Here is a 72,089-nt window from a genome sequence, read left to right as displayed (position 1 = left end):
TACAGATACCACAAGCATGAAGAGGGCAAAGGAAATAAGAGAAAAGAATTGTAAACACCCAAGGTGAAAATTCTTGCAGAAGGGGATCATGGGTTTCCATTTGAAATACTGACAAATTCAAATGAAAGTTAAAAGTTGAAACGTGAATTACCCTTCAAGTGTTTCCAAATCCATTCACTGACAATGTTGATCATTGTGTCTTTTATTCTGCACCCTGAGGCCAGTCACTGGATCCTTGATTGTTGCATTACGTCTCCACCAGACATTTAGGTGCAAAAATGAAAGGGGATTAAATTTAATTTGGCTATGAATTGCTCAAGTGAAGGAGGCAACTGAGATAAAATGTCTTTGTTACTATTTTAGACTAATTCATTGACTCTAATCTGTGTTCTGTCGTCACAAACATCAAAAGTTGATTGAAAATGGGTGTAAATTCATACATAAATAATACACAAACTCATGACAACCCTCATAATGATTTACAAAGTCCAATAAATATTCTAAGAAAATTTGGAGAATCTGACTAGATTCTGATGTTCTCAGGAAGAAAACATTGATAAGTTTATCAAAGAAATTTTTGAATGAAGAATATGAACGGCAGCCACACTAGATATTTAAGTACAGCATAAAGCTGAGCTGGAGGGAGTGGTGCCCACCAGCACCAGTGTCCACATGGTGGGGAGAGCGCCAACGGTGGCTGCCGCCAGTTGACTCTGTCCCCAGGGTGAACAGCAGTCGTCACCATCCCTCACCCCATGCCTCTCTGGGAAACTCTCCAAGACCAGTAAGCATTTTTTGTGAGAAGTCTCTTTTAAAACTGCTTTTGCTATATCCCATAAATTTTGGCATCAACATGTCTCATGGTCTGCCTGAAGGACAGGGCCTGGATCTGACCCCATCTCTTCATCCCAACCTCCAATTCTCCCCCTGGACCAGCCTTCACCACCCTCAGCCTCAAGTCACCTGTCATGGTCTCCCACACGAGCTCCACGCTTTTTACCCTTTTGCTCACATGTTAGCTTCTGCCCTTTTATATGGAAAATAAACACTCTATGGTGAAAAAAAATAAGGCTATGATAATTAAAATAAGACACTACAGAAAGAAGGAAAAATATAAAGATATAGAACACACACTAGACAGTCCAGAATTGATTTTTTTCCATACAAGAATTGGCTAGGAAACAAAAGTGACATCACCAGAAAGGAAGAACTATTCATTAACTTGTGCAGGAATAACTGGGTAGGAATTTAAGGGAAATAAAATTAATTTAGACCCATCTTTCATAGTGTATAACAAAATAAATCCCAGATATATTAAAAAGTTAAATATTTTTAAAACATCCTTTTCCAAATGCCTGCTCCAACAAGGTATTAGATCTGTGAATTTAAAACCAAGGATGACTTCCTAAGCTTAAAATCCTTTTAAGAAATCATAAAACAAAAGACCAACTGTTCAGACTACATAAAATTTGAAACTTCTATTTGTAAAAAAAAAAAAAAAAAAAGAGTAGCAAAACCAACTTTTTAAAAAGAACAACAGCAGATTGAGAAAATGCATTATTTTACTATTATAGCAAAAGAAAACATTTTCACATTTATTTTTGATTTTTAAAAAATGTTTGTTTATCTTTGGCTGCGTTGGGTCTCCATTGCTGCGTGCGGGCTTTTCTTTAGTTGCGGCGAGTGGGGCCTACTCTTCATTGTGGTACACAGGCTTCTCATTGTGGTGGCTTCTCTTGTTGCAGAGCACAGGCTCTAGGCGTGCGGGCTTCATTAGTTGCAGCACGCAGACTCAGTAGTTGTGGCTCGCGGGCTCTAGAGTACAAGCTCAGCAGTTATGACACACGGGCTTAGTTGCTCCGTGGCATGTGGGATCTTCCCGGACCAGGGCTCGAGCCCATGTACCCTGCATTGGCAGGTGGATTCTTAAACACTGTGCCACCAGGGAAGTCCCAGAAGTTCATCTTCTTTAGCAATTTATTTTCATATATGGAAAGGAAAAGAAAAATGGTTAAAAAAACCTCTAGGTCCTTACTGCATAGTTAATTCATGAAACCCTGCTGCGCCTTACTGTACTCCTTGCTCCACAGTATTCCAGTCATTTTATTTTCACATTGTCTGAAGACAAGTGTATTTATGGAGCAGACTACTTGAAATAGGAACGGTCCACTAAACCTTGAAAACGTAGTCGCTGCGTCTATAGCTGACTTACCATTCTGGTGCTCTCTCTCAACCCTGAAGCTCTTAGAAGAGACCTTTTATCCACTTTATAAGTATCAGGCCCAACATGACATATAAGCATTTCACAAAATAGTTTGAATTTTGGAATAATTTTGATTCAAATACTTGGATGCAGAGATGGAGAAATGAAGGAGGCAAGAAGGTATTATTCCTCTGTTCAGCCCCTTGCACTAGGTTTGTGTCCCAAGGAAAGAGGAGCATCTCTGTGTTTCTACATGGAGCACGGCCCTAAGGAGAGTGAAAGGCACACAGGGCTGTCCTGCCATCTTCAGGGTGTGAACCACTCTTCCAGGTTTCCTGGCAGACTAGAAAATATGGCTCTTTCATGGAGGGCACACAGCAGTGTCAGTGTGACAGAGCCATCCTCAGATACCTTAGCTGACACCTGACATTCCAGTGGCTGCCAAAGTGGAAGAACAAATGGAACATGTTTTTGAAACCCATGCAAACACCTCTGAGGATGCTCAGTGTGTGTGTACTTAGGGACCAAAATGCTACAACAAGACAGAACTATAAACCAGGAAATGTTTGCTTGATACCATTTCTCGAACTCTATTTACGCCCACAAATAGGTGAAACCCAAGGCAATTCAGGTCACACTGACAGATGCATTTGGCCAAGTTGGTACGTTGAATACCAACTGTTGAGTTTCTTGACCTCATCTGAACAGTTCTCTGATGTGTGTGGTCAAAGGAAGGTCACGGATCTCAGGAAAGCATCTCCCTACCACACCTGCTCTGTCTCTGTGTTCTTTGTTCCTGTAAGTCCCCAGTTTACTGCCATCTCCTGCCCCCGCTCTCCTTGCTGGCACAGGCTTTTTTGAATATGATGTGTCTCTTTCCTGGCTCATTCCTTGGCATTTCACTGAAACACCTGCTATCAGACCTCAGGAATAGGGAGAGTTATTTTTTGCCTGGTCAGGAATGAGCATTTGGTGGGAGTCATTTCTTTAGTGTGCAGTGCTCTGAACCCAGTGCTTTGGGTGTGGAGGTCCAAGGCATTTCCTTGGGGAATCTGGTCAGCTTCCTGGTATAGAAGACTTAAGTTAGCCACAATCCTTAAAGCAGTCCTATGAGAACATATAAAATACACTTCTATGTTAGAAATGTCCTAGCATTTTTGGAATTAGGTACTTTTGAGTGTTTTTATTCCATAGACATCACGGATGCCATATCTCAATTGCATTTCAATTACTGACTTATACTTCCGCAGTATAAACTTTGTAACTTCTTGACCACGAACTAGGTTGAGCACTGAGCTTGCTTCCTTTCTTTCCCTCCCTCCCTCCCCCTTTCCCCTTCCTTCTTCACTCCCTCCCTCCTCTCCTTCCTCCTTCCTTCTTTCCTCCCTTCCTCCCTCCCTCCATCTCCCTCCTTCTCCTTCCTTCTCTCTCTCTCTCTCTCTCTCTCTTTCCCTCTCTGGCTTGGGTGATTGTTGATGCCATTCAGAAACAGAGAAGATGATCTGTTCAGTTTCTAATATGTCAAATTTGAATTATCTAAACAGGTAGAGATATCCTCTACCCAGTTATGTCATACATAGTAGAAACTTTATAAACACCTGTGATTAAATATATTTGGGGTCCAGTTCTGGAGCTCAGCAGAGAGGGCAGCCTGAAGATGTAAGTAGGGGTCTTCAACATACAGGGTGGACGACATGGGCGTTTTGGGTTTAGAAGATGTCCCTTGGGGAATCTGCACAATGGGAGAGTGAAGGACAAAGCTCTGGGGAAACAGACCAGGGGCCGGCAGAGGACCTGAGAAAGAGCAGTTAGAGAAAAGTGAAGATAACCAGGAAAGAGAGAGGTAATGGAAACTGAGGGAAGAGAAGATGCAAGAGAGGCTGTGTGACAAAGAAGAAAAGGCCTGCAGTGCCCTGAATCCTGCAGCCCCCAACCCTGGCACCTGGGGGCAGGGAGCAATCACTATATAGTCACAAAGTTTGTTGCTTTTTATAGAGAGGGAGGACTCATTCAGAACCAGAATGAGCAACATTGCCCCCTTTAAACATTATTTTTTATTAATAAACCTCCACAGAATTAACAGTATTTTATTTTTAAAAAATTTGTCTCTTCTTTTCTTTTTTAACCATTATTCATCATCTCTTTGATTACTTGCTCAAACCCAGTACACGTGTATAAGGGTATCAGAATTGAGAAGTGAGGGAAACCACTTTATTAACAAGAGAAGAGTGCTTATTCATATAGTTCCTTTAGTCCTCAGTCTTATAATGTCTACTCATTTTCAGATAAATTTTCCCCGTTTCCTTTAATGAAGTTATGTCATAGACCTGTAACACAGATTCTTTGCTTAAATGTAAGAACATTTAAAAATAAATGTGTACTCCCTTCACTCATTTCTCCTACCACCCCACCCCCTGCCTCTGGCAATCAATAATCTGTTTCCTGTGTCTGAGCTTGTTTTGTGTTTTGTTTGTTTGTTTTAGGGTCCACAGATAAGAGAGGTCAAATGGTATTTGTCATTCTCTTTCTGACTTATTTCACTTAGCATCATGCTGCCCACCCATGTTGTTGCAAATGGCAAGATTTTTTTTTTTTTTTTTTTTTGTGGTACGGGGGCCTCTCACCGTTGTGGCCTCTCCCGTTGCAGACCACAGGCTCCGGATGCACAGGCCCAGCAGCCGTGGCCCACGGGCCCAGCCGCTCTGCGGCATGTGGGATCTTCCCGGACCGGGGCACGAACCCATGTCCCCTGCATCGGCAGGCAGACTCTCAACCACTTCACCACCAGGGAAGCCCAAGATTTCATTCTTTTTATGGCTGAGTAATATTCCATCGTGTGTGTATGTGTGTGTGTGTATATATAATGTATACAAAATTCTTCATTCATTCATCCATTGATAGACACTTCTGTTGTTTCCATATCTTGGCTATTGTAAAATAATGCTGTAGTGAATATGGGGGTGCATATGTATTTTTGAGTTAGTGTTTTTGTTTTCTTTGGATAAATACCCAGAAGTAGAATTACTGGGTCATATGGTAGTTATAGTTTTCATTTTTTGCAGAACCTCCATAATGTTTTCCACAGTGGCTGCACCAGTCTATATTCTTACCAACAGTGCACAAGGGTTCCCTTTTCTCCACATCCTCACCAATACTTGTTATTTCTTGGCTTGTTGATAATAGCCATCCTAACAGGCGTGAAGTGATATCACATTGTGGTTTTGATTTGCGTTTCCCTGACGACTCATGATGTTGACCTCCTTTTAGATTACTGATTCAGTCTTCTTACTAGTAATTGGTCTGTTCCTAGTTTCTACTTAATCATGATTCTCTCTTCATAGTTGTATATTTCTGGGAATTTTTATTTCTTCTAGGTTGTCCAACTTCTTGGTGTATAATTTTTCATAGTAGTCTCTTATGATCCTTTGTATTTATGTTGTACCATTTGTGATATTTCCTCTTCTACTTCTGTTTTATTTATTTGAGTCCTCCCTTTTTTTCTTGGTAACTCTAGCTAAAGACTTGTCAATTTTGTTTATCGTTTCAAAGAACCAGCTCTAAGTTTCACTGAACTTCTGTATTGTCTTTTTGGTCTCTGTTTCTGCTGTAATCTTTGTGATTTCCTTCCTTCTACTAACTTTGAGCTTCATTTGTTCTTCTTTTTCTACTTCCTTGAAGTGTAAAGTTTCTTGAGGTAGGTATTTATTGTTATGAACTTCTCTCTTACAACTGCTTTTACTGCATCCCCCAAATTTTGGCATATTTCCATTTTTGTTTGTCTCAAGGTATTTTTAAATTTCTCTCTTGATTTCTTCTTTGACCCATTGGTTGTTTTCTTCTTTTCTTCCCATGTTCACTCTTGATTTAATTATATACAGCAGAGACCCTGACATTCAGAGTACCAAAAAAATCCCATAACTACTGTTCCTACCCAATAGATATTTAACATATGATGCTTATTGAGAACCTACTGTGTACATGGGGCTCTGCTAAGTACGGGAGGGGGTGGTTACAAAGAAGTATAAGGCTTGCTCTCTGCCCTCAAAGAACTTACAACAAAAGGCTGATGAACTAAGGGACACGTGGGCAGGCAATATACAAGGTGTGATACATGTACAGGAAGGTGAGGCCGCTGTGATGTGATGGAGTTTGAAATCCAGACTTTGCTGCTTATTAGCTGTGTCAGCTTGAAAAGTTACTGAACCCCTCTGAGCTTCACTTTCCTCATTTGTAAAACGGACTACGAAGCCTACCTCGAAAGCTTATCATGATGTAAGGAGCTAAGGCACATGGAAATCTTAAGGTGTCGTTATTATGGTTTCTCTGTGCTAGATACTCAAGAACGGCTCCTGGATCTGTGGGATTTGGGTTTGGCTTTGAAGAATGGATAGGACTGAGAAAGCAGAGAGTTAGGGAAGGAAGCCATTCACCCAGAGCTCTCCGTAGGCAACAGCGTGACCTAAGTCGTGTTTGTCTTCCCGCTCTAGTATTTCATTACCACATCCTTACCCGAAAACCCCCTTTTCAGGATCCTGTTTTGCAGAGACACGTTGCTGCCACGACCTGAAACTTTCCTATGCGCCCCCCTCAGAGTCAGTCCCTCTGTGCCTTCCAAGGAAGCTGCTGTCTCGTCCAATAAGCCAGACAAAGTGGCAGTAGGTCTCAATTTACTGATCTGTAAAGTGGGGGTAACATTACCTCCCTTCCCTTCCTTAAGGTTTACTGTGAGAAGCAAACGATATCACTGATGTGGAAGCACTTTGTAATTGTGAGCTTCTAACTCCACAGGATGTTGTTAGGATGACAAACTCGGCTGCTGATTGAATCCAATTCGACGCTACGTGGAAAGATAGGCCTGACACAACATCTGGTCTGTAGGCTCTTTCTTGAGAAATGTCAAAAGGTATATATGATTAAATCAAAAGAGTGAAAAGAGATCATCTTTAAGGTCTGTTGTTCTCTCTTAGGGGAAAGTTTTTAACGTTTAAAAATCTAGAATCCATGACGTGTGCTTTGTAATCAACCCCCCAAAATGACCGTTGAGAGAAACGGGGTTCAGTCAGGCCAAGCAGGAGGGAGGAGAAGCACCTTGCCTGCTGCGGGTGTTGGGGGAGAGACCTGTGGACTGATGGAGTCTGGTAGCACTTGCCTGACATCTCAGCTGGTGGCCTCCTCTCTCACTAGCACTAGGCTAGTTTTCGCAACTCTAAAAAGAGCCGATTTTTACAAGCGTTTCCCAGTAGGTGGATTTTTTAGTTGTCCTTCTCTTTTCTGTCTGTAATGCTGTCTCCTTTGGGCAGTTTCCCCAGCACCTCCACTGGGTTTTATGACTGGATGGACATTGAGACTTTTATTCCTGTGGGTGTTGGGTTTCATTTTTATTCCTAAACCTTTATGGTCTTCTGGTCCCTTGCAGGCTGAAGCATAAGGAGGGGCTGATTTTCCTAAAGCAGAGGCCGGTGGAGGCTCTTTGGGCTGAGCAGGAGCTGGAGCTGAAGCAGGAGGCGGAGCCGGAGCCCCGACCCATTGGTGTTTTAGTAGCATGTTGTTTAATCGCCACATAGTTTTGAATTTTCCAGCTTCCTTCATGTAATTAATTTTGGTTTCATACCATTGTACCTGGAAAAAAGGTACTTGATATGATTCCAGTCCTCTTAAATTTATTAAGACTTGCTTTTGGGGGGCTTCCCTGGCTGCTCTGGGAAGATCCCACATGCCGCGGAGCAACTAGGCCCGTGAGCCACAACTACCGAGCCTGCGTGTCTGGAGCCTGTGCTCTGCAACAAGAGGGGCCGCGACAGTGAGAGGCCTGTGCACCGCGATGAAGAGTGGGCCCTGCTCGCCGCAACTAGAGAAAGCCCTCGCACAGAAACGAAGACCCAACACAGCCAAAAATAAATAAATAAATAAATAAAATAAAATAAATAAATTAAAAAAGACTTGTTTTTTGGCCTAACATATTCTCTATCCTGGAAAATGTTTCATGTGTACTTGAGAAGAGTGTGTATTTGTGTTGCTTTTGTATGGAATTTTCTATATATACCTGTTAAGTTCATTTGGTCTAATGTGTCATTTAAGGCTGATGTTCCCTTATCGATTTTCTGTGTGAATGATCTATCCATTGATGCAAGTGGGGTTTTAAAATTCCCTACTATGGTATTGCTGTCTGTTTCTCTCTTTAGGTCTGTTAATGTTTGCTTTATATATTTAAGTGCTTCTGTGTTGGGTGCATATATATTTACATATGTTATATCCTCTTGTTGGAGTGACTCCTTTATCGTTATAAAACTCCCCTCCACTCCGCCTTATGACACACCTGGCTCTCCTTTGTGGAAGCCAGAGAGCCCCCAGGAAAGCAGACCGGATGATACCTCAAGCTGGTCTCAACGAAGTAGAAGTTTGATCGGGGTTTTTCATTGTCCCAGGATCCTCCCTTATAATCCTGTCCCAGGTCCAGTTCTCTCCCAGGACATTGACTACCCACATTCCAGATGGGGATAAAGAGGAAATTGTCAGGAAGGATGGTTCTTATCAGCTGGCCACTGTCACTTTCACCCCTTATTTGGAGATGCTTATCCTGTTGTTCTTCTCCTATTACCTCCATTTCATTAAGGCTTTTTTTTTTTTTCCTGAGGTTTTATCTTGTTCTTTCATTTGGAACATACACCTCTGTTTCTTCATTTTCTTGACCCTCTGTTTTGGTTTCTGTACAGTAGATGAGACAATCGCCTCTCTCAGCCTTGAAGGAGTGGCCTTGTGTAGGAGATGAAGCTTGTTGTTCAACCCTGCCCCAATGCTTTTTTGTCTCTCAAACCTTTGTGCTTATGCAAGCAGCCCATTACATTTTTAATAACTCCCAGTAATTGAGAATGTGCCAAGACCTGTCAGCATCCCTAATGGGAGGATCTCAGCCCCTAGATTCAGGCTGTTTAGAAGCCAGATCCTCAGGCAGTGGCTTTTTAAAGTATGAAAACGTACACAGATACATGTTTTGTAGGACCATAAGTGTAAGCTCTGCTGGCCAGGTGACCTGGCAGTCACAAAAATCAGGGCTCCAAACAAGTATATAAGCTCTTTCTGGGAGATACTGGTGAACTGGAACGAGGCAGAGGGAGAGTGCCAAGATGGCATCCGCAGCCTGCATTCCTCATTCCGTAATTACGGAGAGCAGCTCCGTAATCCACTACATGTGTGCTGAACCTGAAGCCTGCCCCTCAGGCTGGAGCTCCAGGATAAGCCAAGCAGCCTCCTTCACAGATGACTGGGGTATGTGCATCAGTCTGCCTCCGGCTCAGTCCCTGGGCTGGCAGCCTGCCAAGAACCATCTCTGATTTGCTACAATCCCGTAGGATCCACAAATGCAAGTCCCCCTGTCCACCAGAGCCAGGCAATCAAGGGGCATCCCCTAGGCAGCAACTGCAAAAACTGGGGCGCCAGATACAAAAACCAAGGCAGTAGCCAAGTGTAAAGCTTCCTTCCAGGAGACACCGGCTCTCTGGAGGGCAGCAGAGGGAGAGCATGAAGACAGTGCCTGCCCTCCAAGGCCTCTGAAAAGGATTACAGTCAACCCCTAGATGTGTGTTTAATTAGAAGCTTGCCCCTCAGGCCACAGCCATGATGATAAGCTAATAGGTCTTCTTCACAGAAAGATAGGCTTCTGGGTCTGTTGCCTCTTGCTGTGCCCCGGGGGTGGTAGCTGCTGAAGAATTCTTTCTCCTTTGGTTGTGTGAGACCCACAAGTGTAAGCGCCACTGCCTGCCAGAGCCAGGTGATGGAGATGTGTACTCTGGCATCAGCTGCAAAAATTGGGGTATGAGCTCCTTTCTGGGTGACACTGATTTTTACAGTCCCAGGGGACCAGGAATGCAAGCTCCACTTGCCTCCAGAGCCAGGTGGTCAAGAGGTATCCCCCGCCCCAAGTGGCAGCCACAGAGATCTGGGCACCAGGCACATGGAAAGAGCTCCTTCTGGGAGAAGATACTGGTGCTCTGGAGCACAGCAAAGGGAGAGTGCGAAGATGGCCCCACCAGTCTCCATCCCTGGAGACTGTTCCAGCAGGCTTCTAGAGGTGTGTGTTAAATTAGATGCCTGCCCCTCAGGTCAACACTAATACAAGCAGGTGAGCCTCCTTCACGTTAAATCAGGGCTTGATTGGCTGCCTCTGAGCTGGGCCCGGGGGCGGGTACATCTGAGCACAGGGCCGCTTTAAGAGCTGGCTCTCAGATAGCTACAGCTCTGCGTCTGAAGATGTGAGCCCTGTTGGTTTTCCAAGTTAGGGCTTTTGGGGGCTCGTGTCTCAGGTGCAGGTCCTAAAAGGTGAGGTGTCCAATGTGGGGTTCAAACTCTTTCCTTCTTGGGGAGAAGCTCCGGGTTTTGAGTTTTCTCCTGGTTGTGGCTCACTGGGGTGAGCTGGGGGTGGCGTTTATATCGAGATTGTATGCCCGTTTCCATGTGGTTTCCTTCTTGTTTGCCAGATGTGTAGTGGTCATTCAGCCGGACTTGGACTTTAGGTTTTCTTTCTTTTTTTTTTTTTTTTGCGGTACACGGGCCTCTCACTGTTGTGGCCTCTCCCGTTGCGGAGCACAGGCTCCGGACGCGCAGGCTCAGCGGCCATGGCTCACGGGCCCAGCCGCTCCGCGGCATGTGGGATCCTCCCCGGCCGGGGCACAAACCCGCGTCCCCCGCATCGGCACGCGGACTCTCAACTGCACCACCAGGGAAGCCCTAGGTTTTCTTAAGAGAAAAATTTTCCGTATGTAGCTGTGGACCCAGTGTGTCTGTGGGAGGAGGTGAGTTCAGGATTTTCTTATGTTGCCATCTTGAACCGGAACTTTTCTAGACTGAATTTTAAACACTCTTCAAATCATGCGACAGCTTGCTGCCTACAGGTTTTTAGAGAAAGTCATAGGAAACGAACTTTTTTTTTTTTTTTTTGCGGTACACGGGCCTCTCACTGCCGCGGCTTCTCCGCCGCGGAGCACAGTCTCCGGACGCGCAGGCTCAGCGGCCATGGCTCACGGGCCCAGCCGCTCCGCGGCATGTGGGATCCTCCCGGACCGGGGCACAAACCCACGTCCTCTGCATCGGCAGGCGAACTCCCAACCACTGCGCCACCAGGGAAGCCCATGAAAGGAACTTTTTAAGTAGTATCAATGCTAAAAGAATTATCCTGGCGGCGTAAAACATTGTGAAGGTTTTCCAAAGTGCTCCTTGACACAGTAGGGCCTCCATGATTGAGATTTGAACTCCTGTGATCTGCTTAATACTGACAAGGTTATTCTAAGGGCTTTGTGCTCTCAAACATGAGCAGCATGTTATTACCCTCGATTTCAACGGAACTTCTGAAATGCCAAGAGTTTGCCTGCTGTTCCTAAGCTCGGAGAAACATAATCTGGTCCAGCAGGTCGGAGGACCTTACGTTTGGATGTGGCCCACCGTGAATGTGAAATGCTAAGTCTTCATAGCCAGATCATTTGAAATGGCCTTTCAGTTCTTAATTAGTAGATGCTTTCTCTACCACTGACTACCTGGGAGTGACGTGAAGGAGAATTTGCCTAGTTTGCAGGGGGGCGCCTGGGAGAGCCATTATCACTCACAGTGTGTTAGAAATGAAAGATTGAAGAAAAGCTGATTAAAGCCCCAGCAGCTGCCTTCACAAATGAACTTCAGGAGAAAAAGCAGTTTAGTGTAAACGTGGCAAGTCTTCATATTGGAGCTTGATGAAATTAAAGGCAATGCCAGGTAATATAAACCACTGTTGAATCTTTCTTTTATTAAAACTGGGTTAAAACAAGGAGTAGAAATTTGTCAGGTGCAGTAATTACTTTGGTACTTTACTGATGAAAGCTCTCTTGGGCAAAGCCCTCCTCATCTCTTTTCCATTTCCTCCTAAGTTAGACTTTCAGCTGCTAGAAGAGAATAAATATGAGCTAAGAAGAGGGTAACTTCAAAGCCTATCCATTTATGCATTAAATATTTCTAAGGGTAATACTGGTAATGTTTTCCCTCACTCTTTCAGTTGCCCTGAGTTACTACCTTGAGAAAATTTCTAGATTATTTGGTCAATTATATTCTTAGGGGAGCAGAGAAACATACATGTTGGTGACCATAGAAACAGGAAAAAAAACTCTGATGAGACAACATCTGTTGCATGTGAAAATACTATAACCCAGCTGTTGCGGCTAAAGCAGGAGATGGAAGAAGGATACTGGGGCAGTAATAGTGGGATAAAAGAAACTGATAAAGAAGAGAAAAGTCTGTGAGGTCCTTGCTTGTAGTGTGGTCTTTGAAGCAGCATAAATGTCACCTGGAAGAAATCACCTGTTAGAAATGCAGAATTTCAGGCCTTACCCCAGAATAGAGTCAGAGTCTGCCTTTTAACGTGATCTGCAGGTGATTCATATGAACATTCCAGTTTAAAAATCTCTTGATCTATGGGCAGCCCTATAGATGCCCATCTAAGTGCTATCAAAGCCAGGGCGACCTATACAATTCAGAGGATATCCACAGCTTCTCAGAAGGCATTTGCAGAGGGCATGCCAGTGGAAGGAATTACACATTCAGTGCTGGTGAAGATAGCAACAAATAGCTAGAGAAATAGAAATTCACAGGAAATCTTTAATTTTTAAAATTTTATTTAAGTGTAGTTGACTTACAATGTTGTGTTAATTTCTGCTGTACAGCAGTGACTCAGTTGTACATATATCTATTCTTTTCCATTATGGTTTATCACAGGATTTTTTAAAATAAATTTTATTTTATTTAGTATTTTTTTAATTTTTGGCTGCATTGAGTCTTCATTGCTGTGTGCGGGCTTTCTCTAGTTGTGGTGAGCAGGGGCTACTCTTTGTTGCGGTGCATGGGCTTCTCATTGTGGTGGCTTGTTGAGGAGCACAGGCTCTAGGCACACAGGCTCAGTAGTTCTGGCTCGCGGGCTCTAGAGCACAGGCTCAGAAGTTGTGGTGCACGGGCTTAGTTGCCCCGCGGCATGTGGGATCTTCCTGGACCAGGGCTCGAACCCATGTCCCCTGCATTGAATCCCCCAGGCGGATTCTTAACCACTGTGCCACCGGGGAAGTCCCTATCACAGGATATAGAATATAGTTCCCTGTGCTATACAGTAGGACCTTGTTGTTTATCCATTCTGTATATACTAGTTTGTACCTGCTAATCCTAAACTCTCAATACTTCCCTCCCCTACCTCCACTCCCCTTTGGCAACCACAAGTCTGTTCTCTGTCTGTGAGTCTCTGTTTCGTAGATATGTTCATTTGTGTCATGGACAAGAAATTTTTAGAGTTAAGGCAAGAAAGCTCTCTGATTTAAGGACTGAAATGGTGCAGTAGTAGAAAGGAGTTAAAACTCTTTGCAGTATATTTACTTGCGATGAAAAAAGGCACCGAATGATCCAAACAAGGGCAGCATGGCTGAGTGTGAGACGTGGAGCTACTGGAAGCAGAAGGGACACTCAGCACCAGGCAGCAAGACAGGGGTGTGGTCCAGGATAAAGATCTGCTTCTAATCAATTTTTGCTCATAGCTTTTGTAGTGAGGTGGAGTTAACAATAAACCCAGACCATGGTCATCCACGTTAATTCTTAGTAATTTACTGCATATCCTTATCTATTCCCATGTGCACTTAAATTAACTCTTGAATAAACTCTACATAATTTGTTCGTAAATAGGTTTTGTTTCTTCACAAGCGTGGGTTCATTTCCCAGCTTTTATCTGCCGTTGTGACTTTGACCACCTGTATCTTAGCCTCACTTGCCTGTTTCTTCAGCTTTAAAATGGGGATAACAGTAGTACTCACCTCAGAGGTTTGTTTGAGAGTTAAATGAATTAGTACATGTTATTTGCTTAAAAGAGCACCTGACATCTAGTTAGGGCTTAATAATTATTAGTTGTGATTATTATAAAGTCTTGAAATAAAAGTATGCATTCAGATACTTAAGGAGAGGCAGCTGAACCAGGAGGATTTAACCAGCACTGGCAATCACTCTGCTAGGACAGGTCACCTCAGTTAGACATACTATTTTTAGATGCTCCAGACCTTAAATATGGATAATAACACAAAAATCAGATAGGATTTTGAGCAGTCATAACTTAAATGTATTCTTATATACCTAAGGAATGAACTCCCTGGAAATGGAAAATCCATTACTTACCTTTGCTTCCAGAAATCTCTTTCATTTTCTTGGGTCCTTTCTATCCTTACTCATAGAAAGTACATGGAAGGCCAAGTCCATACCAGTAGTTCTTGGATAAATAGTGATAGCTGAAGTATTGTGGCTGAATTTCACTCCTTTAAAAATTGACTGAGGAATTGAACTTAATTTGTAGCTGTATTATGCACCTTGATCCAGGTGACAGGAATGCTAGAAAATGATGTAGTGAAATTGTAAAATGTTTAGGATCAGCTGGATCTCATTAAGAATGAGCTATTTGTGCTTAAAACCTACTTGAGTGAAAAAATGTTTTTCTCAACTACTTTGCAGTAGTTTTTCACGTGCATTTGGAAGATTTTCCTCTTCCTGCTCCTTCTGCTTTCTTGAGGGGCATTTCTGCAAGGAAATGTCATTATAAACACCATTTGTCATAGGTGATGGCAAGAATCTCCAAAAGCAATGCATGTGAATAGCTCTCCTTGAAGAGGCAGGACAGTGATGGAAAGTAAATAAGTTTGACCCATGTTATAGACCGGATATCTGACAGCTTTTCCTTCTGGTCGTGGTTCTGCTCTGACGTTGCTGTCAGCCCCCTTCTCGAAGCCTCTGTGTCCCATCTATGAAATCTGAACTAAAATATAAAATCACATATTCAACCAACTTAAAATTCTAGGCCTCTGTGATTAGGACCCTACACAAAGGAATTATGAAAAGCATTTCTAACCGATTAGTTAAATTTCCCCTGGTTTAGGAGAATTGGGGTCAGGGACCAACACGAGACTACCCTGGGGAGACATGCAGGTCTTTTCCTGAATATACTTTACTTGGGTAAATGTAATTTCTGAGAATAATTTCTTTTCTTGATTTTTTTCCTTCGGTCTGGGGCCATGTTGGTCAGCCTTTTTTTTTTTTTTTTTTTTTTTTGCGGTATGCGGGCCTCTCACTCTTGTGGCCTCTCCCGTTGCAGAGCACAGGCTCCGGACGCACAGGCTCAGCGACCATGGCTCACGGGCCTAGCCGCTCCGCGGCATGTGGGATCTTCCCGGACCGGGGCACGAACCAGTGTCCCCTTCATCGGCAGGCAGACTGTGCCACTAGGGAAGCCCGGTCAGCCTTTTCGTAATATGAATTTTTATTTTCAAAATGGACTTTCTCACATCTCTCTCTGTACTACTGAAGATGTTGACAATCTATACAAAACCAGGAGAAAGAGGTCTTTGGGACGCTAATGCATTACACTCAGTCTCTTGGCCCAGGTGGCCCAGGTTTGGTGAGGAGGACATGGCAAAGATGCAAGGAAGTCCTGAGCCAGCAGGGATTACTGTAATTGAATTCCTGGGCAGCCCCTTGCTGCCTTCCAGCCCAGGCACACGTCTTTGCCTTTTTTCTATCTTCTGGCTTCCATAAATAATCCGCAAAGTGGACAGTTGGCGGCCAGAAAATCAATTGGCCCTTATATCTTCTCTAATTAATTTCTCATTGCCAAGCATTCGCAAGGCATTTGTAGGGAATAAACTAACTCTTCTACCTGTTACGGTGCTTTTGATAGATGACAAGACATAGATAGATTCAGGGTGGAACAAACAGGTAAAGTTCTATAGCTGAGTACACTCTATCTGGACTTCCTTTTATCTTGTGTAACTGTAGAGGACGATGTTTTCCCAAATACCATATTTTTAATATAAATAATAATTAATTTAAATATGTTATCTTTTTTTAACTCTACTTTTTTAAAACTACATTTGTGTTGTGTGACAGAAACTGTGGGTATTATAAGTAAATAGAAATAGGGATGACAAAATGAAAAGTAAACTCATAAAGTACATGAACATTCCTAAGGCTTTGAAACATGCCTGTGAGGAGACCAGCAGACACATATATTGGGTGCTCAAGAAATATTTAATGGATGAATGGAATTTTCCAAAACAGTTATTTGTATTTCTTCCCACCGTCAGCTTAGGAGATAACCTATTTGTTTTATACTTGCCAATGTTGTTCAATTCTTTTCCTTTTTTTTTAACAATTTAAGTGATATATTCTTACTACACACCTATGAGAATGGCTAAAATTAAAGTATTAAAAATACCAAATGCTGGTGAGAATGTAGAGCAACAGGAACTGTCATCCATTGCTGGTGAGAATGCAAAACTGTACAGCAACACTAGAAAACGGCTTGACAGTTTCATATAAAGGTAAACAGATACTTATCATAAGACTCTGCAAGCACACTCCTAGGTATTTGCCCAAGAGGGATGAAGATTCGTGTTGATATAAAAACTCTACACAAATGCTTAGAGTAGCTCTCTTCATAATCACCCTAAACTAGAAACAGCCTAAATGTGGGCTTCAGTGGGCAAGTGAATAAACAGACTGCTGCATTCATGTGATGGAATTCTACTCAGCAGTATAAAGAACAAATTTTTGATGCACATAACAACTTGGATAATCTCAAAGGCACTATGCTGAGTGAAAGAAGCTAACCTCAAAAGACTACATAGAGCATGATTTTCTCAAGGAATCAGAACTACAGTTGACCCTTGAATAATATGGGAATTAGGAATGCCAACCCCCCACAAGTCAAAAATCAGAATATGACTTTAGAGTTAGCCTTCCTCATCCACGGTTTTGCATTGGCAGATTCAACCAACCTTGGATCGTGTAGTACTGTAGAATTTACCATTGAAAAAAAAAGCCCTATATAAGTGGACCTGCGCCATGCAAACCCATGTTGTTCAAGGGTCATCCGTATAGTGATGGGGAGTAGGTCAGTGGTTGCTAGGGGTTTGAGGCCAGGAGAGTGTGTGACTATAAAGTGAGAGCAATGGGGAGTTTTTTTGGGTGTAATGAAACTGCTCTGTATCCTGACTGTGCTGATGGTTACATGAACCCATACATGTGCTATAATTTATAAAAGTGTACCTCAAAAATGAGCCAATTTTATGGTATCATAATTTTTTTAACAAAATTTTTAATTAATTAATTGATTTATTTTTGCTGTGTTGGGTCTGTTTCTGTGTGAGGGCTTTCTCTAGTTGTGGCAAGCGGGGGCTACTCTTCATCACGGTGCACGGGCCTCTCACTATCGCGGCCTCTCCTGTTGGGGAGCACAGGCTCCAGACGCGCAGGCTCAGTAGTTGTGGCTCACGGGCCTAGTTGCTCCGCGGCATGTGGGATCCTCCCAGACCAGGGCTCGAACCCGTGTCCCCTGCATTAGCAGGCAGATTCTCAACCACTGCGCCACCAGGGAAGCCCCGGTATAATAAGTTTTAAAACGAAGTGAAAAAAACATACATTCTTATTGAAGACTGTTAAACAATAGGAAGCGTAAAAGTAAAATGGAGTCTTCACTCCTCACCTCCCTAACTCATACCTGGATGTGTATCCTTTCAGAGCTATCTATGCTGTTCTGACAGGCTGAGAGTTGCTGGGAAAGACATCAACTCAGGAGCCACATGGCCTTGATTTGTCCCAGCCCCACCACTTAATTGTAGCTTTGTGACTTTGGGCAAGTTACTTAACCTCTCTGTTTCTCATGTTTCTCTTTCTTACATACAAAATGGTGCTTATAGCTTGTTATTTACATAACAAGCACTGTAAGCATTTGCCATTTTTACTATAGGAACATACGACATGCACACGTAAAATCGGTTTGTATTTGTATCGTTTTGACATCTTTTGTTCATTTGACATTACATAATTAATATCTTTCCATGTCAGTATATAAAGATCTTCCCTACTTCTGGGAATTCCAAAGGCTGCATAGTAGTAGTCTATTATATATATATGAATTAAAATATATTTAATATTACATATTTATAAATATATATTCAATACATTCATATTAAATTTAATATTATATCCTATTTATAATATAATATATTTAATAATGTTCTTATTGATGAAGGCACCCTTTTTAACTTAAACTGGTTTTTTATTTTTGAAAAATTTTCTCTACCAATCGGATCCCAATGTGCTCGCAATCTTCCAGGATTTGTTCACAGTTCATAGTTCACTGCTGGTACCCTTTTCTCCCTTCTCATCCTCTTCTTCCCCTTTCTCCTTCTTTTAAAAATCTTTTCCATAAGTTCCGTGGGCTTTTCGGGAGGCATTGGACGTGATGTGTGTCTTCAGTCCGTCATCTTGAATCAGAAGCTCTTACCCGCCTAACATCCTTTCTTAAACCCATCCTATGAGTCAGGGGAAGTATTGAGGCAGAAGATTGCAGTGCTTAGGGAAGAAAACTGAACTTAAGCTGGGAAATTTGAGTGTGAATTCTGCTTAGCCATCCATTAGCTGGCTGAAGGTGGGCATTCACTTCAGATTCTCTGGTTCTCAGTTTCAATTGTAAAATGATATGCTTAGACTAGATGAACTCTAAAATTCTGTTACCTCCACTTACAAAATGGTGACACTAAGGCTCACAGAAATGATTTGCCAGTGGTCATCCAGGAAGTGAGATGTAGACTTGAGTCTTGAACACGTGTCTTAGGATTTCAAATCACAGGTGCACCAAGCCAACCTGAGCAATGCCACCTCAAGAACTGAGAGTGAAGGGGACACATCTCTCTGAGAGCCATTTCCTACCATGTGTGGACGTGGGCACGTGTGCCCCCACACAGAGGCTGTCCCAGGAGGTCGCCTCGTGGCTCTTATACGCCTGCCCTCCAGTGGACAGAGCTGTGTTCTAGAACGTTGCCTGCTCCTCCTCTCGTGGGGCGGGGGCGGGGGTGGGGGTGTAGCTCGGCTTTGGCCCAGCACTGAGAAGCAGCCCTGTACAGGTGGTGGTGCAGCTGCGTGCACAGTGGTCGGGCCTCCCAGCACTGGAGAGCATGGCTGAGCTGGTTCCGAACTCGCTCTGACAACATTCCTCTCCTGGCAGCCATGTAATCTCTCCTCCAGCCTTGTGCAAGCAAATGGCTTTGCAGCGGCTCCCCTCAGTCCTGGTGTAAGCAAGGTACAAGCATCAGGGCTGTGCCTTTGTATACATTTCCCTTATTTGGATCTTTCCACAAGGCCTTCCCTAGATGTCAATTTCCTCCTTCCTTTCCATGGATTTCCCTTTGGGTTGTATGAACACGGTTTTTCTTTTTAGTCAATATTAGGATGACTTTTAAAAATTTGCAGCAAAACCCCTAACTCCTCTAAACACACAAACAAACAAGGCAACAGAAAATCAAACCAGCAAACAGACGCATCCTACAAATCCATTAAAAGTGCTTCTTCAACACAATCTCATCAGCCTCTAGTTAGGGGACGGTGTACTTGTTTCTTACGCGGTTTAAGAATTGAGTGCTTGTCTGTTGCCCCACACCTTTAGCTTCTTTGGAACATGAGCTTCTGGAGTGCTGATCTGTCACTTCATTCTTTCTGGCCGCCTCCTTCCTTCTCCTTTACCTGGTTCTGTCCATTCCCTGAGTCTCATGCAATTATACCATCTGGCCGACCTTTTGGTTACTCCAGACCAGCTGTTCTCAACTCTGGCTGCACGTTAGAATCACTTGGGGGTTGAATTTGTCTTTGTTGGATTCTAGGTGTGCATATATTTAAACATACCTTAAGTGTCCTGTACATAGAGGGGGTAAGAAATGGATAACATCTCTTAAATGGGATCAACTCCTTCCTTTTTCTACCTACCTAATCTAGCTTCTTTCCTCTTTTGGTGATTCTCAGAGAGAAAATAGGGGGTTCCCTTGGGCGGTTGTTGGCTTTCAAGCCTTTGATCTGACAATGCATTCATAACTCTCTGGGAGTGTGGTACCCACCCTACAGGCTTATAGTCACTCTTAGAGGTCACAGGATGAACACGAGGTACAGCATGATTTTTCGCTTGCTTTATAATTTTCTCTATATCACTCTTTCATTCATAGTTTAGAAACAGTAGATGAATTATGTAGGCTTTTTAGACTCCTCAATAAAAGGAGAAGGGGAAAGGGAGCTCTAGGTTGAAGAAATTTGCATAGAAAGAAAGTATGCCCCAGTCACTGCACATTTCAAGATATGTGATATCAGTATTTGAAATGTTTTTGAGTCTGGTTCTTTTTAAAATACTTAGGGGCATCCTGGCTGTAAAGGCACAAGGCATTTTGCACAGGTTGTATGTTTAAGCTCATGGGAAGAGAGTCATAAAGCACATCTTCCATATCCACCTTCTGTTGGGTATTGAGAAAACTCTTTTCTCTTCGTCTAAGCACCTGTGTTGAATTTGGTAGCTGTGGTGTTTGGACTGATTCAGCAGTAATTAATCTCCAGGCTAATTATGAGCTCTGTTGTCATTTTGCTAGATGTAATTAAACTGCATAGCTGGAGAAAGTTGGGGAACTCTGGTTTCCAAGAAAACTCTTCCCTGTAACTTGGCAAGGAGCTCAAGAGTGTCAACATAATCAGCCAATTAAATATAAGCTGGAAGCCCGATGTCCTTCAGGATGAGTTTCCATGAAGACAAGTGTATGTTCACAAGAGGCACCTGCTGTTTTACTGCTGCCTTTTTGGAAAGAGCTTGGAGTATTCTAGAGGTTTTCTCTCATTAATCCTCTTGATAGCTTTATTAAACAGGAAGCAGAGCAAACATTTTAGTCCCTTTCAAACAGATGAGATGATTAACATCGTGAAGGTCAACTGTCTTGTCAAAGAGCATAGTGACCACGGGTCAGAAGAAATTTCAGTAATGTATTTCCTTTAAAAATGTGATGATTGTCTACATAGATTTCTATAGCAACCATCAAATACATGATTATACTAGCATAAAGATATGAATTGGTGAATAAATTCTTTAAGTCTTTTGGGGCCAAGGTTCTGTTCCATTTTTTAGTCTAGGGTAAGGAGATACCCTAACAAACGTGGGTGTTGCTGAATCACACTGGCCTTGGCCTTGCTCAGAAGGGCCACTTTGAAGAGTTGAGGAAGAAGGTGCATCTGGTCCGTCTTTCCATAAAAATCAGCCCTGGTAACCTGTTTGGCAAATAAGTTGCAGGCTTCCAATGCCTGACATAGGTAGAAAGACATATCGTACTTTGTTATTTTAAACAGGTTTTAATGCTTTACTCTATCTCTGAGCAGACTCTTTGCCTTGGTGTGCACAGAATACATGGTCAAGGAGAAAGCATTTAAAGCATGGGACAGCTACTCTCGTTGCTGTGTTTCCAAAAGCATGTGTGGGTGTGTACATGGGCTCCACCAGTGATACTCAAGAACTCAGGATGATTTGGGGAGGTACATTGACTCATATAGGTAGAGTTTTATACTGTTGGATATTTTTCATAGTTTTATTTATGGCAAGGGATTTCCATTTGAAAGAGTAAGGAATAAGAATGTCCTGTTGAAAATAAATTTATCTAAGTAAAACTGTGACCCATATAATTGTTAAATAAATAATGATATGGGTAACGTGTGGGTAGAGGCACAATTATGAAGGTGGCACTCGAATGACTAAGGTTTAGGTCACAGGGGCCTCTATCCGTTCTCTCCTACTCCTGGTAAGAGATTTACCTTCTTGATTCCTTTGCCTCTACAGTAATTCCACTTTGTTAAAGATGGGTCAGATAAGAAAACTAATGTGTTGTACCATTAAGTCACAAATATGTATTCCGTTGCTATTGCAATAATGAAAAGATAAGGAAAACCACACTTAAACTCTGCCTTGAGTCTCCGAATTAATTTTAGTGCCCAGTCATTTGACTAACAAAAGTTTGGGTCTTACAAACATATGACTTAGTGCCTATAATAACCACAGATTATGATTATTCCCTGAGAGTGTTTCTTCTTTCCCTGCTCTGCTGAAAACAAACAGCCATAGTAAAAACTCGGTTTCTTCCTAACCATGGACAAACTAAATGGCAAGAGATCCAGGCTTTGCATATTGACTTTGGCTTTGGAAAAATAAGGGAAACTCTAAAGGACAATATGCCAGTCCACATTTCCTGACACACACAACACGGATAATCTCACTTACCTTGTGCTAAGTGAAAGAAGCCAAACTCAAAATGTTACATACTTGTTGATTACATTTATATGACTTTCTGGACAAAGTCAAACTATGGGGACAGAAAACTTATTAGTGATTGTCAGGGGGCTACAGGTTGACTTCCAAGGGGCAGGGAAAAATTTTCAGGATGCTGGAACTATTCTCTCTCTTCATTATGGTGGAGGTTGTAAGACTATATCCATTTGTCAAAACTCTTAGAACTGTACGCTAGAAAGGGTGAATTTTACTGGCTGTAAATTATACCTCAATAAACCTGACCGAAGAACAAATAAATGTTCTTAGTGTTCCATAAGAAGAATTACAAGTAAAATATGAAATAATAGTCAAACCAAAACGAAAAGCCACAAATACCTGCAAATCATTTCTTGAGGGTGGAGAAAATCAGTCTCAAATTGCAAATTGATTTACCTTGATAGACAGCCTCTTAATCTGTATGTCTAGAGTGAAAATATCAAGTGTATCCTTTTATACAAACTGTTTCCATTCAATCTCTTTTTTTGTTCACGACTAGATTCATTTCAGCCCTACTGCTCCTCATAGTTTGAACAATTTATCATGGCAAAGCATGCTTTCTCTGGTCGGGTATTATATTAGTACATCGCTGACAATGATTGCCCTGTAGCAGTTTTTTTCATATAAAACACACTCTACCTTTGGTACAATTAGGGAATGCCTAAGAGTGGAAATGATGGAGAAATTAGGAACATATAAACTTTTGGAGATAACGTACTCCAAATTAGTTCGGAATGGCCAACTTTTAAAATCGTGTGATCAGGTACAGATAAGGTTTGTAGCCCCCCTTACCTTGCATGTCCCCCTGTCCCCATGCTCATGAGATTGTATGGAAAATTTTGGCTCCCCTGGGTGTCTTCAGTCTGTGAGTTCCTTAGGAGCAAGAGACATATTCATTTTTGTATCCTATTTCCTAGCACAGTGCTTGTAGGAACTAAAAATTGCTTCTGAATGAATAAGTGAAAACTTATGGCTTTCTAATGATCTTAAATGAATCATTACCATGTAAAAACGGACTTTTGCAAGGAGTTGGGCAAGTGACATGAATTCTGACATGCCAAGATGGACACATGAGGCCATATGTCTGTGATACTGTAGGTGTAGCTTTTCTTGGAGGCATGTGGCTGGACTTGAAGTCTTCTTGAAACTTGTTCTAGTTGCTGGTTGGTTAAAGTAAGAACTACTCAAAGCTTTTAATGCATTCATTAAAATTTGTTTAAAGTAGTATAATAATGAAAATTAAGTCATTTAGGAAAAAAATGATGCATTTTTAAAGGTTCCTCTGCCTTGCAAATATAATGAATTATCAAAGGTTACACATATTTTATAGACACTGTTTTCTTTCTTTTTCTTTTTCTTTTTTTTTGCAGTATGCGGGCCTCTCACTGTTTTGGCCTCTCCCGTTGCGGAGCACAGGCTCCGGACGCGCAAGCTCAGCGGCCATGGCTCACGGGCCCAGCCGCTCCGCGGCATGTGGGATCTTCCCGGACCGGGACACGAACCCGTGTCCCCTGCACCGGCAGGCAGACTCCCAACCACTGCGCCACCAGGGAAGCCCTAGACACTGTTTTTATAGGACTAATTGACTTTCTTTTGAAGCACTGGTATATTGTTGCCAATTCAGATCATTCCATAGTTCAAATAAGAGGTCCCTTTTCCTCATGGCTTTTTAGGGAAGTCTTTTAAAGTAATACATGAAAATCTGATTAATATATAGTCTGGTTTTCATAATTGTATCTGTTGTGATTCAAGGACTGATTTAAGATTTCTATTCCATTTTATTTTTCTTGTTTTGTGGCAATCACAGACAGTTAGCCATGTTCACCTTCTGATACCTATGACACAATTTTCATATCACAGAAGGCAGAACTCACCTTACCAAGCCCTCAGGATTGTTTACTGATTATAGACTCAGTTAATTCTTCTCAAACAGTGCAAACAGTCAAGGTCAGCTCCTTTTTGTTGATTTGTTTCCAAGAGGCCTCGTAGGATACTGCCCACCTCTGTAGCTCCATTTCACAATTGATCTTGGCTGTGTTTCCCTTCACACATTGTATTTATCATCATTTCACTTATCCCAGACTTACTAATCAATACATCAATTAACAAATATTTGCTGAGTTCTTTTTGTGGTGGCACATGATATTTATCTTGCCCAGGAGACATTGCCTTTCCTATGGTAACTACATTTAGGTTTCCCTTTGGGGCGTCTCTCCCTACATCTCTCAGTCATGTGCTTTGGAAGCAGCAGAGCTCCAGCAGTGGGCACATGACTCAGACTGGCCAATCAGTGTAGTCCATTTCTCTGGCCCCAGTGAATTGTGTGGTGATGGGCACACGACATGAAACAGTCCATTAGGAATGAATTCCATGACTTTGGACTAAAACTGTTGGGAAGAGAAGCTGTCTTTCTCCCAGGGTTACTAACCAGGTGCAGTATTTCTGGGGCTATCTTTAATCCCACTATTAGAGGATCTTTGAAGAAGGAAGCCAATATAGAGAAAACCAGACCCAAGGAATGGAGAAAGAAATTCTTATGTCCCTTTAAAAAGCCTGATCCGGGCTTCCCTGGTGGCGCAGTGGTTGAGAGTCTGCCTGCCGATGCAGGGGACATGGGTTCGTGCCCCGGTCTGGGAGGATTCCACATGCCGCGGAGCGGCTGGGCCCGTGAGCCATGGCCACTGAGCCCGTGCGTCCGGAGCCTGTGCTCCACAACAGGAGAGGCCACAACAGTGAGAGGCCCGCGTAGCAAAAAAACAAAAAACAAAAAAGCCTGATCCAACTGTGTCTGAAGCTGATATCAGGCTACACGTGTACCTTAGAACATACACAATTTCTGTCCTTCACTAAAAAGGACTACTGATTAAAATACTCACATGTGCAAAGATTCTGAAAAATACAAATTTCTGGTTTCCAAGGGTTTACAATAGATCAGAAAGTATAAAATAGAATCATATCAAGTTAGCATTACTCTTCAAAAGTATGCTATTTTTTCTCTCTATCCCTGAAATTATTCAGGATTGTTTGCATATATTCCTTTCTTCCAAGATAGATTGCAGAGAAGAGAGCCTGGTCTTCTATTCACCTCCTTTTTCTTAATATCTAGCAAAGTGCTTGTACATGGAAAATAGTCGATAAATTTTTATTGAATTTATCTGAAAAGACAACTAATGGTACTCAGGGATTTATGGTAAATGCCAAATGAGTAGTTTAGATCATGACATCCTATTTTATGTTAAATCACATTTTTTGTCCTCTGGGCCAGGTCTTCATTCAGATTGCTACCACTAGATAATTTGTGTTTTGTTTTGCTTTCTTGAGCAAAGCCATGGCTCAATACTAGACAGAGGCAGCTTTGTGGGGATAGAAGAAGGGGAATTGAGAAAGCCTCCAGGGATTTATGTTTTACAAGGAATATGCTCCATTATCAAAATAATGTTAAATTATCTTGTTCACTTAACTTTAAATTGATAAACCATAAAATTTTAATGAGGAAAAGAGAGAGGAAGATTCACTCCCAATAATCAAAAGTATATGCAATAATAACATCTTGATCATAATCATTGTTTTTGACCTTTCCTAGCTCAAATAACTCAGCCACTTTTACATAGTTGCAGTGTAGAACCATTTTGTCACTAGTTAATTAGAACCAAATGCCCTGACAAGGTCTGATTCTTTCTTTATTCTCAGAGCTGTGAATCTTTTTTCTTCCTGGACCAAACTAAAGTGAACTTCGTTCCTGTCTGATATTTATCCAGCTTCAAAAGTGGAAGCACCTGAAGCTACTTTGTTCAAGGTAAGTGAACTAGATATCTGCAGTTAATATTTGTTTCTTTTAAATTTTAATCGATACAGGCATGTGTGGTCTTATATGAGGATGCATATAAAACAATGCTCAAAACAATGCTTTTATTACAGTAGCTAAGATTCACAGAAGGAACTGAAAATGCATGAGTGATATTCAACACCTCTATCTTTTTCTCTTGGGTTATGTCATTCTATAGGATGAAATAATGATGGTTAAAGTTTAATTCGTTTCTATGTTTTTTTTAACAACTTTATTGGAGTATAATTGCTTCACAGTGGTGTGCTAGTTTCTGCTCTATAACAAAGTGAATCAGCTATACGTACACATATATCCCCATATCTCCTCCCTCTTGCGTCTCCCTCCCACCCTCCCTTCCCCACCCCTCTAGGTGGTCACAAAGCACTGAGCTGATCTCCCTGTGCTATGCGGCTGCTTCCCACTAGCTATCTATTTGACATTTGATAGTGTATATATGTCCATGCCACACTCTCACTTCACCCAGCTTACCCTTCTCCCTCCCTGTGTCCTCAAGTCCATTCTCTACGTCTGTGTCTTTATTCCTGTCCTGCTCCTAGGTTCTTCAGAACCTTTTTTTTTTTTTTTAGATTCCATATATATGTGTTAGCATACGGTATTTGTTTTTCTCTTTCTGACTTACTTCACTCTGTATGACAGACTCTAGGTCCATCCACCTCACTACAAATAACTCAATTTCGTTTCTTTTTATGGCTGAGTAATATTCCATTATATATGTGGTATATATGTGCCACATCTTCTTTATCCACTCATCTGTCGATGGACACTTAGGTCACTTCCATGTCCTGGCTATTGTAAATGAGCTGCAATGAACATTGTGGTACATGACTCTTTTTTTTTTTTTTTCTTCGGTACACGGGCCTCTCACTGTTGTGGCCTCTCCCGTTGCGGAGCACAAGCTCCAGACGCACAGGCTCAGCGGCCATGGCTCACAGGCCCAGCCGCTCCGCGGCATGTGGAATCTTCCCGATCCAGGGCACGAACCTGCATCCCCTGCATCGGCAGGCAGACTCTCAACCACTGCGCCACCAGGGAAGCCCACATGACTCTTTTTGAATTATGGTTTCTCAGGGTATATGCCCAGTAGTGGGATTGCTGGGCCATATGGTAGTTCTATTTTTCGTTTTTTAAGGAATCTCCATACTGTTCTCCATAGTGGCTGTATCAATTTACATTCCCACCAACAGTGCAAGAAGATTCCCTTTTCTCCACACCCTCTCCAGCATTTCTTGTTTCTAGATTGTTTGATGATGGCCCCTCTGACTGGTGTGAGGTGATATGTCATTGTAGTTTTGATTTGCATTTCTCTAATGATTAGTGATGTTGAGCATCCTTTCATGTGTTTGTTGGCAATCTGTATATCTTCTTTGGAGAAATGTCTATTTAGGTCTTCTCATTTTTGGATGGGGTTGTTTTTTTGATATTGAGCTGCATGAGCTGCTTGTAAACTTTGGAGATTAATCCTTTGTCAGTTGCTTCAAATATTTGCAAATATTTTCTCCCATTCTGAGGGTTGTCTTTTCATCTTGTTTATGGTTTCCTTTGCTGTGCAAAAGCTTTTAAGTTTCATTAGGTCTCATTTGTTTATTTTTGTTTTTGTTTCCATTTGTCTAGGAGGTGGGTCAGAAAGGTTCTTGCTGTGATTTATGTCATAGAGTGTTCTGCCTCGGTTTTCCTCCCTTTCTATGGTTTTATTAGATAACTAACATCATAGGTTTTTCATGAGACGGACCCCTGAAATAAGCCATTTGTCAGAGCTGTTAATTGTAGACAAGTCACTTACCTTTGCCAGCCTGTTTTCTCATCTGTTCCTCATGGAGTTGCTGTGAGGACCAAGTATTCTAATGTATGTGAGGTCAAAGGACAATGGTAGTAGTAGCAAGAGCTACAGATTAGCGGGAGTTGTAATTCTGTACAAGCTTTCCCTATATCCTCCCTAGGAAACTTGATGTAAAGGCAATTCCATTTTTCCCCAATGTTGAATGGGCCATATGGCTGGCTAGGCCCCCTCTTTCTTCACATTCCGCCTGTGTCCCTCAGGGATGTGTATGCGGTTGAACTGGTATCCTTCCAGGATGGAGGGAAACTGTTCTTCAGTTCAGGGTACCCCTCTAGGAAACATGAGAATGACAAATAATAAAAAAGAACCAGCCCCAAATGCTGTCAAATTGTGAGTACAAAACTAATGTTGGTTTTCATGTCGCTGAATTTTTTGTTAAAGGAATTAAATTCTAACAAAACTAGCTTTGGTCAAAGAAGTTGACCCAATTTCATACAAGAAATAAGGATGTTACTGGGAATTGAACAGTTTATTGCTAGAATAATAAAGACGACAAGAGGAAGAATTATGGTCTCTTTTGTTCTCTCTTGAATCCCAGCTAGTAAAGTTGTGCCTGGACTATAAGAGGTGCTCAGTATATAATTATTGAATAAATGAGTGAATGCTGCTAAAAAAAAATAACAGGTGGACTTGGGCTGATTTTTAAGCATGATAAGTGTGCCATGTAAAATAAACTAGATAGAAGCAACATAGTTAAGCCAGGAAGCTGAAATTCCTCTTCTCTGAAGATCTCTAAGAGTAGGTTCAACTCCCATTTCTCCAAGATCCTGTCAGTTTACCTTTTGAAAAGAGGATAGGCCAGATATATTCTGAGGTTGAAAGGCTCTAGAACTCTCATGGGAAGTTCCATATATGTGTGAAAGGTCTTTCGTCATCTTGGAACTTGGAGAGCTTTGCCAGGCACCACAAATATTTATCCACAGTTAGTCTTTTACCCCCAATCATGCCTTAAGACAGATTTTCCTGCTACAGATCCATTTTGCTTCTGACACTCTTTTGTTGCAAGCCACCAGTTACCTGTGTGTGCAGGTGATAATGACCCCAGTGATATTTATTCATAGTTCACTTTTCCTTCACAGAAAGCAGGAAACAGTTCCTCATTAGTATCTGGGCCATATGTAAATAGCTGAATGACATTGTTGCTTTCTGTCCGCAAAGGAGAGAAATTTTGCTCAGGGGTTCACAGATAATACTGATTTTTTTGTGTCCCAGATCATGTTCAGGATATCATCATACATTGTGGTTCTACTTTCCTTTTGAAAATAATGTAGTAGATCAAAGTACTTATTTCTTTTATGTGAATAATGCTTTATTCATTTAAACTCCTAATATGAAACAAGAATATTTATTAAAAGATTTCATGGAAATTTGGGGTAGAAAACAGTGCTCGTTTTATAAGCAATTGGAAATCAAATGGTAATTATTTTGAGAAAGAACTTTCTTATTACCATGGTGGGCTACTGACAATTGTTTAGGATAAGCTAACTAATTTAATAATTAAGTGACTATATTTGTTGCCCAAATCTCTGAAAATGGACAGGTTTCATGTTAAATGGTCTAATGTATATGAAGCCAAAGCACAATTTTTGTTGTTTTTCTGGTTTGCTTACTTAATAGATACAGTACCAGAAACAAACCACAGCCTAGAAGCCCCCATCATAGCTAGAATACATCTCAGGAAGACATAATTGGAAGATAAGTTTGAACCAATGAAACCCACAGAGCAGAAAGATACCATTACAGATTTAAAGATCATATATCTTATACACTTTAAGATAAAGTTGATGAATCTGAAGGACCCAGATCAGTAAAACCAATTTAGTCACATTGCATATGTAAAGAAAAGACAATGGGTCTAGTGAAACTAAGATGATTAACATAGCAAAAGACTTCAGTGCTCTCTAGTTTGCTTTGAAGGTATAATTTATGAAGATGCTTTAAGGTCATATGTAATACAAATGACAGTATTTCTAGAGATATATTTGTGCTCTGTAGGATTCATGAGTAATAATGCCTGGAGCACTCCAACAAAGGTAGTTGCATGAATTAATGGAGCAATCTGGGCATCAGTCCAATAAAAATGTTGGCTGAATGCTTCCTTGGGGGGAAAAGATGCTGAGAACAGGAGAGTTATAAGCAATTGATGCTGGTTAAATAGAACATCTTCCTTACTCTTTTCAGCTTGCTTCTGAACTAAGTCAGCTGTGTGTCTTTGAGAGAGGAAGAAGAAGACTTTAAGGGGCAAGTTTACTTTAATGCAAAGAGTCAATTTTCAAGTAACGTACTTCTTTTTGGGTAGACTGACCTGAGTATGAAAACCCAGGCTTACTAGCAAGCCCTTAGTTATAAAGTCTCTGCATTTAATGCTGATATCTCAGCTTTATGCTGCACACTTCCTATAAGATCAAAGTACAATATGTAATTCTCAATTTCAATGCAACTACATATTTGAATAAATTTATTTTGTGTTGGGAACAGTGGGAAGAAATGGAGTCAGTTAACCAGGTCTAATAGGAAGAGTTCCCTTCTCTCTTGGCTTGAGGTCTTCCATGGGGACATAAAGAAATAAAAACTCTAGGCTCATAAGAACTTCTGTGTCCCACTTGCCAATCAAAAATAGAAGGCAACTGGTTGTCTTTAAGTGATTGGTAGTGGGCATGGAAGAAAAGAGCATGCTGTGGAATAGCTGGGCTGGGTGGAGTGTCACATGCTTTTTAGAATTGGTCTGAAGGTCACTCTCTCCATTTATAGCCATGGAATGGATGGAGACCAAATTCAGTGTCAGAATGTTTGAAATCCATCCTTATTCTATAACTTTCTAGCCATGTTACTCAGGGCAGGTGGCTTAACTTCTCTGAGGAGAAGTTTAACTTTTTAAATTTACACAATTGGAAAAATAAAACTCTCCTCTGTGTCTTACAATCATTTCCTGAGACGCTATTGAAATAATGTATGCAGATGTGTTTTGCTGGTTGAGGAGAACTATGCCATTGTGAAGTGTGGACATTATTATTCTCTCTAATGGAAAGCTCCCTGAGGGTTTTTACCGTTCATAAACCTCTTCCAGCTGCCTACTTTATTTCCCAAACCCTCCTCCTTTGGCTCTTCTTGTTGTTCTAATTACATCCAGGAGGACAACTCCATTAGGAATTAATGAGCTTTAGTACTTTCATTTGCCATCTGCTCCCCTCCCCCTTTTAACAAATGAAGGTGTGTCTCAGCCTCAAGACCTTATGTTGACTGTAGCCAGGCAGATGTAGCCAGCGTGATTCAGATGAGAAAGATTCTTTATTCCATGGTACCAAGGTCACATTTGGATTTGGTGCTGCTTTTGGAAGCCAGATGGCGACTGGAAGGTGAGAAGAGCCTCTGTTTAGAGCCCTGCTATGGAACACACTGGCCCCACTGGCATTCATTTATTCAAGCAGGCATTTATTCATTCAATTAACATTTACTGTGTCTGTTATATGCCAGACACTGTGCTAGATGGCAAGGATATAAAGTTGAATGAGACGGACTCTTTTCCTTGAATTGCTCACAGCCTACTGGAGGAGATAAATACATGTATCCAGGTAACTATAGTGCAATATTTGATGTGCTCTAATAGTCCTATAGCACTGAGTCTAGGTTCAGATATAGGGAAAGTTAGAAGAGCTGAATTGCTCTCACAATTGGGGCTTTTCAGAGAAAGGACTGTCTTCTCAGTTGCCTCCATGTCTATTAGCAAAAGGAACTGGTTTGTGGACCAGTAAGTATCTAGCTGATAACCCCCAATTGCACATCTCTCTTTTCCTTTATTCCTATGTCTGCTGTGTCCAGTTTGGGAATCACCTAGGACATAACTGCAATACTGGAAAGATTTGCAAATGTAGAGAATAATAATCTCCCCATCTCTATTTATAATAACTGTGTACCATCTATTGTTTAATGAAGAGGGTGGTAATTAGGGTCCTAATAGATAACAGATGGCACACAAAACTGTTACAAGGGTGTGAGTACAGCCCCATAGGAGGGATTGTGCAGGAATCTGGGGCTAGGAGCAGCTGAGCTGAGACAATCTCTATGTCCAAAGGGAAGAAGAGAGGGATCAGTTTCAGGACCCCAGCAGAAAAAGGACCCCTGGAGAATTGGTCTTCTTGAGAGGTGCAGTAACCTTCAGTAAAAGGTCATAGTTAGCCCACTTGGAGGCTATCTAGCAGGGAGAAAGCCAGGGAAACAAATCCCCTGCCTTCACTTTCCTCCTCCCTCCCTCCCTCACATCTCTCTGATGCTCTCCATGGCCCAGACCCAGCTAGAAGTCTCAGGGGCTGGGATCCTGTCAACCTCACCCTTCCAGTTCACCAGAGAAGGGTGGAGAGGGGACCTGGGAGGGCAAACAGAAGATAACCACCCAGGAGAGATCAGGATCCTCACCTGTAACATGACTGTGTAAGAATGTAGACTTGCCTGCCCCCAAAAGTTATGTTAATTATGTATATATGCGTATATATATGTGTGTGTGTGTGTATATATATATAACATAACTTTTTATGCACATTTTATTATGCCTATATATACACATATATATGCACATATATACATGTGTGTTTTCTTAAAATAATAGCACACAAGTTCTGTACAGTAAGTCCCCTACATACAAACCTTCAAGTTGTGAACTTTCAAAGATGCAAACATGCATTCGCATGTCCAATCACGTAAGTTCAAGTGTCTGGGGTAAATTGTCACGTGCATGCATCTTCTACGAGTGGTTGTGCTTTTGTGTAGTTTACAGAACTGTATAGAGGACAGTAGTACAGTATCTTTATTTCAAGCCCAGGCTGTCCAGAAGCAAGCGTAAAAGCATAGGTAAAGTAGCTGGTACTACTGTACTTTTCAGAGTACTGTACTGTAAGATTAAAAATGTTTTCTTTATTTTTTCTGTTTGTTTTGTATGTATTATTTGTGTGAAAAGTATTATAAACCTATTTCAGTCCCGTACTATATAGCCGAGTTGTTAGTTGGGTACCTAGGCTAACTTTGTTGGATTTGCAAACAATTTGGACTTAAGGAACGCGTTCTCGGAATGGAACTCATTTGTATGTAGGAGACTTATTGTTTAATTTTCTTACTTGAGATGCTTTACCAAACACTCTTTTTCTTTCCTTTTTTAAAATACTTTCTTAGTTATGGAAAATGTCAAACACACACATACATAATAAATCCCTAGATGCCCATTATTTTGCTTTAGTACTTATCAATTCATGACCAATCTTGTTTCATCATGCTCGCGTCCAATCTTCATAATCCTATGATTTTGAAATACATCCCATGTTTGGCTTTTGTTAGGCCAAAGGCATGTTAAAGCTATTTTTTAAAATGAATCCCCTTTCTCAATCACAAATTAAGCATATATTTTTAAGAGCTGAATCATAGGCAGTAATTAATATATTTTAAAAGGTCAGTCAGCCTCTCTTAACCCTAGATTGTTTTAAAATGATAAATGATCGCAAAACACAATGAATAACATGATTTATATAACTGTTTACTGTGTTATAGTTTAAAAATAGTGGCTTATACCTTTTTTTTACCTCTTTTTCTTTTCATTGTTTGGTAGTTAACTAAATTCCTAAATGACGATTTCTTCCGTTTTATTTATCCCCCACCCCTATATTGGGAACCTATCATGGGGTACCATTCAGTATATAGAACATTGTTCCCCTCTGATTTGTAATGTCCCATCTTCCATATATCAGATTTCAATACATGCATGGGCCTGTGTTGGGCACCTCTTTTTATTCTGTTGGTTTATTATTTTTTAAATCATTGTGCCAACATCATACTTTATAATATACTATAAAGTATCACTTTATAATAATTCTTCATATCTGGCGTTTGGAGTCTTTGGACGTATCCTAGCCTTTCTTGGCCCGCTCTTCCATATAAATAGGTTCAGCTTGTCAAACTCCATGGGGAAAAAATCCTATTGGTCTATGGCAGTTGATTTCTAAAATGATCTGAACTACAAAACATATTTGTTGAGAACTTTGAAAGTTTTCTAGAAGTTTATGAACTGAAGGCTTCATGAGGCTTAAGACAAGCAGGAATAAAATATGATGTTCTCTTTGTGCATGTGAAGGCTTGATTAAAAGAAAAAGAATATATTTTTGTAATATTTGTGTGTCAAGCATAGGATCCATATCTTTTTGTTTAATGTAGTTTTCTACTCACTTTAAGATCTTTCTTTGCAATATGGGCTCTCAGTGACTAAAAAGGCAAGGTTGAGAAGAAATGAGAAATGATTGACAGAAGATCTCAAGAGCTCAATGGTCTCAAAAAATATGCACCATGGACCCAAGGGGCAATGCATAGAAGGAATATATTAATTGGCTGGTGATTTGAAGATATTAATGATGAAGACCATGGCTGCAATACAGCTGAGTCACCAGTCATTTAAAAATGTAGGATCTGAATGCTTAGGAATTGTATTAGTTATCTGTTTGCTGAGTAACAAATGAGTGGCTTAAAACAACCCAGGTTTTATGGGTCCGGAGTCCAGGCACTGGGTCCTCTGCTTGGGGTCTCACCAGGCTCTGATAAACGTGTTGGGTGGACCACATTTTCATGTGGACATCAACCTGGGGGGGAATGCACTTCCATGCTCATTCAGGTCGTTGGCAGAATTCATATCCTGGTTGCTCCAAGACTGGGGTCCCCAGCTTTTTGCTGATTGTCACTGGAGGCCACCCCAGATCCTAGAGGCAATGCAGTTCCTCCCTGTGGGCTGCTTCGGTGTGGCTGCTTGCTTCAGCCAGCAAGGAGGGTCTCTGGCCTGTAGAAGGCCCGGTGCCTCTTTTATGAGCTTTCACCTGATTAAGGCCACACAGGATAATCTCCTTTTTGATTTACCCTTTTGACTTGGGACCTTTATAACATCTGCCAAACCCCTTCACCTTTGCCATACTCAATTGTTTAGAAAAAAGTCACAGGTCCTGTCTATGCTCAGAGGGAGGTGGTGATCATACAAGGTGTCAACACCAGGCGAACAGAGTCATAGGGCCACGCTAGAGGCTCTTTGCATAGGGCTAAAATAAAATGGCAGAAAAATTGTCATCTGTGGTCACAGTTCTGGCCACCTGGTTCTTTGAAAGGAAAGGGCGTTTCTGGGATGAGACCTGCAGAGGCAGAGGTGTTAGGGTGATGTGGGTGCAGCCCGTTTTGCCTTGTGTTTGTGAGAAGCAGAAGGAACACACATTGGCCTCCCCGAGCTTTCAGGGTATCTGTGCTGTAGGGCTTGGGAGCTTGCTGTGGGCTGTCTCCCCTTCAGAGCAGTAGATGTGGGGACGCAGACACGTGGCTCTGACGGGCAGGCAACACGGATCTCCTTGCAGTCAGCAGCCCAGGAAAGAGTTAAGCCTTGGCTTTTGTTCCTGAGCTAGGAGATTTTGATTAGATGCTTAATTGCTATTGGAACCTCGTGTGTAGGGTACACGCTTAGCGACCTGAGACAGTCAGAGACCGAATTTAGTACCTACTCTTAGGCCTGCTCCCAAGGACGAGAAGAAAAGGAGTTGTGAGGTACATTGTTGGCACAAATGCTGGGTGAACAATCACCTTCCTGGCCCAGCAGCAGTTTCCTGGTGCAGGTGATTCTGTGGCATTTGTGCTGTACAGCTCCCTTCACCTTTCTGGCCCCAGCCTGCAAAAAAATTCTGGCACAGCAGGGAATTAGTGCCTAATGGCAAGAGAAAAGGAAATTAGCATTTCCTAACAGCTAACCAAACACAAAAGCGTCCCCCAGCCTTGCACGGAACACCTCTGACCATCCATCCCTCTATGGCCAAGCCCTGCACCTTACAATTTGTGCTTAATTATACTGGAAAAGAGAAATCTGTTTCTCTGGGAGAGCCTCTGAGAACCTGTTGGGGAAAGCTTTCAATTTTAATTACAGAAGAAATACTGGCTGAGGCAATGGTGAGAAGGAATTACCTTTCCTTTTCTTCTGATTTTGCAAAACAGCTGGCAGCAGACACTGGCACATAGAAGGTGTGTAGGAAATGTGGGTCCAATAAATGAATAAATATGTGAATGAAAAAACAAGTGTGAAACACTTACACAAGAATATTCTTCTTTCAAAAGAATAATGAAAAATAATTTCATTCAATAAGAGTCATTCTTAGTTACTGATACATGACTCAGTAGTTCCCATTCAATTTAAAATGTTCCATTTTTTTCTGATACTTAACAAGTCATTAATTGAATGTTGCTCACTTTTAAGGCCAATCTGTGAGACATTATTTATCCTGTCTACTCTAAAGTTCCAGCATCAACGCAGGCGGGGCTTCACCATGTACTGATCATGGGACCTTGGCCTCTCATTGCCTCAGTTTTCTCATTTGTAACATGGGTATAATAATAGGCTTATTTCATAGGCCTATGAGGAGGAAAACCTCATATATATTTGTGTGTGTCTATATATATGTATTTAAACAGTGTCTTAGAATAGTGTCTGGCACATGATAAGCATTACAGAGTATTGACTGCTGCTACTAGTACTGTTATTATGAGAACTAACTGTTGAGAATAATCCTTCATATACTGGTTTATTCCACTCAAGATAAAGGAAACTAATAGAATATTAGAAATCAGATTAAACACAGAAAGCCAGTAAAATATACCAAGACAGAAGATGATGAGAGTGTAAAAGCATAGAAGAAAAAAAAACGGTTTTTGTTTTTGTTTTTCTTTTTTAAAGAAGGAAAAAGCCTAGAAATAGGAAAAAACTATTCGTTGGCTATACTGACATGGAGATCGCTGGTGACCTCCATAAGTAAAATTTCAGGACAGTGGGCAAAGAGATTACGGTGAGAGAAGTCAGATGGATGTAACTTATAGAGTAAATGGGACGTGAGGAAATGGAAACAATATATGAAGATAACAATTTTGAAAACTTCACACATGAATTGGCTAAAGAAGATATGCAGGGATTAGGGGAGGAGGGAGGCTTTCATGTTGTACGTATAGTTTTTAACATTTTAAGTTGGAGTTACTAGTCTAGAATGAGGTTGAATTTTGGCAAGAATCATTCATAAGGAGTAGATGGGTTGTAGAAAATGCAGTGCTGTGAAGTACTTGAGAAAATGAGAGGAAATGAAATGCTATCTGTAGTGCACATGGACTTTAACTTTAACTCCTGTAGTAAAAGGGAATACAAAGATCAATGCAAATGCTAATGGATTAATGGATTTGGCAGTGGACTATTATGCATACCATAATGTCCTTTTTCTATTCCAGGATTTCATCCAAAACATCACATTACCTTTAGTTGCCATGTTTCCTTAGGCTCCTCTTGGGTTTGATAACTTCATATATTTTCCTTGGATGACCTTGACAATTTTGAGTAGTTAGTTTTTTGTAGGATACCCACTACTAGAATTTGTTTGACGCATTTTTCATGATAATATTGGGATTATGTGTTTTGGGGAGGAAGACCACAGATTAGAAGGGTCATTCTGTAAGATCACATCAAGTGTACGAAGTATCAATATGCATTATGAATGCTGAGGTCGACCTTGATCACCAGGCTGAGGTAGTGTTTTTCAGGTTTCTCCATCGTAAGATTACTGTTTTCCCATTTTCGTGCTGTACTTTTTGGAAGGAAGTCAATATGCTCAGCCCACAACTAAGGAATAGGGAGTTATGCTTCAGATGGAGTACTACATAAACTATTTGGAATTCCTTTGCACTGGAGATTTATCTATTCTCCTGCATTTATTTATGTATCCAATTATTTATTTATATCAGAAGAACTCATGGATTTTTATTTTATACTTTGGGTTATAATCTAATTCTACTTTAGTTACTTTGTTCCTCAAATTGCTCTAGTCCTGACCCTTGTGAACTCTTTTCAGTTGGCTCTTGTGCCACTCTGAGGTATCCCCATCCTATGTTTTTTTTTGGAACTTTCTGACACTATAAGATGGTCTTGTCTATAAATCTTGTATATTTACTGCCCCAGTCCTAGAATCAGCTATTTCTTCAAGGATAACTAGGTCTTTTTAGTGGAGAACGGTATTAGACAGGAGGATCTGGGTGTGGGGTGTACTAATTGCTGCTTGGATGTCATTGCTTCTAGATCTTCTCAGCTGACAGAGCAAAGAGATAATATGTGTGTACATGACCCATGTATAGGCACATATCTATAAGTATCTCTCTACATAACCATGTGTATTAAGGTAATATGAAGCAATATTAAGCTAAACATGAACGTGTATTGATGTTTCCAACTTTAATCTGTTACCACATAGATCATCTTAGCCTCATCTCTTGCTTATCTTTAAATTTCAACTCCAGCAAAACACTTGGCTTTTAGAAGTATGAAAATCAAATTGTAGCAACTTTGGGAAGCCACATCATCTAGCAGAATAATTCTTAAAGGGCAAGGTGTATATCATCAAATTTTAACTTACAGTCAGCAGTACTTTTTAACATCAAAAGGCCTCCAGACCTCTGCTTCCAAGAAGATGAAGTAGCCCATTTCTCCCAGGTTCTCCCACTTAAAACTAAAACCCTGAACATAACAACAAACAAACATAGGAAGACGCTGAAAGGTGGAAATGAGAAGGCAGACTTAACTAGGGACTTTGGGACTTGAGGAATAACATGGTGATGAGTCCCCTGTGTTTCCTGTTGCTTCCCATACATCCTGGAGAGGGTATTACAGGAACCCCCAATCAATAACCACCAACAGAACAACAGACAAAAAAGCTTCCGAAAAAAACACAAAACCCTGTTCCCCCTAGCCAAAGTATGAGGAAAGGGGTTGCTAAAGACAGAAGACCATTTGGGCAATAATATACACACTACTCGAGCCAAGTGCCAGTGGAATATACACACTACTCGAGCCAAGTGCCAGTGGAATATTGCACCCATCCCCTATGTCCTGTCGTTTCAGTTGGGCCAAGGTAGGATTTCATCTTCCACACCACCCCACTCCTGCCCTCCAGAAGAGCCAGCGCTCTGATTCCCCACCAGGGTTGTTTCAGTGTGGTCCAGTGGTGAGCTGAGCCTCCACCCCTTTCCATTAGCAAACAGACTTTAAAAGGTGGTGCCTGACAGGCTAGTTAACACTGGGCTGCCCTCACACATTCGTGGGGTCCAATGGTGGGACTTAGCCTCCGTCTCTCTCTGACATCAATAAGAATAGGATGTTACAGGTTGGAGGGAGTAGGCACCCCACTAACCCCCAACACATGGTGTCAGTGAGACCCAGTGGGGTGCTGAATCCCCATAACCATCCTGAGGCAGTAAGACAGAATGAGATGGCACAAGCAGGGCTAGTTGGCAGTTCTCTTCCTCTTACCTTGGTGTCAGTGGGGCAAGCACGTAGCTGACCCTCTACCCACACCCGGCATCAACAAGAAGCAATGAAGTGGGAGGAAGGACAGCAAACACTTCACTTCTCCCCTCCCCTGGTGTCAAGAAATCTACTGGGGAGATGAACTTCCACTCCTACTAAAAGGCAACACAATGATATTAATGTTCCCACTTTTGAGGGGAAGGTGTCAGAAAGGCCAATAGGAGCTGAACTTCTACTTTATCTGTCTTCAGTGAGACAATGTAAGTGCCCACTTTTGCTGGGGTATCGTCACTAGGGCCCAATGGAAATCTGTACGTAACCTCCCAGTCCTCATACTACGCCTCAAATAGGATGACTTCCTTCTAAAAAGTAATAATAAAATTAAATGGGATACACAGTCATATAATAACTCACAATGTTTAGAATACAATGGAAAAATACTTATGACACCAAGAACCAGGAAATCACAGAATAAATGAGAAAAGACAATAAACATACACCAACACTGAGATAAAACATCTGTTGAAATGATCAGACAAGGATTTTAAATAAGCTGTCACATAAGTGCTTCAATTAGCAATTATGTGTTCCTTGGCAGAAATGGGAAAAATAGAACATGTAAACAACTAGAAGCTATAACAATAAAAACAAATCAGAACAGTAGAACTGAAAACTACCACAATCAAAAAACTTTGCTCAAGAGTAGAGTGGAGATTACAAAGCATAGAATCATGAACTTAGAAGAGATCAATACAATGTACCACATGTACAGAGAAAAATAGACTGAGGGGTAAAGATGGGAGAAAGAACAGGATCTCAAGAACGTGTAAACAGTAACAAAAGCACTAACATTCATATCATCAAAGTTCCAGAATGAAAACAGAGTGCAAGTAGGACTGACAAAGTATTCAAAGAAATCATGGCTAAAAAGTTCCCAATTTTTTAGAAGACATAAACACAAATTCAAGAATCTGAGCAAACCCAAAGAGGAAAAACGCAAAGATATCCTTGCCAAGACGCGTCATAACTAAACTTCTGAAAAGTAGAGACAAAAAAAATCTTGAAAGTGGACAGGAAGAAACGATGCATTACTTATTGAGAAACACCAATTCCAATGACAGCATATTTCTTGTCTAAAACTCTGGAGTCAGAAGCATGGACATAACATTTTTCAAGTGCTAAAAGAAAAGAACGCTCAGCCACAAATTCACGCTTTCTATATCCACTTTCTTGTTTGACTTACATTAATGGACTACTAACTCATCTTTCTATATCCAGGACTGCCATCACCCTTCTCCAAAAATCTAGTCACAGTATTTCCAGAGTGATCTGTCTGAAAATGAAACAACTTTTTCTTATAAAAATACCTGATTGTGTTATGAAACTTTTCTCTCTTCTAAGTTACCAGTTAAAATCCTTCAATGGATTCCCATCTTTCTTGGAGTAAAACCTCACATCCAAACTCTCTTTGTCCTTTTGGGCTGCTGTAAGATTATGGTGCAGGTTGGGTGGCTCATAAACAACAGGCATTTTTTTCTCACAGTTCTGGAGGCTGCAAGTGCAAGAATAGGGTGGCAGTATGGTCAGATGAGGGCCCTCTTCTGAGTCACAGACTTCTCATGGTAACCTCACATGGCAGAAGAGCTTCAGGAGCTCTGGGGCGTCTCTTGTATAAGAGCACTAATACCATAATCATTTCCCAAAGGCCCCACCTACTAATACTATAACCTCCGGAAATTAAGATTTCAACGTATAAATTTGGAGGGGAACACAAAGACTACACCATAGCACTTACTATACATACATGGACCATTCATGGTCTGGCTTCTACCACCCTCTCCATTGTCTTCTTTTCTTACACTCCAGTGAGCATTCTTTTTTTTTTTTTTTTTTTTGCGGTACGCGGGCCTCTCCCTGTTGTGGCCTCTCCCATTGCAGAGCACAGGCTCCGGACGTGCAGGCTCAGCAGCCATGGCTCACGGGCCCAGCCGCTCCGTGGCATGTGGGATCTTCCCAGACCGGGGCACGAACCCGTGTCCCCAGCATCGGCAGGCGGACTCTCAACCACTGCGCCACCAGGGAAGCCCCAGTGACATTTCTTATACTGATTATGAATGGAACTCCTTTCTGGACTGATCCTTAACCATTCATTTTCTGGCAAACATGAATTTATCTTCTCTTTTCCTCAAAAATTCACCCTTCCTTCATGTTACATATCCATTTCCATTGCCTTCTACAGGAAGTCCTACTGATATCCCCCATATACTACTGTCCACAGCATGAATTAAGGTCTTACCGTGTCTTCCTATAGCACTCTGTAATAATTTTTACGGTAACTATGGATTTTCTTATTTGAGTGTCACAATACATTGACTTCTAGGTGGCACGATAATGATTTTAGTAACAGTAACACTGGTGCCTAGTTTAACCCATGGCCTACTTTAGGTGTTCAATAAATGTTTGTTGAATGAGTGAATGAATGAATGAATGAATGGTCAGTTTGAAATCTTAATCATGTTACTTTTCAAAAATCTGTTAAAAAGATACCCACAGTTTTCCAGAAGATTAGGGACTTAGGATCTTCAACTTGATTTAATAGAGGAAATTTTTACTCATACATCATGCTTAAATACCTCAAAGTAAAACCATTAACCCAGGAATTTAAGGTTACCATTTGGACTTGCAAGCCAATAATTAATATCTCCTGCTCCCACTGTATTAGATGGTTTCAATGCTCCACTCATATCTCCCCAGCACTCATCATTCCAGTATATGCTGATAGACTCATGCTACCACCTGCAATTATCCACCTTAGGGCAGGCCAGAAATGTACAGGAGTTAATGTATCTGGGTGTAGCTTTCAACCAAGGACAGAGGGGACTGGAAGATAAGTACTTCAAGTTTCTCACCAATTCTTGGGATAACTCTGAGACATGTTCTATAGAGTTTCACAGAACTCCCCTGAAGTACTGGCAGCAGTTTCCTGCAGGAGTAATTGATTCAGTAATGCACCTCTGTTGGCTTCCTTCCATGGCTCCATTCTCAATTCCCACTCCACTTCTCAGTTTTCTGGAAGCACCTCCCAGATGCACAGTTGGCATTCAAATTATTGCCTCAGGTTCTGCTTCTAGGGGAATTCAATTTATAGCCTCCTAACAATCCAGTGCTCCTTACAGAGCCATCACTGGTACAAGTACCAAGGCATGGCACATTATGTATCACCCCTCCTAAATCCTAATATTTTGAAACAGATAGGAAAGAGCACGACCTTGAAGAGAAAAATCGTTTATATGAGAATAGCCAATGGATAAAGGGAAGGAGAGACAGTGCCATTTGTTTTCCATTAATGATAGTGTGAAATTTATGGGCAGATGGTCTAACAGGTGTGACTATAATTTGAGGGGCCTGCTCCCTTGGTTACAGAAGACTGCTATTGTTATTATTATGGAAGCACAACCTCATGACTTTCTTGCTTCACTTGATGTAGCCTTTTCCTTTACCCTTAAATCTTTCTACATCACTGAATTGCAGCCAATAGATTTATTTTCTCCCTATGGCTCCATCACACAAAAAAGACACACATGTGCACACACACACACACACACACACACAGAGTTTTGTGTATGCCAGTGCTAGAAAAGACAAGCTCATGGTGCATGTATGCGATGGATATTGTACATTACAGGTCTCTGTGAAATAGTTTTCTGCAGGTTCGTATGTTTATTTTATGAATAATTAACTTTAGTAAAGTTAATTTCCTGAAGATCTTGATGAAGCCTGAAGAAAGGAAGTAAATTTTAAAGAAAAAGACTTAGAAACTTGCCCTTTTTGCCCTCTCTTTGTGTCTTAATGAACAAAGGATAACTGGGCCTTTTTTTTTTTTTTTTTTTTTTTTTTTTTTTTTTTTTTTTTTTTTGCGGTAGGCGGGCCTCTCACTGTTGTGGCCTCTCCCCTTGCAGAGCACAGGCTCCGGATGCGCAGGCTCAGCAGCCATGGCTCACGGGCCTAGCCGCTCTGCGGCATGTGGGATCTTCCCAGACCGGGGCACGAACCCGTGTCCCCTGCATCGGCAGGCGGACTCTCAACCACTGTGCCACCAGGGAAGCCCAAACTGGGCCTTTTTTGAAGTGTTTGCTTGGGTTGAAGACACAACATGCAACCTGTGCTTTTATCATAATATGTTCAGTTTATGAGTACACAAACTTATAAACCGTGAATTTCCCTAAAGTTATTATACCATTTAGAAGATGTTTGCTTGGACGTTTACTTAAAACCAAACAATTGAGGTCTATATGTCCAAATAATTTCCTTCTCTCTTGCTGTCTCCATTTCAGTTTCCTGAGTTTCTGGGAAGGCCTGGTTTCCCCAAAGGAACGATTTCTGGTAGAATTCTGGAAGTCTGACCCAAGAAAAATAATCCAGTATAGCTAATGAATTGAGGACAAGAAGGTTTCCAATCAGGTAGGAACATTTAATCTCATACATTACAATCACCTTAAATAAGGTGTGCTGATAGCTGGATATGATATAACTGCTTGGAAAAAGATGCATATCTAACCTACCCCACACGGAAGCTGTTCTCAATTCCCTTAGAGGTTGTGGTGTTTATCAGAGAGTGCCTTGGGGGAAAATGAATACAATAACAGTATGATGCTTTTTTTTTTCATTTTTAGCTCATTGTTGCCAAGTACACTTGGTGATCTTGGTGCCTGTGGTTTAATCCCAGGAGGTTAGACATGTGGAACAGCACATTAACCCTCTTTAGTATTTTCTCCCAAGACAAATCATTTTTATAGGTTGTCTCCATGGTCTTCTAGTTGCTTATCAAAATTAAGCATCATGTCTTCTAAGTGAGTAATAGCCCCAGTCAGTGTGAGGAAATCAGCTTGGTTCTTATTGGGGCACAAATTCTTGGTCTTTGCACAAAGTGGGTTCACATAGGGAGTTAGAAGGAGAAGAATGGGGCATGCGAAAGGGGAGTTCTGTGTTCTCATTTACCTATGCATGTTGAAACTCTACTAACAGTTTTATTTTCATTAGCAATTTGTGGTAAAACTTAGGGTAAAGGGAATAATGAAGCTGTGCTATTATATGGCAGGACAAAAGATAGTAGTGACATCAAAGTCAGGGCCTATCCATCTCATTTGCAGTTATATACTCAGTGTTTAGCCTAGCATTTGACCCCTCATCAGTATTCAATAAGAAGATGCGTGTTGAATGATTTAGGGATGAATTAATGAATGAAAAAAGTTAATATGGTCGAAAATGTGTTTTATCCTTGTATTTTCGTGTGTTGACTTCTGTATTTCAAGACCCAGCACTGTAACTGACACATAGAATATAAGCAATAAAATTTGCTGAAAGAATGAATGAGTCCCCACAATTCTAAGAATAATTTTAAGACCAACACAGACCCCATATCTACCATGGTCTATGACAGAAGTATCCAGAGATGAAAGCCTGATCTCAGCTAGTGGTAGAGCTGACAGAATTTATCTAGTTTTAATAATTTACAGCTCATCCCATGACATCTAGGCATAGTACCTACGTGAGCCATACAATTAAATGTGGACTGAAAAAAAATGCACAACCTAAAAGTTGAGAATTATGTTTTATTTGGAGGACATACTGAGGACTTAAATCAGGAGACAACCTCTCAGATAGCTCTGAGGGACTGTTCCGAAGAGGTAAGGGAGGGCACAGGATATTTAGGGGTTCTTGCAAAAAAACAAAAAACCCAGGTAGTTGGAACATCAAAAGATTACTGTTAATTAAAGAAACTAGACATCTTAATTAAATAAATTTAGCACTTTTCTATATATGGTGAGATGCAAGAATCTGGTCTCATGGAAATCATTCCCTTGATATGCACTTTAATTATCTAGGGCCAGTATCCTGTTTTCTCCATCCTGAATCCCCTCAGGGTGCAGCATTGGGGGTGGCTTCAGTGGCTGATGGCTTGATGGCTATAACATCCTTTGTACTGATACCGCAGGCTACATTCTTTGTCCACGTAAATGACTTGAATATGGATAGTAAATCTGTGGATTTGCAAAACGTAATTCTTGGAGCATTTTTAGAAGGACAAAGTTAAGGGCAATTTCAGAAGCACTAGCAGCTAAAATTGCTATTTATACTTTTCCACCGGTAGGTAGTAATCTGTTGTTGCTATCTTCAGTATTCCCAAGGGATAACAAAAGCCATTTAATTCTAGAAAGAAATGTAAACTTTAGCACAATGCAACTTCCATAAAACCAAACACACAAACACACACCCAACTCTCGCAGATATGAAGTAATAATCTAAAATAGAATCCTGGAACTAATTGCAAAAAAAGAGCAAATGTACTCATATTGGATTTTATTCTTTTATTAATGTTTGAGATATATATATATGTATTTATTAATAAAATTCAGAGTTGCTATATGGAGAAATAGCTTTGTACCAATATTGTCTTTGTATGTGTTTATCAGTAATGTATGAGATTGCCTCCTATGCTCCTTTTCCTTTATTCTCTTGCAGGCAGTAGATGTAGTTATCAGTTGTTTTTAAAATTTCTAGGCAGCCAAAGGACTAGTATCACTTAAATAAAGAAGGCAAATTGTCCTAAAGTAGGAACAATTTTCCTTCATTATGGCACATAAAGTCCTCCTATGAAGGGGGAAGAATTTCATAGCTAAAAGCTTTCAACTACAGAAGATGTATGAGTAACTATGTATGTTGTTTCAAAGTGGACTCTCTATAATTAATGTCTAGGGGTTATCTTTGGTATATAATGGATTTTGATTTTTTAAATATTATTAGATAATCTACAAAAGAATATATTTAATTGTATGTAAGTTATGAGAAATAATAAAAACTCCTGCAAACACACCACCAAAACTAAGAACTAGAATCAAAACTGCTGAGTCTTCTCTCTGTTCTCTACCCTGATCCCACCTTCCTGCTTTCACCAAAGAAATCACTCTGATCTTGGCTTTATGTTGAACATCCACATAATTTTTATCTGATTTTGCTTATTATTGAGATTTATAAAATTGATATCATACTTTAGTCTTCTGTGCTTGCTTTTTTTACTCAACATTATGTTTCTAAGGTTCATCCACTTTACTTTAACTAGTGTTCATTCATTTGTACTACTGTATAATATTTTATTGTATAAATACAAGAAAATGTGTTTATTATTCTATTAATGATATTTGGGTTGTTTGGGGCCTATTACGGACAGTACTTCCATGAACATTTATTTTAATGTTTCCTGGTACACATGTGCAAGATTTAACATAAGTAAAAGAGTAGACATACTAAGAGTAGAATTGCTGAGTTGTAGGGAATTCAAATATTCAACTTTAAAAATTCATGTCAAAATGTTTTCCAAAGTTATGGAATCAATTTTCAGCCCTTTTGCTCTATAACTTCACCAGTTAGAATGGCCATTCTAGTCTTTTGTTCCTTGTATTAGTCTGCTCAGGTTGTCCTAGCAAAATACCTCAGATTCAGTGGCTTAAAAAACAAGAGATTTATCTTCTCACAGTTCTGGAGGCTGGAAGTCCAGGCTCAAGATGTTGGCAGTTTGGGGTCCTCCTGAGGCCTCTGTCCTTGACTTGCAGATGACCACTGCTTCCTTGCTATGTCCTCACATGGCCTTTTCTCTGTGTGTATACATCCCTCTTATCTCTTTCTCTTCTTACAAGGACACCAGTCATATCAGTTAGGGCCCCACCATTATGACCTCATTCAACCATAATTATGTTTTTAAAGTCCCTGTCTCCAAACAGCCACATTGGGAGATGGGGCATCCACATACGAATTTTAGGGAACACAATTCAGTCCATAACAATTTTAATTTGTATTTCTCTAATTACTGATAGGCTGAGAATCCTTTCATTTGTTTAACAGTTGCCTATGTTTCCTATTCTGTGAAGTCCAGAGAATATCTTTTGTCCATTTTTCTACTGTTTATCTTTTTCTTACTTATTTGTATTGTTTTTTAAATATAAGCAAATAATCTTTGGTCAGCTATATATGACACAAATAAGTTATTTCATACCTTCTAACATTTTTAATGTTGTCTTGTGATAAATAGCGGCTCTCAATTTTAATGAAATCAAATTTATCTTAGCTTAGTGTCTTTTTGTTCTACTTAAAATGTCCTTCCCTAGTTTAATGCTACCCAGATATAGTATATTTTCTTCTGAAAGTTCTAGTGTATCTTTGTTTTATATTCAAGCCATTAATGCACTTACAATCGACTTGTCTGTATTATCCAATTTCTTTGTTTTCTTATGAATAATTAAGTTTTCCAGGACCATTTTGGGATGAATGGATTTTTTAGGTGTGTCTGAGCTGTTCTTGACCATTCACATAAATTTCAGAATTGGCAATCCTGTAAAACCTCTATTAAGTATTTTTATTGTAATTGTATTGACTATATAAATTAAGTTGGGGAAAACTTACACCATTATGATGAGTCTTTTCAATCCATAAACAAGATGTACCTCTCCATTTATTTAAGACTTCTTTAACATCTTTCAATAAGGTTTCATTTTCTCCATAAATGTCTTGCACATTTTTATTTAGATTTATTCCTAGGTAGTTTTTTTTTCCATTTTAAGTAATTTTTAAGCTCTCTCTTTGTTCCTGGATTATAGAAATCCAATAGGTTTTTGCATCTTGAGCTTATATCTAGCCATCTTGCTAATATTGTTTTTTAATAAGAGAGAGGATTTTCTTAGCAAAGAGGAATAAATGTAAAATTAAGTAAAAAGGTTATGGGTCAGCTCTGGTCAATAGAACTTTCCATGATAATGGAAATGTTCTTAGTGCTGTCAAAAACTACAGCCATTAGTCACATGTGTTTTTAAATTTTTAAATGTAAGTTCAATAAAATTAAAATTTCAGTTCCTAAGTCAAACTTGCCCACATTTCAAGTATTTAATAGCCACTTGTGACTAATGGACACTATACTGCACATTATATCTCTAGACTATTAGACTGTGAAGCCATGGCGTCCCAGGATTTTATCTTTGTCAATGGCATAGTGAGATCTTTTATGTGACAGTTATTCTGTTATTAAAAAGAGAAGTTACTTAACCAAGTCATCCCTAACTTTTTGAAATAATCCAACATAGCTTTCACCATCCATGAATTTCTTGAATCATATTTATGTTTCTAAACTATTTCTTGTATCAGGTGTTCACTTTGTACCAAGTTCATTGTCCTAAAATGGCACATACCAAAGTATCAAGAGGTTCCCTTATTCCTGATAAGCTGTGATTGGATGAAGAAGACCTTGTTACCCTGCCTGTCTGATTTTTATTATAATCAGATGTTAATCTGTACCAGTCTCCATATTCAAAATTCACCTTCAAAATTATATGTTATTTACATGATGGTTGTCTTTATTTCATTTAGCTAGTATCATGACCTTATAAATGCAGTTTTGGTCATTTTCTGCTAAAACCTCATATTTATCTGTGTGGAAAAACATCTCCTACTTGTTTGCCCTCTTATAAACTCTTCCTGTAATTTAATCCTCATGAGCTTTATTTCCCCTAATTGTAATTACTTAATATTTTGTAAAACATTTAAGAGATCACTGGTATGCTCTTTTTTTCAATCATCTATACATTTAAACAGTGTGTTGCAATAAGAAATAGTACTGGTAATCAGAAGACCAGAGTCCTAGTTTTACCCATAAAAATGAACTATATGTGCATTTAAATAAGTTTTATATAAGGTTATATAAGGTTTATTCTGATTCTAAAATTGTTATGATTATTTAGAAAATTATGTGTGAAATATGGCATTATTCAAAACCAATAGAGGTTTGAAATCTATTAAAAATCTACAAAGAATTCAACTATTTCACCTTTTTCCCTGATTTGATATTAAACTGTAATCCTTCATCTTTCACTTACAGCATGCTGTAGCTGCTGTTGACACAAAGACAAAATATAATGTCTAAATATTGTGTACTTGTTTTTTAAATGAATACTTTTGTTTAAAATTGTCTTTTACATAGATTCTTGATTTCCTTTTCACAACTTTTCCATTCCCCATGCTACTGCAATCAATCACTCATGATAGAAAATTATTCTCTTTTCTGTTTGCTAAAGCTCTTTTTAAAATACCAAGTTTCAAATGATCATCAATTCAAGAAACTTTGGGAAATGAACCTCATCATTTCCAGAATGAATATTTTGTTTCACTGGCTACCAGGACACCATCCTCTCCTAGATTTCTCCCCTCCTCACTCACCATTCCTTGGCAGTCTCCCTTGGTGATGCCTCCCATCCCTCAACGTCTTTTAGAATGCCCTAAGGCTCATTCCTGGCCCCCTTCACTCTCCATCTACCTTAACTACTCATGAGTTTTAATCTAGTCCCATTACTTGAATGGGAAGATGACTTATGATTCCCCAATTCGTACTTCTAGCCCTAAGCACTCACCTAACCTCCAGACTCCTAATTCCAATTTCCCACTAAATATCTCCAATCTATGCATAATAGACATTTCAAACTTAGCAAATAAAACTAAATATTTTGCTTTGATCCATCCATTGCACTCCCGTTTTTCCTGGCTCCATAACTCATCCAGTTGCTCAGGCCAAAAATGTTAGATTCATCCTTGAACTCTCACTTTCCCACAATTCCTGTGTCCAGTGCATCAGAAATTCTTGCCAGTCTAACTTGAAAATACATCCTGAATCCACCTACCTCTCACCTTACTCTTGCCGTCTTTACTTACTCCAAGCCATCATTGCTTGCCTCATCTAATGCAATAGGCAGCCTCTTCCACAACCTCCTTGCTTCCTCCCCTCTTGCCCCAATCCTTATAGTCTATAACCAATACAATAGCCAGAATAATCACAAAAAAAAACATGAATCATATCACATTATTTCCCAAAACCTGTTCCCATCACTTTAGAATAAAAATTAAACTTTTTACCTGTCCCACATGCTTTATTCAGTATTTCTTCTGCCCTACTCTCCAAGCTCGTTTACTACTACTCTTCTCTCACACACACATCCAGATTTTCTTTCTGCAGTGGCTTTCCCAACATCAGGGCCTTTGCACTTGCTATTCCCTAAAACCTGGAAGATTTAAAAAATCTGTAAGGTTCCTCCAAGCAAGATCTTAGAAGGTATTTACATTTCATTTTGTAGAGACATTTGGTAGAAGACATTTTTGCAAAAGATAGATACATTTTACTTTGGCGGCTATTCACACATCTGGCAATTTCCAAGTTGGTTAAATAACAAATGTGAATTGATGAAGCTAAAATAAAAGAACTGTAGTTGGTGAGACCTATGTGTTTTAAACCGTGAACTTTGAGGAATTGTAGACATGCAAACTCCACCATGGTTTCAGTGTTAATGTGTGAGAATTAGCTAAGGTATTTTCCAAATACTCATTACTCTCTAAAGAGCTTCTGAGCAGGAAATCAGAACAGGGCCTGTGGACCTGAATTTTATCTAGTACCACAGTTGATTCTGTTGCAGGTGGTTTTCAGTCAGCCCTTTGAGAGACACCAAGCTGGGGTATTTGCCCAGATATGATTACCAATGGTCATGCAAGTCACCAATGAGATACAATCGAGAATCAACAAATGACTGAAAAGAGTGACAAAAGAAGAAGAGGATCCAGTAAGGATCAGTAGAGACGCTATCCCAAACACTCTTGGCTAGGAGTTTTACACATCCATTCATATAAATGGATGATAGTTAACAGCCAAATGGCACTGCACATTTTTTTAAGTTGCTGAGTATTAAAGTGTATGGCTAAGCATCATAAGTTTTGTTAAATTATATTTTGGTTGCTATAAAATTAGGTGTACATTGTGTGTCATAGATGTAGGGATACAGATGTGTAAATATATGTCATTGTTTCAGTTCTTCAGCTGCTACTTCATAATGTCTTTGCAACTTCTAAATGAAGGGCCTCTTCAAATATTGTTTAGAAAGGAAAGATACCTGTTCATCCCTGTCCACCTCCCTTTCTTCATCCCCTTCCTTGTCCCTTCCCTTTTTTTTTATATCTTTATTGGAGTATAACTGCTTTATAGTGTTGTGATCCCTTCCCTTCTTGAACAAATTAGTCCATTAAGTGAGGTAAAATAACCCTTTGTCAGCATGGGGGAGGTGGGCATTCAAGGAACCAAATGACTTGGCATTGGGTCTCAGAGTCTGAGAAAGGGGAGAGGATGTCTGCATAAGGGAGCCTGGAGTTGACTGCTGAAGTCTGATTCGTGTGAAAGGGCATCCACATGAGGAAGTGGCCTTGGCAACCACTCTGTACAGATTGTCCTAACCCGTGCCAGGTGGAGAAAATGTGCAGATGGGAAAGTGGCAGCTACAAGAATTTACTTAAATACAGGAAGATTGATCAAATAATTAAGGATATTAAAAATATGGTAATCAGTGTTATTTTAATATCTGTGGAGGGAGTTAAAATATGAAAAGGGCAAAAACTAGAATGAAAGGGTGTTGAAAGGGAATGGAGGATGTTAATGTGAACACATGATTTTCAATATAGAGACATTATAGAAAAAACATAGACTATATGCATATGTTTATGAATGTGTTTGTGAATATGTGTAAATGGTTATGAATATGTGTTTTCATATGTGTGTATGTATATATGTACATAGATCCCCTAGCTCTGCCTATTGAGAGTACCTGGGACCACTGCTTCCCAAGAGCAATGAATACACCTAGTGTCCAGATCTTGGTTTCTAAATACAGCTCTCCAACTGAAGGAACTAAAGGTCTTTGGAGAAATGGCTGATTCTAGAACCGCTACAGGGAAAATATAAGATGACCCTAGAACATATTATTGTTTCAAGAAGTAAGGGATCAGCCATAAAAAGAAGCGAAATTGAGTTATTTGTAGTGAGGTGGATGGACCTAGAGTCTGTCATACAGAGTGAAGTAAGTCAGAAAGAGAAAGACAAATACCGTATGCTAACACATATATATGGAATCTAAAAAAAAAAAAATGTCATGAAGAACCTAGGGGTAAGACGGGAATAAAGACACAGACCTACTAGAGAATGGACTTAAGGATATGGGGAGGGGGAAGGATAAGCTGTGACAAAGTGAGAGAGTGGCATGGACATATATACACTAGCAAACGTAAAATAGATAGCTAGTGGGAAGCAGCCGCATAGCACAGGGAGATCAGTTCGGTGCTTTGTGACCTAGAGAGGTGGGATTGGGACGGTGGGAAGGAGAGCGATGCAAGAGGGAAGAGATATGAGGATACATGTATAACTGATTCACTTTGTTATAAAGCAGAAACTAACACACCATTGTAAAACAAGTATACTCCAATAAAGATGTTAAAAAAAAAGAAGGGATATATCACAGAATAATTGGGAAACATCAAAGGATATAGAAGCCAAACTGAAGGGGTTTCCACTGGACAAATCTTGAACAATCTCAGCCTCAAAATAAATAATGGCAGAAACGTATTATAGTCAATTGAATAAAATAGGAGTCTATGAGTTCATACTGATTTAAATAATTAAATTGAGTAAATTATGTTTGATGAGGAACAGGATATTTACATAATTACAAAGTGCCTTACCACAAAAATTATTAATAATGAAGGAGAAAAAAATAACTTTACAATGGAGAAGACTGGGTGATACACCTTAATCAAATGAGTCACATGATATTCCAGTAAGGTTACAGGTTAAAAGTTTGCCAAAATTGTTTGATAGGAAGCAGTGAGAAGAACAGAGCTTCACCACTGTGTTATTCCTGCCAACTACACATATCCTGAATAATCATGAGACAAATACAAACAGCTAAATCCTACAAAATAACTGATCCATATTCTTTAAAACTTTCTAGTTCATGAGATTCAAGGGAAGCCTGAGTAAATTTTCCAGATTAAAAAACTAAAGAGAGAGGACAACTAGATGCAACATGTGACACTGGGCTGATCCTTTTATTATGAAGGACATGATGGGGATAATTGACAAAACTTGAAAGGGGTCTGAGGATTAGTAGCTCTGTGGTCATGTGTCAGTGTTAATTTCCTTATTTTCATGATTATATTTGGATGTGTGTTTGTAGGAAATACTAGAGGATTTGGGGGAGACATTGCATTGTGTTAGCAACTACTCTCAAATGGTTTGGGAAATAAATTATTTTTATTGTCATTTCAATCTTTCTTTAATTTTCGAGATTGTTAAAAGAAGGCAAAAAAAAGAGGAGTAACCCTCCTTTTCCTGGCGACTGCCATAGTTAAAAGCTCAGTTTACAATGGTGGTCAGTTTTTCAGTCTATTTGTGCTAATTTCTGTTACTAACAACATAGCATCTTATTTTCTATTTGAGGTTTTTGGATTTTTCCGAATTATGCTTTTGCTTTTTATTCTATCAAATGTCTATGAATTTGATAAAGTCCTCGGTATTAACACAAAATCAGTAAGATTCATAAAAATAAAAATAAGTTCTTGGAGAAATTTATAAATTTCTACCTGCATTCAAATTGGAGTAAGTTGGCAAGAAATTTATAAGGGGAAAATACTATAAGGAGCACTCCCATTCAGAAACTCAAAATGGTTGCACGTGTTTATCTTGTAAGAGGTCTGTGATGAAACAGCAGGATGAAGGCTATATGTCCAAACTTAAATGCAATCTTTTAAATCGCCTTTCGTGTCAGGCCATGTAAGAACTGGGCAATTCAAGAAGTAAATTAGAACAATTCTTATTTTCAATAATTTCTTAGGTCAACACTTAGAATAATGAAAGACTTATCTTTAACTCCAAGAAATCTGGACAGTTATTAAAGCAAATGTGTTGTCCTACTGGCCTACACCTGGTTACAAACAGCAGTACGACTTCAGAAAACCCTGGACACTGAGTGGGCTTTCTAACTATAGCTTTTTCTTTCTATGAAGGTGTTTTACAAGAATGCTATCTTTTGTGAAAATGTGGCCTTTAGAAAGGGTACACTAAGGTCTGTGACTTTTAGACCTAGAAAAGATTTGAAATATTTTCTTAGCCTGGGAATCCACATTTTAGAGGCATAGAAAGAGAAACCCAATGAAATTAAATATTTTGCCCACCATCAAATGGCAAACAAGTAATAACGACAGCACTCAAGCCTCTGTCTTCTAAATCCATTGAATGCAGCATAAATAGATTTCAATAACTGCTGATTATCATTGTCCTCAACACTACATTTCTTCTGTGCCTTATCCCTCTTCTTTTAAGAGGGATGACAACATTATCTGCAAACTTTATCTATAACTATTTTTTTTTAATTTTGCTGTTTTGTAAACTTTTTGTTTCTATGTTGAAAATGTGTAAGGACATTTACCTTCTTTCTTGAAACACCTTTGCCTGCATTTATCACATTTTATTGTTGAACTATCGTGTAGCAATAAGTACAAAAGCGCCTCTAGTAGAGGAGATAATATCAGAGGCAACAAGGTGTGTGTATGGGGGGGCGGGGTTAGAGTTGACATACCTTAAGGGAGATGAGGAGAGAGGGAAGAGAATAGAAAGTTTATTTATTTGAAAAAATATGGCAAGTTAGAGAATTTTGGCTAAACTTAATACAATATAGCTTTCCTTAACTTAAATTCCGGGTTAACTTCCACTCTTTACATTGCCACAGACTAGGGAATAAACAAAGCAAAAAGATTTTTGGTACCACCATTTTGTGTTAATTTCATAAAGATTTCTACAAGACTTTTAAAAAATAAATTGAAAAACAAAAGTCTTGTCTTTAGCTTATTTTCCCTGCATGCTTGCACTTTAATAAGTTGATAAATGGCATTTAAACTCAATAGTTATGATTAATTCTGTCCCACAATTTTTAAAAGCACTGGGGATTGTGTGCGTGTGCATGTGCCCACCTTTACAACCAGTAAAATAAAGTTCTTGATCCAAAAATTATTATCACTTAGACTATTGAATAAAATCAGATATGATAGAGGGGCCAGCTGTTGGTAGGTTTAAAAGTCACCCTAGGTGATTAATTCATGCAGCAGTGTTGCACGTCTCTCTTTAGATGAAGCACTTAGAAGTAGAACCAAGCATGGATCTAATTTCATATCTGAGATGTGTTTTATTTAGAGTTCTTTGGCAAGTGCTTGCTCTATGTGTTTTTATAGTCTTTGGTTGTGCTATAAAAATGTCAAAATTATGAATTAACAGATGTGCAAAAGTGAAATCCTAGAAGATAGGATAAACATGAAGTCCTCTAATTATCACTCAAATAAGTTTGGTTGACACAGAACTGGGAATCAGATAAAGACATTAATAATTCATAATGCTGAAGTTAAAATCTTCTAGTTACAGTACAAAAGAAATCCTAATTTGTACCACAAGGTAATGAATTCAGTACTTTTCATTTGTTAAACATTTGCTTATTACCCTGCACCGTGCATATAAAACTGTTCCCAAATTTGGAGGGCAAACAGGAAAAACAGACACTCTCTACCCTCAAGTTGTTTATACTGCAGTCAGTGAAATTTCTCTACTTTGAGATCTTTTAATTCCTCAGCTCATTGTAACATCTTCTTCAGATGAATTGTTTTTTATTTGTTAAAACCAATGTTTAGTACTTGAAATAGTTTCTTCAATGTTCCTGATAGTGAAATAGAGTCATCATGGTAATTTCCAATACTAATTATAGAGTTGATAGGAGAAATGCTCAAGATTGATAGTAAAGTGATTTCAATAATCTACAAAATGTCTTGAGGTTTCCCAGATAACAACTTGTCTCCCAGACAAAAATGCACTTATTATTTATCTTCCAAGCTTATAAAAATTTTTGTACTTTAATCATATAGAGATTTTACAACATCTTTTCATTCATATTTTAAGATATTTTGTTCAGTAGATTATCTCATTTAGAAACTATTGATTTATATATACATACTATGTAAATATTAGTATACATTTCTCAATGACTAGCTTAGTGCTTTCTTAACTACTTAAATTTGTTTAATTCATATTGTTGTTCTTCAGCATTTCTTTTACTCACTGGAGCCTCTATCCTACTGACTTCAAAAAGCCTGAAAAATCTGAAAATCCCATTTAAAGTAACTGTATGGAAAATCTTTAAAATAACATATAATAATGGTAGAGAAGAAGTGTATTGAACATTGTGCTGAGATTATTCCATTAATAAAGAGATTAATCAATAATTCTAATATTCAGACATATAATCAAAATGAAAAACAATCATAATACTGAGCAATGACATTTTCAATAAAGGGAGATATTAAATATTGTATAGGAAACTAGAATCTGCAAAGCAGACAAGTTGGCAATGATTATACATATATTTAAAATATGTTGAAACAGTCATAGACAGTTTTTCTTTTTGGCTGAAAAGAGGCCTATTGAAGTGTTTAAGCACTACTTCAACTGGAAGAGATATTTAGACACTATACAGAAAACACGATTGCAGAAGAGCAGATATTAGCAGGTGTGTGAATGTGTATGTCTTTTTTGTGTGTGTGTGGTACGCGGGCTTCTCACTGCTGTGGCCTCTCCCGTTGCGGAGCACAGGCTCCGGATGCGCAGGCTCAGCGGCCATGGCGCACAGACCCAGCCGCTCCGCGGCATGTGGGATCTTCCCAAACCGGGGCACGAACCCGTGTCCCTTGCATCGGCAGGCGGACTCTCAACCACTGCGCCACCAGGGAAGCCCGTGTATGTCTTTAATTAATGTATTTTCATTCATTCAAAACGGGAAGAATGCCAAATTTACTTTAAAGGTGGCATTGTGATATGTTAAAGTTCCATTCCTAGACTTTTGCTGCTGTTGCTGTTCCTTTAGTATTCACCAAAGAGTACCGTCCTGTCATTTATCCAAGTTAGAAATCTAGGAGCAATCCTAGGATTCTCATTATAGGGTCCACTACCTTCATGCTCCCCCCTCAATAAGTAACACATTCTTGGCTCTCCTATATAGGAAAGCTCTCTCCAATGTACGCCTGCTCTGTCACTCTCTGGGTCCAGCATCTCTGCCTCAGCCTCCCATTGAAGTCACTTCTAGTTCATTCTGTGCAGGGCCATTTTTAAACCTTCCTCAGTCCTAGGCAATTGCCCTTTTAGAAGCTTTACCCTAAATGTTATCAAATGCATTAAAATGCGCCCAAGTCACATATCCAATATAATTTATAGATAACTATATGAAAGCTGAGTAACATTGCTGTTGTAGTAATATTAGTTGAAAATATTAATTACACAAGTTTTGATCTCCATTTTGCAGATTTGTTTTCATATTCTGGAGCCCTTTTTTTCAGGTTCCAAACAATTTTCTAAGTCCTTCTCAAACTCCTAGTCCCTAGTGAGTGTGCTTTTACTGTCACAGGGTTGAACAGCCCAGACAGCAAGATGTCTGAAGATGAAGACCATCACAGGGATGAGTAAATCAGATACGTGGAAGTTGGAATGCAAAGTGTTTGTAGAAAAAAATATACAAATCAAGGAAGAAATTGCAGTGTCAATTAATATGATGTATATCAGATGACAGTATTAAAAAGCCAGGTGAAAATAAAATAACTTAATAATGTACCTATTTGTCTGATTGTTTACTAGTGATATACTGCTCAGTGTAAGGTGAGAACCACAGATCTTATCTTCTGGAAAAAAACCCTTTAAGCCCTAACAGTTTCAGTTTATAAATTTCCTCTCTAATAAATGAGGAATAAAATAATTTACAATAAATTAATTATTTCCTCTTCTGAAGGTACCAATACCACAAATTCAGTCAGAAGATGGATCAAGTTTTTCATACATTTCTCTCATTTCACATTTTTTAAATAAATGAGACTATATTTTGTCTAATGACTACCAGAACAACTATCTGGAAACTGTGACTTCATTATATGTGAGAGAGTATTTTAGGAGATACAGATGTATATTTAGATGGAGATATAAATACATAGCATATATAAACAATATTTAATCAGACACAGGAAATGTAGGATAGCTCCAGAGTGGTACACCCTATGTTCTGAGCTGCTCCGAAATGCAGTTCCTTTTTTTTTTTTTTTAACATCTTTATTGGAGTATACTTGCTTTACAGTGGTGTGTTAGTTTCTGCTTTATAACAAAGTTAATCAGTTATACATATACACATGTTCCCATATCACTTCCCTCTTGCGTCTCCCACCCTCCCTATCCCACCCCTCTAGGCGGTCACAAAGCACCCAGCTGATCTCCCTGTGCTATGTGGCTGCTTCCCACTAGCTATCTGTTCTAATGGGAGTTCTCTGGGCACAAAGGGCACTATTTTCTGTAATGAGATTAGAAGAAAGGATTTGCTAATAATTGCTTCTATAGCAACTAAAAATCTTGGAATCCCACCTTTCAGCATTTTGAAAATCTTAAAGGGGATGTTGTCAGTAACAAAAAAATTGAAGACTGATTATGTATTTAAATTAATGATTCTTTAAATTCATCTTTTAAATTGATTCATGCTTCTCAGAAAATAAAATATGCTAATCCATATATCCTTTTTCCACTGCGTAGGGCAACTATATCTAAAAACAAAAATACTATCATTTTACTTTCCTTTACTATATTCCTCCACAGCTTGTGTTGTACTTTCATATTTTCTTTTCATTCTGCTAGTGAGATATATATCCATATATGTATGTATACATATATGTATATATACACATAATATTTAGATTTTAGATATTTGCATTATGCAGGGCAATCCATAAAATGGATAGATGCTTAATTTTAATACCATTGAATACAATTTTCATAATTTTATACTTTAATTATTTTTGGAAGCACAAACCAGAAAGGGTAAAGCAAACTTGAAATGGAAAAAGATGACCAAGCTGGCATTTTTCATTTCAGACTTTATATTTGGACTACTCAGTGGGACAGATTATAATAACAAACTTTTGCTTTTGCAGGGAGGTCAATCTTTGCTTCTGCATTGCCTCATCTCTTTTAATCCCATCCAGTTTATTTTTCATCTCAGAAACTATATTTTTCATCTCTAGGAACTCAATTTGGGTTATTTTTATATCCTCTGTATGTCTATTTAAGATGTTGACGCTTTCCTTTAAACTTTTTGAACCTATGAAAATTAGTTATAATAACTGTTTGAATGTCTTTGTTTACTGATTGTACCCTTTTTCAGTCTGTTTTCATTAATTAATTTTTCTCCTTGTTATGGGTTATATTTTCCTTCGTCTTTGCATCCCTAGTAATTCTAGATTGCATGTCAGATATTGTGAATTTTACTTTACTGGTTGCAGGGCGTATTTGTATTTTTGTAAATATTTGTAACTTTGCTCAAAGAGGTAGTTAAGAAATAGTTTGATCATTTTGAGGCTTCCTTGTAAGCCTTATTAGGCTGCAAGTGAAACAATTTAGTCTAGGGCTAATTTGGTCCCACTACTAAGCCTATACCCATTGAATACACTGTGTACTGAATACTCTAGTTGATGCTGCATGTATTAAATTATATCAAAACATATTTGTATAATCTTAAAGCAATAAATGCAACACATAAAAATATAAAAAATTTTAAAAATTAACTTTTATTAAATAAAACAAAAATGTTTTCTTCTAGTAATTGTAGTATTTTAACATATTTAAATACTGCATCCCTATGAAATTCATTTTGTTAATAAATATGAAAAGAGAATCCACCTTTATTTTTCACAGGTGACCAGGGACTTGTTCAAACACCAACATTTAACTGTATTACACAAAACATTATGCCACTGGTTTTTATGGGTTATCATTATAATTAACACCTTTATACAACCGTTGTCTTGTGCTGTTTGTTGTTCAATGTCTAAAAGTATTGTTTAATATATAAATATATTTTTACTTTTAGCAGTTTAAGCCAGGAGAGTAAATCCAGTTCCTATTACTCCATCCTGTCCAGAAGCACAGGTCTTAAGTGAAATTTAATACCAAAGGAACAGTTCCAAATTTTACAACGGATCTATCACTGGTTGTTAGCATATCTTCCCACACCCAAGACACCAAGATACCTTCTACTCACTGTTAAAGCTTTATGATGAGCAAAACTTCCACCACTGTGCTTCCTTAGCATGTGAGTATATTTTTAACTTACTGGTTATATATATTCTCTAATTATCCATTATTTTGTCCTTCTTTTTGATTAGATATTGATATCCACATTTTTTTTCTAATAGCTCACAGAAATTTCTCTCATTAACAACACCAATAGAAATAACAATAAAAATCGCCTTGGGGGACCAAATTTATATCACATTATCAAGTTTTTATTTTGCTCCCATAAAACTTCTGCAAAATACAACCACTGTCTATCATCAGTATCATTAGAACAAAACCAAGTCATTCTAATCTCAAAAGCACAATATTTTATTTAACTTAATAAATTTCACATTATAAAAATTTTCTCATAGCATCATCCTGAATTCCTCAGTATTCACTAATATTGGGGGATTTTTCTTTCAGTTATTTGAGACTAAGGATGATTTTATTCATCTCTACAACCTGGTATATATATGTACAATGTTTGTCAAAAGGTGGATATTCAAAAACATTCTTGACTAAATTATGGTAATTCATGTGATCAGTTCTGCAGTTCTTAAAACTTTAAATTACTTGTTAATTCTAAGAGAAAGTCAGATAATTTTTAGAAGGATTTCCAAACCATGCTAAAGTGTCAGCCTTCATTTCCTTGTGTGAGGGAAACAGGAGAGAAATAGATGGTTTTAAAGTTCTCCAAGCTTCTGTGTCCTTTATACATCCACAATTTTAATCCTTATCATTTTCAAGATTTGCTAAATTACTTGAGGTGATCCATTCTCTTATTAAAGTTACATATTTTATGTCACATACTGAGCATATGAACAAATAACTTACTGATAAATGACAATGCCCATAACATCAGGTTAATCTGATTTCCATGAAATGAGCTATAACTTCAAGAATATTAATTCATCTAATAAGGGTGATGATTTACATAATGTTGCCTAAAATATTTCTCTTGATTATTTAAGAGAGTTTTCCTAGGGGAAAATAGCTGGGAAGTCTATAGAAAAAAAAAAAAGACAACCATGATTAATTTAATTCCAGTCTAAAGGACTCCATATATAATGTATTTGAGAAAACCAAGTCACTATTATAGATTCCGATAAATGGTTGTATATCTGAGATATTTTTAATGTAACCCAAATTATAAGAAATAGTTTTTTGGTATAGAAGCAACCACTCTTTTACCTAAAGGAAAATATAAAATCTGAGTTCATTGAAAATTTGCCTCATTGCCCTCTGTTAGTTTGTGCCTGCCCCATCCTTAGGGGCCCAGTTAAGGACTATTCTATCATCCATACATCAGAAGAGAATGTCTGTGTTCTATGTTGATAGTCAGTCTAAACAAATATTTATACAGTTGAGATCAGAGATATAAAATGTCAGTTCCAAATCCACCCATGATGGCACATATACCAGACAGATGACAAAGGTTATAAAGGCCTGTGAAATACTTGAATCATATTTTGCAACCCTTGAAAGAATTCAAGTTGGAGATTAGCAGAAACCAGGCTCAGTTCTGTCCATAATCCCCTTTATCTGTCTTCTAGCCAACAATATGAAAACCTGAAGCCAAGCTGACAAATAGAGTGTGAAGGGCCTTCTACTGCATTTAAGAAAAAACTGAGACTTGCTATAGGTAGAAATTATCTTTTCTATTACTATTATTGTTGATGTTGTTGTTATTCATAGAAATAATGAAAAAAAACCCCTAAATAACATTATTCTGCTGGATTCTTTACTATATGCAACACAATAAATTAACTCGCTTCATATTACACTGGGCATATAACATGGAAACATGTGCAGAGAACAGAAATCAGTATCTGTACAGACAAATGCCCCTGTGATAGAGAAATCTATTATTTTAAGTCCAGACAATTAGATCTATTAAGGTGTAAGAGTGTTTCAGTACAGTCCTGCTAAAAGTAAACCTTAAAAGTAAATCGAAAAAAAAAAAGGAAAACTGATGCCAGTTAGATACAAACTATAAGATTATGCTATGTATATGGGACAGGATAGAACTCTGAATGCACTCACATGTAGGGAAAGCAATATTAGTGACAAATCAACTAATGTCCTTATTGAGCATAGACGTTCCAAGAAGGGTGAAGAGTACTGTATATTAGATGTAAGACTCATAATATTCAAGTTAGTTGTAAAAGAAACAAGGTAAATGCTTTCAGTCAATAGGATAGGCTGAACTGATATTGAGAATCCTTTCTTGCAATCTGAACACACAGTTTGTTATACTTGTGTTTTCTTTTATATGTTGCTTTTACATGTAGCAACACATAAAAAGAAAATGAACAAGCTTACAAAAAATGGGGGGGGGATCCCCAGTCTCAGGATTTAAGGAGAAAAACAAATTCAACATTAGAATAGTGAGGAGGAGTTGAAACCAAGAAATTCAAGGGGGCCCTGGAAATAATAAGCCTTGTTTTTGAGGGCTGGCTTTAAATATCTGTTGTCTTATCAGAAAACAGGTAGATGCTGTTGTCTTATCAGAAAACAGGTAGATGCTGGAAAACAATAGAATAATATCTTCAAAGTACTGAGCACATATAGCTGTCCAAATTAAAATTCTACACCTCATTTTAAAAAACTACTCAAGAACAAGAAGTAAAGAAATTTTCATTCATAGACAAAGAGGAATTACCACCCACAAACTGTAACAACAACAACAACAAAATGACTAAAGCAGTAGCAGCAGCTATTGGAATTGTCTGAAGGCATTAAAAAATATTCTGATGCCTGAAGCCAATACTTGGAGATTTTTTTTTTTTTAACCAGTGATCTAGGCGGTGTTTCAATAATGGGAGCTTTAAAAAGTTCTCACATAATTCTCATGTGTTTTAGGCAAGATTGGAGACCATTGTACAAAGAATGTTCTTCAGTAAGAAAGAAAATAAGCATAATAAAAAGAAGTAGGAAGGTGCACTGAACAGTGACCAGCAAAGAAATTTGTAATGTTGGAATGAATCTGAATAACGGTTGAGTGTAAAAAATAATAGCCAATGGGGGTATGTACAAAGTAAAACTAAAACACTAGATAATATACTGAAATACTGGAGATCAGATTTAAAATTTGAGGGGTCCGTGAACCGCTTAGGAGGAAGATGAGATAATTAGTTTTAGACTTTTTCAAGTTAGAAATATATGTCAAATTTTTCAGAAAACACTAAAAATGAAGACTTCATATATGATTCATAAAAAGGTAGACCATAAAAAGAGAATGAAAAATGTGTTTAAACGAAGTTAGTACCGGGAGGGATAAAACATGGAAAAATAAAGGAGAAATAGATCAATAATCACAATACATTTGATCACAGAGACAATAAAAATAAATTTAAAAATTCCAGTTTATGCTGCTTACAAAAGACATATATAAACTATTTTTAAGATGCAATGCAATACTTCACTCAAAATAATTAATTATATACATGATAAATGATTTTTAAGATTACATATTTGGCATGATGACATGTCTACAAATTTTTAAAACTCAAAGCAATCATGTGTTTTTCATGGATTCATTTGCATATAGTAAAAAGTTCAAGCATGGATTCAAAGTATTTATATTCAATTCATGATACCAGTTATCTAAGAAGAGGAAAAATGGGACTGAAATGAGAATAGAGAGGAGAGAAAAGAAATGTGTGTGTATCTGTGTGTTTGTGTGTGTGTGTGTGAACACACGTACAACAAATGTGTGCTTCTTTCACAGCATGATTCACTGTATTCCATCACAATATTAAGAAGATTTCACACAATATGGGCATCTCTGCAGAAATTAAAATTGTCCCATGCTTATGTGTATTGGGCAATGAGCTCACCTTACTATTTCCATCCATTCTTCAATTAAAATCTAGAAATGTGAATGGGCTGTTAGAATTTAGTTAGTGAGCCAATTATCTTTACAGAACATGCTAGTTATGCACAGCTTTTCCTTGGCTTAACTATGTTTTAAAATAGCAGGCATTCATTTTACGTCTTTAATTGATGGCTATCACACACAATTAGTTTGAAATTTCTTATCAATATGCTTGAAATATACTTGGTTGAATCATTGGAGTAATCTTTTTTGAACTTACCCAAAAGTATGTGTTTAGCCTTCCTAAACACAGTGGCACATTTCCAAGTACAAAGTAGTTGCATTAGAATTATTCCTAATGTGAAGACATTCAATATTTGTGGCAACAAATTTTGTCTTGAAAACTTAGCTTCCAGATGGAAGAAAAATAAGGGTAGAAATGTATTTAAAGGCAAATTTGAAGATGAGAAATCAAAATTCACATTCCATAGTGAAAGAAAAAGGGTTAGTAATTACAGAGAGAAAGGCAAATACAGTGCAAAAATTATTGGAACATATTTTGCTCAATTACAAACAAACTTGCATGGTAAGTTGTAGCTTCCATTATTGCACCAATTTGTAGCATATTTTAATATTTTCATTTTGAAAGGAAAATTTTAAAAAGTCATCTATTGGTTTTTTAGAAAGTATCTAGAGTGGTTGAAGTGAAATAACTTTCAGAAAATGTGTTAAAATGGGGCTACAAAAGACTTAGGAGGACATAAGCTTGGTTCTTATTATGGACAGTTTGCAGATCAGCCATGGGGATACACATTATTTCCAATTTAAAATGAATGATGATTCTATATACATATATATGCATCTTATCATATTGATTATAAACCAAGTAAAATCTCATGAAATCTAAGTATGTTTGAAAAACTTAAACCTATTTTTATGTTTTTCCAAACACTAGAAAATGAAAGCAATTTCTGTTGTTTGTCATTTTCTTTTGGACTCTCTTGGCTTCCTGAAAATGATTATGTCAAGATATTGGAGAAATATTCATAGGAAGCAACAGAGGCCATGAGAAAAGAGACCTACACTGCTTCCTCATTAGAAAAAATAAAATAAAAACTCCTGTCTATCCATTTCAAATTACACTCAGGGATGCTTATAATATAGAATTTGAAAGTTGAATACATACTAGTTGTCAAGTAGTCAGCCCCGTTGATTATTCATGCATTCCCTCCTAAGTATGTTGTTCTTAGAATTCAGAGGGGTCCTTTAATCACACCCCCCATCTTGACCACTCACATCTCCAGATTTTCCTACTTCACGGCATATTGGTGTTTAACTTATTAAACAAATATTTGTTGAACAATTACTATGCATGCTAAGCAAAGGGGATCAAAGATGAATGAATATTCATTTGTCTTTAAGGAGACACAGTCTACTGGAGAGAGGCAGAACTGTGAACAGATGACTGCATAAAGAGGCAAAGTCAAGTCTTATTTATTCAGAGGAAGAAGTCCCCGTGATCAAGCAACAAGTAAAATCATTTCAGTGTGCAAGACGTGGATTTGTGATTGAAAATGCACAAGCATATTTATTATCCATCATAGATGATCACCTATTATAATCAGGGAGATTTCTTAATGGCACAGCATCTAGAGGAGGACGTCATGCATGAACCTGTCATATTCAGAAAGTAAGGAAGTGGCACAGTGGGAACAATTCAGGAAAGTAAATAAACATGACAGTAGGTTTTAAATCTACTTTACCTGTTCTGACTATTATTAATCTATTTGGGCAAGTGGTAGTTTTCATTGATGTTAGCATTTTTTCATCCACGACTTGAAATCAGACATTAAATATTAATATTATAAAAATATTACAAATGGAATTCATTCACAAATTTATAAAAATAGATCAGCACCAGAGACCTATTTATTGGAAACAAAGTAGGTAGAACAATGAAACTCATTTATAGTTCCTCCTCAACCAAAGTGGACAGAAGTTTTATATGTAGAGGTCAATCCTGGGCCAGAGGCTATTTAATATTTTCATCAAGTCTAGGATGATAGAAAAGCATGTGGATTTAGTCATTTACAGTTCTCTTTCGTTGATAAGACTGATTAATACTTTGTCAAGATCAAAATTCAACATGACCGTAATATGACCTTGACAAATCGGAGAAGTGGTTTAAAACAATGCAATTTAATAAGTCTAAGGGTCAGGTATGGGCTTTAGAGGGATTGGGAAGGAAATGGAAATTATAATAATGTAGGTGATACCATGCCAGTTAGAATGCATTTGTGTGTGTAATATAATATGTAACAAATAATATTGAGTATGACTTGAGTCAAGAATATAGCAATAGCTTTTTTTTTTTTCTCTCTCTCTCACCATGGCATAGTGCTTACTCACTCACAAATATTTCTAATACATTTCCTCAAAATTTCATCATTAAATCCTGTATCCCTGCTGATAAAAGTAATTCTAAGATATATAAATGAAGAGAAGGGTATAAAGGTACAAATAAGTGGGTGAGTATTAATGAAATTACTTTGTATTGTGCTTTACAAATACGATTTATGCATTTATCTTGTTACTAACACATTCATTCATTCATTCATTCAGCAATCGTTACATATTTATAGAACTTCTACTAGGTCCCAGGCACTGCATTAGGTGCTGGTAATACAAGGTGTGGAAAAGCAAGCATTGTCCATATTTCTTAGAGCCTGCAGTCTAAAGAAGAATTACTAATTGTAGTAAATATAGACAGGGTACTGTGAGCCATGGAACAGGGAGCCTTTCTCACCTGGAAGGATGAGGAAAGGCACCCCTTGTGAAATGTCTTCTTAACTGAAGTATGACGTAGGTAGCCTAAGGGGACAAGGGAGTAAAGGAGTAAGTATTTCTTGCAAAGGGGAAAGCAAGTGTTAAGAATTTGAGCTTCAAAAAAGGAATGCTTCACGTTGATATTACAGTCTCAACAAATACAATTAAATTTCTGGTTGTTAATACATTGCATAAAAGTGGAGGAGTGGATTTCTGCCCCAATTAGGGCATATAGTTAGGATTAGAAATGTGCTCTGTGATATCAGTGACTTTAACATTGCAGTGAGACTGGGAGAAAAAAACGTACAAAGAGGCTATCCTCTGGACCCAATGGCACTGATGTACATCAAGGCTTTTGCTGAAGTAGAAAACCTGCTATTGATATTGAGATGCTCTTGAATGAAACAATGACTTCAAATAAGAGTTCCAAACTGAAACTCAGAAAGACCACCAATCTGACATGACTTAAATTTGAACTGCTTCTCAGATAGGCAATTTATACTTTGGGGTAAATGGAAACTGGGCTTGGTTTCACTCATGATATCAATGACATTTTGCTATTAAATTTGGTTTAATACTTTCATTTTACAAATCCCTAACTTCAGAAACTCTCTAAGGGAAAGTAAGGGGAAAAGGATAGGACTAACTTGTTTAGTTACATTACCTTGAATTTTACATTTAAATTGAGCTGCGCTATCTCCACCAATGCTTGACTAGAAGCCTGCACAGTGAGTAGTTGTAATGGAGGAGATTGGCTCATTTTAATGGCCACATCTGATGGATCTCAAAGAAATTCAGGTAAAACAACTCTCTGCATAGTTCATAGTCAATTATTTATACTTACAGAAAAATGCCAAAGCCTAGAAAACTTTAAATGGTGGATAATCGGCAACATTCACATTTTTCCTTGAGGTTTTCAGGATCGTACAAACACATTTAGGCTTTGAAAGACACGTTTTGGAACTTTACTGGAGGTATTCTAAGAAATACCTTCATGTTAAAACAATCTCCAAATATTTTAGGAATAACTAGTATCTCTCCGTAAATAATTCATGCCTTAATTAATTATTATCATTGTTAGAAATTAATACTGAAGTATTTCAGAAAAAGATGACATATTAAGAATGTGACACTGCTTCCATGTCATATAAGAGCATGAGGATATCTCTATTATGAAACTTACTGCATTTTGCTACAACATTTTTGTCTATCTTCTCTTCCAGATTACAAGCTTCTTAAAAAATAGACTGTGCACAGATCTAACTTTCTGGCCTACATTTGCAGCACTGGAGACTACTATTGAAATATTAATTCAAAGGATATTTTAGAAAACATTATAGACAGAACTCTACCATAAAAGAGCATATATAAATATAGCATATTTTCTGATGTTATTGAATCATCTTAAATATTGGTTAATGCAAATTTCAATCTCTAAGGCACTTCTACAACATACCTGAAAAATGATCGTCATCTTGTACTTGAATGTCCTCACTGAGAAAGAAATTGCCAACTCAAAATCAGTTTGTTTCATTTTTAGGAAGCTCGAATTGTTAGAAAACTCACTCTTAAAATAAGTTAAAATCTCTCTTCCTCAACTTCTATGCATTTTCTTGGTTTTTAAATTAGGGGCAACTTGATCTTTTTTTGATTTGACAGCTCTAACATAGCTAAAGCTGGCGTTCAGGTCCTTTGCCCACTTACCTACTCTTCATAATGATTTTATTAAAAGAAATATATTGTGGTATAATATAAAAAATATACTAACTTGAATGTGCACTTTAATGAATTTTGACAAATGTAAATATTTTGTAACTCTGTTTCCATCAAGGTAGACAATTTTCCTATTACCCCCCTTTGCAGTTTTCCCTTTCCTCTTTGCGGTCACTCTCTACTCCATATTTGATACAGGCAACTGCTGATATGTTTTCTGTCGCCATAGATTCATTTTTCCTTTTCTAGGAAGTCATATAAACAGAAACATAAAGTACATACTCTTGTGTGTCTAGCTTTTTTCTCAGCATAGTGTTTCTGAGATTCATCCTTGTTGCATTCCTCATAATTCTATCCTTCTACTGCTGTATGATATGACATTGTATGGATAGACCACAACTGGTTCACCCATATAAATCTTGTTGGAGATTTTCTGATGATGGCCATTCTGACTGGTGTGAGGTGATACCTCAATGTAGTTTTGATTTGCATTTCTCTAATGATTAGTGATGTTGAACATCCTTTCATGTGTTTGCTGGCAATCTGTATATCTTCTTTGGAGAAATGTCTATTTAGGTCTTTTGCCCATTTTTAGATTGGGTTGTTTGTTTCTTTGATATTGAGCTGCATGAGCTGCTTCTAAATTTGGGAGATAAATCCTTTGTCAGTTGCTTCATTTGCAAATATTTTCTCCCATTCTGAGGGTTGTCTTTTCGTCTTGTTTATGGTTTCCTTTGCTGTGCAAAAGCTTTTAAGTTTCATTAGGTCGCATTTGTTTATTTTTGTTTTTATTTCTCTAGGAGGTGGGTCCAAAAGGATCTTGCTGTGATTTATGTCATAGAGTGTTCTGCATATGTTTTCCTCTAGGAGTTTGATAGTGTCTGGCTTTACATTTAGGACTTTAATCCATTTTGAGTTTATTTTTGTGTATGGTGTCAGGGAGTGTTCTAATTTCATACTTTTACATGTACCTGTCCAGTTTTCCCAGCACCACTTATTGAAGAGGCTGTCTTTTCTCCACTGTATATTCTTGCCTCCTTTATCAAAGATAAGGTGACCATATGTGTGTGGGGTTATCTCTGGGCTTTCTATCCTGTTCCATTGATCTATATTTCTGTTTTTGTGCCAGTACCATGTAAATGCTGGAGAGGGTGTGGAGAAAAGGGAACCCTATTGCACTGTTGGTGGGGATGTAAATTGATACAGCCACCATGGAGAACTGTATGGAGGTTCCTTGAAAAACTAAAAATAGAACTACCATACGACCCCGCAATCCCAGTACTGGGCCTATACCCTGAGAAAACCATAATTCAAAAAGAGTCATGTACCAAAATGTTCACTGCAGCTCTATTTACAATGGCCAGGACATGGAAGCAACGTAAGTGTCCATCATTGGATGAATGGATAAAGAAGATGTGGCACATATATACAATGGAATATTACTCAGCCATAAAAAGAAACAAAATTGATGTATTTGTAGTGAGGTGGATGGACCTAGAGTCTGTCATACAGAGTGAAGTAAGTCAGAAAGAGAAAAACAAATACCGTATGCTAACACATATATATGGAATCTAAGAAAAAAAAAAAGGTCATGAAGAACCTAGAGGTAAGATGGGAATAAAGACACAGACCTACTAGAGAATGGACTTGAGGATATGGGGAGGGGGAAGGGTAAGCTGTGACAAAGTGAGAGAGTGACATGGACATATATACACTAGCAAACGTTAAATAGCTAGCTAGTGGGAAGCAGCCGCATAGCACAGGAAAATCAGCTCGGTGCTTTGTGACCACCTAGAGGGGCGGGATAGGGAGGGTGGGAGGGAGGGAGACGCAAGAGGGATGAGATATGGGAACATATGTATATGTATAACTGATTCACTTTGTTATAAAGCAGAAACTAACACACCACTGTAAAGCAATTATACTCCAATAAAGATGTTTAAAAAAAAATCTTGGATATTGTGGTCATATCCAGTTTTACCTATTATGAATAATGGTGTTACACATTTTTGTGAACAAATTTGTGTGACCTAAGAAGACTTCATATCTCTTGGATAAGTATGAACTATTAGGTAATTGCTTGGTCATATGTAAATGTATATTTAACTTTAAAGCTTTCATGCTACAAGCCCATTAACAATGTATTCATGTTTCTCTAGGTCCACACCAAAACTTGATATTAACAGTTTTTTAAATTTTAGACATTATAGTGGTACGTAGTGGTATCTCATCATAATTATAATTTGTACGTCTTTGATGGAGCAATCTCTAATATATATAAATAATATATAGTTAATATATATGTTGTATACAATATATGTAAATATTTTAATTAATTTTTTGGAGTATAGTTGATTTACAATGTTGTGTTAGTTTCTGCTGTACAGCAAAGTGAGTCTGTTATACATATATCCACTCTTTTTTAGTTTCTATTCCCATATAGGTCATTACAGAGTACTGAATAGAGTTCCCTGTGCTATACAGTAGTTTCTTATTAGTTACCTATTTTATATGTAATAGTGTGTGTATATATATATAAAATGTAATTAGGCACTTAAAAATAAAAGGAAGACATGCAAATAGCCAATAGGCATATATTCATGGATACATATACATTTATATATATAAAACATATCCATAAATATATTTTTGCCATTTTCTCCCATTGGATTGTCTTTTTATTTTTGAAGTGTAAAAATTCTTTAATCTGTATATGAGTTCTTTGCCAGATATTGAGATTGCAAACATTTTCCAAGTTTGATCTTTCCTGTTGATTTTCTTAATTTTGATTTTTATTCAGCAGAAGTTTCCCTTTCCTCTGTGGCTGTCACTGCCTTGTCAGGGTTGCGTTCTGATCCCTAGTCGTTGGAGCAGAGGCCCTCAGGTCTGTTTCTTAGCTGTGTTTCTGATCTACGGTGTGAGGTCGGGAGGACTGGAGCACCCCCACTGGGATAGAAGCCATTGAGTATTCCTCCTCTGGAGGTGTTCACCTGTGGGTATGCTCTGTTTTGTCTCCTTTCCGCCCATTGTGTAGGCTTACAAAGTACACTGCTGTTGGTACTGCTCTCAGTCCCACCTTAACCGTGGTTATGGCGGCAACTGGCCCTGGTGACTCAGGCATCATTTTCACCAGGCCACTGGCCCAGATCCACTGAGGTCAGGTCCCAGGACTGCAGTAATTATGTACCTGGACCCACTATGTGAGATACGGAGGCAGCTCAGACTCTGGCCTGGCCAAACCCCAGCATGTATGTGCCCACAAAACCCACAGCTGCTAAAGCCAGACCTGTCTCAGCTGCAGGAGCACTTGTCCATTGGGATG

At 38.6% G+C, this 72,089-nt stretch overlaps 1 long non-coding RNA gene across 2 annotated transcripts; it reads left to right on the top strand.

Moving 5' to 3' along the window:
• The first annotated feature begins 43,808 nt into the window (after positions 1 to 43,808).
• On the top strand, positions 43,809 to 66,331 carry LOC308610060. Of its 2 annotated transcripts, none has more exons than XR_014014416.1 (3): positions 43,809 to 43,841; positions 60,227 to 60,445; positions 65,651 to 66,331. It is a non-coding gene; the product is annotated as an uncharacterized lncRNA (long non-coding RNA). The 2 variants fall into 2 exon arrangements; XR_014014417.1 differs by lacking the exon at positions 65,651 to 66,331 and adding an exon at positions 61,965 to 62,098.
• Positions 66,332 to 72,089: the final 5,758 nt, after the last annotated feature.

This window comes from Mesoplodon bidens (genome assembly GCF_964165515.1).
Source record: "Mesoplodon bidens genome assembly, contig: HAP1_SCAFFOLD_81, whole genome shotgun sequence".
Taxonomy (NCBI): domain Eukaryota; kingdom Metazoa; phylum Chordata; class Mammalia; order Artiodactyla; family Ziphiidae; genus Mesoplodon; species Mesoplodon bidens.
This window is presented reverse-complemented; position numbering and strand designations above follow the sequence as displayed.